General features: G+C 46.0%; 1 protein-coding gene across 3 annotated transcripts; it reads right to left on the bottom strand.

The window, feature by feature from the left end:
• Nucleotides 1-5,846: 5,846 nt before the first annotated feature.
• Nucleotides 5,847-37,155, bottom strand: UBXN2B (UBX domain protein 2B). 3 transcript variants are annotated; one of them, XM_083187132.1, is made up of 8 exons: nucleotides 36,916-37,155; nucleotides 31,982-32,085; nucleotides 25,976-26,087; nucleotides 23,433-23,525; nucleotides 17,957-18,066; nucleotides 13,602-13,739; nucleotides 13,011-13,172; nucleotides 5,847-11,499 (listed from the first exon to the last, which is right to left on the bottom strand). In XM_083187132.1, the coding sequence occupies exons 1-8, from the start codon at nucleotides 37,078-37,080 to the stop codon at nucleotides 11,337-11,339; spliced, it is 1,047 nt and encodes a 348-aa protein (XP_083043258.1). In that variant the 5' UTR covers nucleotides 37,081-37,155; the 3' UTR covers nucleotides 5,847-11,336. The 3 variants fall into 3 exon arrangements, with proteins under 3 accessions (XP_083043258.1, XP_083043259.1, XP_083043260.1); XM_083187133.1 differs by having other exon boundaries at nucleotides 37,032-37,155; XM_083187134.1 differs by having other exon boundaries at nucleotides 11,364-11,499; nucleotides 12,981-13,172.
• Nucleotides 37,156-63,200: the final 26,045 nt, after the last annotated feature.

Below are 63,200 nucleotides of genomic sequence, written 5' to 3'. Positions count from 1 at the left end.
GCGGTTAGCATGCATTGAGTCATGATGTCCTGTGGCCAGGCCCGCGGACCTGCTCCCACACTCAGTGGCTGCCCCACTGTTTGGTAGAGATGCCCAGTGCATGTGCTTTACAGATCTCCAGACCTCAGAGACTGTTGCAGGCAGGATCGGTGAGGGGAGCGGCAGTGGCAGGGAGCGGTGAATTTTTAATTAATTATGGTGCGGGACTCCACACACTCAGCACCTGTAATTACACACCCTAGAAACTGTACCATTGAAAGTATAAAAATGGAGGTGTGGCCACGTCCCTTTCTGAGTTTGTACCGATTTCTGACCCTCAGATGTTGGAAGGTATGTCATAGGTGCTAAATCTCAGGAGTGGATGTGGAATTCATCAACACATACAAGTTATCAACTCAGGAGCGTTGTGTTTCAAACAACACCACACCTGATTTCATTGCCATCATTGAGTATCAATGCAAACACATTCTAACATTATGGTGGAATCTATAACAAATTACAATCTTAGGTCTTTGGCACAGCATACTGTAAGATTACATTTTTCAGCAATTTTGGAAATAAAAAAAACCCAAGGTTTTCCCGGGCAACGCCGGGCGGGTCAGCTAGTAAGCAATAAAGAAGATCTATCCTTGTGTATCAATGCCTATTTCCCTATAGAATTGTAAGCCTCGACTGTCTGTAAATACACAGTTTTGTGTATCACTGTCTATTGTAAAGTGCAATGGAATATGCTGCGCTATATAAGAAACTGTTAATAATAATATCAAAATCGAATCGAAATGCAATTGAGCGGTTTTCAGCCGCATTCGATCCTGACTCGATGCGCACTCCTGTTCAGTCTATATCGAATAGAAAAAAAGACTATATAATACAGATCTGTACTTTATATTCAAAATCAAATGGGTACACTGTGCCGTGCGATTCGATTGAACAGAAAAGGAATTGCACCGTGTGTACACTACTTAACACTAATCACAACTATATAATCCTCCAATGAAAAACCTCCTTATAGTTGCAAAAGAATGAATAAAACAGAACGTGTATTTTCTTTATTTTTAGAACTCCAGAGACTACATAGTTTTCTATGTACAAACAAAATAAAAATGACATATATTTACAGTAACAACCAAGTTGACATGTGAGATCCAATCCGAAAACATAAATGAAAACATCATAACAAACTAAACAAAAGCCATACATGCTGAAAGAGACAAGAGCGAAAAACAGAAATCTGTAACAACTATTTACCAATATTTTTTTTAAGAAGTATCCAATTAGATCTATCGAAAATAAACAACTTTTTGAAACCTGTACGTTTTTCCTGCTGCCGCCTGAGGCAGGTAAAACAAAACCACAGATAAGCGGTGGCACGTGCCAGCTTATATCGGGGCTAATTGGATAATACCAGCGATCAATTACCTATTTGGATACACCCCCACCCCCCCACTGTTAACCAATATCTCCATCAGTGTAGGAATAAATAAATTACAAGTATATGGATTATTATGGTGGAAAGTTTGTGGGTGAAGAAGTTATAAACTGACTTGACCTTTGCGTCTGCTTTATTCTTTACACCCATACCATCTTCCCAGTCTTACCTCAACCACCATAATATTGCTGGAATACGTCCATTTCTTGCTTGTTCGTTCGATCAATCCATCCATCTCATATAAACCAAATTAATGAATCTTTTATTATGCTAAACAATAAAAGTCCAATTTTCCCTAAAATATATTAAAATCATTCAGCTTTGACCGAACTTGCCACAAAATCAGCATTCTATCATATCAATATTTGTAACGATGAAAATCCTTTAGATGTTGACTGGTATGGAAGATCTACAGATAGTCACCAGAACACTACGCAAACTGTATGAGCTGCACTATTTGCTGAGTGGCTTTTAAAAGAGAAGTCCACTTTTACTAAAAATCTAATTAATGATGTGCTACAAATGTAAGTATAATCCTACAGTAAAGGTGACTGACAGTATGTATAAGGGAATTCATCCACAGTAACAACAGGTGTTCAGTTCTTTGAGTGCCAAGGGATTTTGCCAAAATAGGTGTGAAAATTGGCAAGCAAAACATTTGTATTCATCATAATGAATGTAACCAGTGGTGTAGCTATAGCTCCGCAGCCCCCGCGGTGGCGGGGAGGCGCAGAGAAACTGTGGGCGCCGGGGGTCTGCGGGGCTATAGCTACCACTTACCAGCTGCTAAGGAAAAAATACCACTTGGCGCCTTATGTACACTCAAGAGAACATTTAATAACAATTTAATAAATCACAATAAAAACAATTAATTGCATGCATGCAGATTAAACCTAAAAATCAGGGATTCTGATATCATAAGGCGCCTAGTGGTAGTTTTTCCTTGTCTTGTTTGTATTGAGGGCAGCACCCCTCAACCACAGGGCAGCCTCTGTACACGGCACACCACAACCAGCCCCTAGCGCTCATACTTTGTTTTGTTATTACTTACCTGCTGCTGTCTGGTGCCCTGCCGTCACGGTCCCGTATCTCCCGGCGCCGGCTCCTGCTGCTATAATAATAAACGGACTCTTAGAAAATGGCTGCCCCCATACTGCAGACAGCTTTCTGTCTGCAGTATGGGGGCAGCCATTTTCTAAGAGTCCGTTTTTATTATAGCAGCAGGAGCCGGCGCCAGGAGAGACGGGACCGTGACAGGCAGATGCGGCCGGGCAGGTACGTCGAGGGGAGGGGGGCGCCGAAAAATATGCGGCGGGGGGGCGACAATTAGGTAGTTACGGCACTGAATGTAACGTAATGTTTACCTAATATAGGAAATATAATATAATCATTTTCTTTACACATTATTTATTTGAATTTATATAACAATTGTGAGCGACGCTGGCATTTTTAGTGGATAATTTGGATCTATCGTATGCCCCAGCACCCCTATCTCTCCTGTAAAGACACAACAATCAGTCCTGAGCTGGGCTGGATTAAGATTTAGGGTGGCCTGAGGCACCTAACACAGGGGGGCCCTGAGGAAGGGAATGTGTATATTAAATTGTGTATACCTCCCAACATGACCATTTCCAGGAGGGACAATGGCCCTGATTCATGTTCATTTGGAGACAGACCCCGGCAACGAACAGCTTGTGTAACTCCCAGGGCCTTTTGTTGCAGGGAGGGATGGCCAATCACCAAGTGGCGCTGCTGAATGGCTGCCTGGGTGCTGTACAGTCCAGTAAATATATGTTCCCCATGTCCGTGTTCCTCATCAGGATACGTATAATGTATACCTGTATGTATGATATATATCTGTACTGACACGGGTTTACTTGTTCCCACCCTGGCTGTTGCACAGCAATCCAAATCTAATTCCTAGTATACGCAAGTATAACTGGCCAATAAAGCTGATTCTGATGAGGGGATTTGGCGACCCCGGCAAGTGTTCGGCGGGGTGGTGTTTCAGTGCTCGGTAAGTAGTGATCTTTGCAGCTTACCGCGTCAAGCTGAATCAGGCCCACTATGCACTATATCTGGACCTCCCTCTTAATTATTACTGGCATCACCTGTGTTGAACTATTTAATAAAAGACTTTTAAGGGGATGTTAGTACCTCAAATGGATTTTTGGGGTACAGTATCCACTGTATCCGCTCCTTAATCTGGTTATGGTCCTGAGCTGTTCCAGCACACCTCCCACTGTTTAGGCTTCTTCTTTGACACATGTACTTTTTATGACTGACATAAGTAAGAAAATAGCAAGCAGTATATATATATATATATATATATATATATATATATATATATATATATATATAAATAAATAAAAAAAACATTCAATTAATGAAGGGATGATCCTACTATTGTAATAGCATAAGGTCCTATAGATTGTAAGCTTGCAGCAGGGCCCTCCTACCTCTATGTCGGTGTTTTACTACCCAGTTTGTTTTATCACTGTTTCCTATTGTAAAGCGCAAAGGAATATGCTGCACTATATAAGAAACTGTGGTACTTGTATTTGCAGGGCGCCCGATTTGTATACGTACGCAGGCGGTTTCGTGCCGTGCGATCTCACTAGTTAATATGGTACTTGTATATTAGCACGCTCCCGTTATGCAGTTAGTGTAGCGGTGCTGTCAGAATCAGCGTAGTGTTCGCACGGGCTGAGTAAATAGCGTAGTCAGTCAGAAGTAGCGTAGTGCTGAGTAGATAGCGTAGTCAGTCAGAAGTAGCGTAGTGTTCCCGCTCCCTGTCAGATTCAGTCAGAGGTGAAGCTGAAGTGACTGTGTAATGGCTGCAGAACCTGTCACAATGTTCACCTTGCCGCAGACAGAGGTGGAGGCAGAGGTGTTCTTACAGCAGCACCATTTGCTGCCACTGACACAAACTTGTGTTAATGGCCACCCAATGCGCTTAAATATGAAGGAGTGCAAGTGGCGCTGCCATATTAAAACGTGTCGGAAGGTGAGGAAGAAGGTGCGGCACATTGGTTCCCGGGTTGCCGTTTACCTTTCCTTGCGCTGATACGGTTCATTTATTCATGGGCGGTGGAGCTCACAAGTATCAGTTTCTGTGAGCGACAACTTAAGCTATCAAATAAAACAACGGTGCTATATAATAACCTGATGTGGGAGGCCTGCACCGTGGACCTAATGTCACAGCCCCAACGCCGTATTGGCGGTCCTGGGAAAATCATGGAAGTCGACAAGAGCCTCTTTGTACAGAGGAAAAGTCACGTGGGACGGATGCTGCCTCAGAAATGGCTATTCAGAGGCATTTGAAAACACCGGTGAGTGCTTTGTGACACCTGTACAAAGACGTGACGCCAGTACCCTGATGGCCGCCATCAATCAATTCATTGAACCGGGGACTACTATCTACTATGATTGCTGGCAAGCCTATAATACCGAGCAGCTAGAGCAGGCAGGGTACCACCATGCTCAGGTGAACCACAGATTTTATTTTGACGATCCGGAGACTGGTGTTCACACACAAAACATTGAGCGCCTTTGGGGATCCTGTAAATGGCGCAACAAGCCTCAAAGAGGCACCGTGCACCAGAATCTCGCCTCCTACCTACAGGAATTTATCTGGCGAAAGACTGTGGGTGCAGAAAATGCTTTTGAGCATATTATTTATGTACTTTCTCTTCTTCCAAAGGCTGATGCAGAATCAGAAGAATGACTCTTATTATTTTCTTAGTTCTTGATTAATTGTTAATATTGTAATTTGTAAATTTGATATTTTCTTCGTCATTACTGTCTCCGATGTATGATATGGCAGGTGTGACTGTGTTCCTAAAACACCCCCACTATCCACGCCAGCCCGAAGCGTGGCCAGTGCAGCGCGCCCCGCGAGGGGGCGCATTACGCGTCCTCCCGACCTTTTCATACCACTATCCACGTCAGCGTGAAGTTGATTTTATAAAGTGTGGCGAGCGCAGTGAGCCCCGCGAAGGGACGCAGATTACTTTACATGTATTCCGTATCTGCTCGCCACGATTTGGGCTCGGTGGCTCGCTGCGCTCTCCACACTTTATAAAGTCAACTCCACGCCAACGTGGATAGGGGGGGTATGAAAAGGTCAGGAGAACACGTAACGCGTCCGCTCGCCATGCTTCGCGATTGCATGCGATTTTGCGTGTGATGTGATGGGCAGTCAGGGTGCAGTGAATAAATTAACTAGTGAGATCGCATTGCATCACATGGCACGGCGCAATGCGATTTCACTATGCAGAATAGCCCACTAAGCAAATAGCTTAGTGGGCGCCCTACAAATACACAAGTACTGAAACTGTTAATAAATAAATAAGGTATAACTTGTTCTGCAATGTGCATTGCCAGATGGTCATATAATGGGGAGATTTTGCACACCTTTTAAAAAGTAGAAGATTTAATAAAGTGTTTGCACATGGTAGATAAATAGAATACGCACTTCATGACTGTACTTTGGGTGGTGGATGATAGATTGACAAAAGGTCAACAGGTACTGTACATAAGATTAACAGCATCAAAAGGTCATTCTGAAAAGGTAGACAGTACAAAAGGTCAACAGGTACAATAATGCTGGCCACACATCAGACCAACTTTCCTCCAATCATCCAAATAGTTGCTTGGATGAAATAAAAATATGGTACTAGATGGGAGCAAATGTAATATTTACTTCAGAAATTTGCTCCCAAAATCTGGAAAAGGACAACAACTTGACTGAATGTTTTTGTACATTTTCCTGGGTTTGTGAGCACATTTCTGATTGTCCTCTGCTCCCATCCAGTACCATATTTTTATTCCATCCAAGCAACTAGTTGGATGGTTGGAGGAAAGCTGGTCTGATGTGTGGCCAGCTTATGACACAGGTGTTTAATTTTTTTGCTTTTTTCACTTTTGCTTAATTTACTATGCATCTATCACCATCGCCATCTATTACCTTTAGTAACCTTGCCTGAAGCGTGGCGAGGGTTCAAGTTTCTACTCATTTCGGTCATATATGGTTAAAATGGCACCCAAAAATAAACGTTTGTGGACCTTTTTTTGTGTCAACATTTTTCATGTTCTTTACCCTGTCGACCTTCTGCCTGTTGATCTGTTAATCCACACTCTGTATTTTTACATGTTCATAAAGTTTAAAAAGAGCAAAGATTGAAACAGAAAAAAGACAATGGTACAGTATGGAATCTCCACTGTAGACATCTCCAAACACAAACAGAAATGAAAAGCACACATTCTAGTTAATGCATTCCATACATCTATGGGAAAGACTGCATCAAGCTATGTACATATCAAGGAACTCAAATATAAACTGTTAAATGTCCTACATGGACAAGTGATGCAATATTATCTAATAATAATTATGGCACAGTGCACACACTGTACAAGGCAGGGTTCAGTTTGTTTAAAACATATCTAGCAATTAAATGTAATCTGAAACTCTCTTAAGCCCCATACACACTTTCTGATGCCGGCTTTGAGGTGAGCGACAGCAGGGGGTGGCAGGGATTAGCGATGGCTGTCGTTAATGATGACCTCCTCGTCCGACATGACATGCTGGATGAGGTAGAGGGCCGTTAATGGCGCACGGTAGTGTACATCGTTGATGACAGGGAGAGCACACAAAGCCCTTTCTGAGCGCCATTGTGAACATAATTGCCTAGTGTGTATGGGGCTTCAGTTACGAACTAACAGAAAAACCACAAGTGCAACAAAGTCCAATGTTATATATATTTCCAATAATATACGCTCTTTATTACAAGAACACTATGCCAACAAATAAGGTGCATTTTGTGAGCAGGAATTATAAAATAGCAGGGTGGCAATTCCTGTAGTGCATTATGTTCACACTTAGTATAAATATTTCATTAAAAACCAAAGCTTATAAAAATATCCAACTATATTGTGGAAATGATAGCTCCCAACCCCCCCATTGTACTCTATGAGATAGCTTGTCCATAACAGAATACACAATTGTGAATTTAAAGATAACCGCTTGAACTGGGTCATGCTTAAATATAATGTTGGCACAAAAGAGACACTATGAAAGGAGGCAATTACCCAGTAAAACAGTGGACTGCACATAAAACACCTAATAGGGTGAAAAATGGTTCAAGTGGTTATAGCATTACCTCTAAATTCTGCATTGTAAATGGCATTCACTAGAAGTCATTTCTCCTTTAATAAGGACTTGCTTCTTGTATTTCTCTTACAGCCGATGTGGTAGACACCGATAATCATGGAGTGTATAGGACAGCGGTTCCCAAACTGTTTGCCTAGGCATCCTGGGGTACCTTGGGGCACTTGCAGGAGTGACTCAGGTTGGAGGTCCAGGACCAAAACAAGTCATCTGTGCTCAAAGCAATAGGCATAACCAGTGCTGGTGGCAGCCAATCATAACATATGTGGGCACAGGGCCGGCCTTAGGCATAGGCAAACTAGGCAATTGCCTAGGGCATTTGGAATGCCTAGGGGCATCAGCAGCTTCTGCTGATTAAAATGATATGCAGCATGCCTATATTCTGTGTGTGAGTGAGGCTGTATCTGCATATGAAATAGTGTATTCATGGAAATTATTTATTTATTTATTTAAATCACTGTAACATAGCATTCCGTATGCAGGTACAGCCACAGTCGCTCACAGAATATAGGCATGCCGCATATCATTTTAATCATCGGAAGCTCCTTGTGTGTGCTGTTCATAACAATGCAAATAAGATAATTTTCAACAAAAAAGGCACCCAACGTTAGCAGAACTGGCCAGGAGCTGCATGGCCTATTGAGGCAAGATGTATGAGGAAACATCTGTATCCAAGCAGAGGCAGAGGTCACAGTGTTAGCGGCTGTGCGAGCGCTGTCTGCGGGTGGGTTGGTTGTGCACTAGTATTCGGTATATGTGTAAGGGGCATTATGTGTGTCATGTAAAAAAACACATTATTAATGTGCGACATATGTGTAAGGGGCATTATGTGTGTCATTATGTGTATTAAGGGCATTAATAAAGGTTGGCATAATGTGTAAGGGGCATTATGGTTATAAGGACATTAATAATGTGTGTCATGTGTAAGGGGCATTACTGTGTGGTATTATCAGGGGTGCCGAGAGAAAGGGGTAGGGGGTACAAATTACCCAGGCCAAAGTCTGATCGAAGGGCCCAGTGGGGGCCCCGGGCCCCTTACCCTTCAGTGACAGCAGCAGCTGCAGCTTTTCTCCTCTGCCCAGCACACCCTGCTTTGTGCTGGGTTGCAGTGTGGCCATGGAGGTGCTTAAAATACAATATTTTCTCAGGATTTTTTTCTAAGGGTATAATGTGAATAATGTGAGGAGTAATGTACATAAGGTAAAGTGGTACTACTGTGTGATGTAATGTGAATAAGGGACACCATCGCATGATATAATGTGAATAAAGTTGCACTACTGTGTGGCATAATTTGAATTGGGGGTACTATTGTGTGTCCATGCCCCTTCCCAGCAAGAACACACCCCTGTTTGGGCTGCGCACCAAATGTGTGCACTGTTTCTATTTAAAATATTGCGGGTAGGAGCACCAAAATGATGACTGCTATGATGAGGGTTGATGGTGCTGGGAAAGGGGAGCAGGGTCAGAGGCGGAACTAGTGGCGGTGCTAGGGGGCACCAGACAAAATCTTGCCTAGGGAGTCATTTAGGATAGGGCCGGCTCTGTGTGGGCAATTAGATTGTAAGCTTGCAGCAGGGCCCTCCTACCTCCATGTCTGTCTGTTGTTACCCAGTTTGTTTTATCACTGTCTACTATTGTAAAGCCCAACAGAATCTGCTGCGCTATATAAGACACTGTAAATAAATAAATAATTAGAACATAACTATGGGGGTTATTCTGACCCGATCGTAATTATCGATAGCCTGAGCATCCGTATGGATAATAGGGGGCATGCGGAAGGGCATTCAGCAAAAAAATGTAAAAAAAATAAATTATCAAGCATTTTTATGATCGCAAGCTTTTCGCAAGTTAATTCACAGGAAGCCATCCTTTGTGGGTGATAACCGGGCCGTTTTCTGGGAGTGTCAGGGAACACGCAGGCGTGCCCAGGCATTTTCAGGGAGGGTGTGTGACATCAGCCCCAGCCTTGATCAGCCTGTTTCTATAGCACAGGCTCTGGGTTACGCACAGACTACACACACTGGGATCATTTGATGGTGAGTGAGTTGGGAATGGATTTGCAGGTAAATCACGGATTTTCGCCAGACATTTGCAGCCTTGGACAAGGAGGGTTTTCACTCTGGTGGGGTGGCAGCTATCTGACCGTAGGGCTTTACAATTTCAAAGGGCAGCGTTCAACTGTGAATCAGGCCTTCTGTCCACCACCAAAAAAACTGAACCTACTGTAATAGTTAAGCACACTTTACTTAAATTAATATATATTTAATTTATCAATAAGAAACTTAAGGACTAGAGGTGCCTTGAAAAAATACTGACACCCCTGGGTGCCATGATTCAAAAGAGTTTGGGAGCCACTGATGTCTCCTCCCTCCCTACATGACTCCATGGTTTTTCTTTTTATATAGTGCCCATAAAGGTGGTCATGTTTTCTTTGTGCTGCTCACAGAGCTGACTTTTAGAACATGCTGATTTGCTTTACTGTGTGCGGTGTTCTTTGTGAGAACACTACTACTAAGATTTTCAGCACTCATCCCAATGTGGGGCATCTATGATTGGAACCTGCCTACCTCACAGCCAGGTAGAATCTTGCTGGTGGTGGGGCTGCCTGGTCATCTGAAGACCCAGTAACCAGAGACCAAGTAGAGCAGTGATTTTCAATCTTTTTCAACTCACGGCACATCATAGAAGATTTTTCAAATTGCCAAGGCACACCTTGAGACCCCCACAGCAAAAAACGCATTGGCCCTCACAGGAAAAAAAAAAAAACTCATTGGCCTGGATATGAAAAAAAAAACACACTGTTACCCCCAGGTAACAAAAATAAAGTACATTGGTCCTCACATAAAACAATAAATGGCGCTGTCCCCCATAGAACACAAAAAGAAAACAAAATGACCCCCAGATGAAAACAAAACAGTATGTGCCAGGCTCACCTGCTTGCAGAACACAGGAGAGACCTTATGCCAATGCCAATTGGTTTCAGTGTGTAGTGCCCCAGGGGGTAGAGGTAAAAATTCCCATATGTGAATATCATACAAGTCACTGCCTAGCTGCCATTATGTTCTCCTAGGGAGCTAGTGGGGACAGTATAACAGTGGGACACCCGAGCAGCTCCGCGCTTAGCTCACTGTGACCTCGACAGCATTGAACCCAACTTCAAAAGCAGAATGGCTGGGAAGTGACTAGCTCCTGGCTGTAGCTCGTGGCTACGCCCCCTTCTCGCGGACATTGAATCCCGCCTGCTTTTTCTTGGTCGAGCAGACCGAGAACGGGACAGGGTCACTGCTGTCGGGCCAGCTCGACAGCTGTGACCCAAGGTTGAATACCCCCTAAATCCTTTTCTTGTCCTATAGTAACGGATCTCATTGTTTCCTCTCATCATCACAGGCTGGAAGCACTTCTACAATTATACCCCAAAACTGCACCTAAACAAGGTTACTCAACAAACATTCCCATACAGTATGTAGTACCTAGATAAAAAGCAGTGACTTCAAACCTAAATTTCTGCTCTTAGAAAAGTAGGTGTCTTTAAAAAGTGTGCAGCTGATTCTGTGTCAAATCACAGGTTACAAGGTTCTGCTTCCATTTCTACAGATCAGCATACATATACGTATAACATGAAACAGTACATTACATGCACAGGAGTGTGAGTTTCAGGCTGTAGCTCCTTATACTGTAGTTCTTGCCAGTAAATGGCTGTTTACACATTCTTCTGCTACAGCACATGTACAGTGAACATTACTTCATTCTCTGAAGAATCACAGTGTTAAGGATATCTGCTTCTTCCAGTGTCTGAGTCTCATCAGTCAGTTCTGTGTTTGGAAAAGTGGTCATCAAAGTAAAATCAGTCTGTGCAAAGTCCGATCGGGACTGTATGATGAACTGCCGCACATCCAGGATTCTGAAAGGAGAAAAGAAAAAGAAGAACTATTAATCACTCTCTACATTATGTATAGATACATACAGCACACTGATCATCAAACATCCATTATCAACAATTATGTGAGGCACCTCCTCTTTATTAAAATTAGATATATTTATAACCGGCACTACACAGCATTAATTCACTTGCCCAAAAGCCCTTCGGTGTAAACAAAACCTTTAAAATAGCCAAACGGAGCCCAGTTGAGCCTCGCCTAACCAATGAGAGTACAGTTGGGGCTGCACAGCCAAAGAAAGAGGCACCTTCTAGCAAACAGAAGTCCCAATAACACTCAGAGAATAAGAGGTTTCCTCCAACCACATGAGGCACCCCAACCTCAGAGCATAGGAGGCTTTCCCCAGCCACAGGAGAAACCCCCAACCTAAGAGCATAGGAGGCTTTCCCCAGCCAAAGGAGGCACCCCAACATCAGAGAATAAGAGGCTTCCTCCACCACAGGAGGAACCCACCAACCTCAGAGCATAGGAGGCTTCCTCCAGCCACTGGAGACACCCACAGCCTCAGAACATAAGAGGCTTTCCCCAGCCACAGGAGGCACCCCAGCCTCAGAACACAGGAGGCTTTCCCCAGCCACAAGAGGCACCCCAGCCTCAGAACACAGGAGGCTTTCCCCAGCCACAGGAGGCACCCCAGCCTCAGAGCATAGGAGGCTTCTGCTGGATCAGAGGAGGCTCGGAAGGACCCTCTCCACCAGTGCTGAACAACTAGCGGCACTCCAGATGCTGTGGAATTGCACAGTCCAGTATGTCTTACCTCATTTGTGCTATGGGGCATGCCAGGATGTGTAGTTCTACAGCATCTGCCTACTACTGCGGTGGAAGATTGTTGAGGGCTGCAGGTAATGTGGAGAATGGACATAATAGACAGAGTGCACAATGTTACTCTCTGGACAGAGAACCTGCAGGACCTGGCATGCTAACACATCTAACCCATCAGGGAGGGAGGTTCAGAGGAAATAAATAAAAAAAATGATTTCACAGAGTAATGGATTAATACAGTAGAATAGCCACCTGTCAGAGGAAATAACAGGACCGCCACTTCCACAAATAAATATAAATGGTACTTAGCTGGGTGCCCTCACTGGGGAGGAAGATACAGGCAGGGTGCGGAACTCCAAGCGATAATAATGAACACTGTACACTAGGTTTGTAGCAATGCTTCAATAACCTTTAATGGGTATTTTCATCAGGCATTATATACATAAAATAGTTGAATACGGCACTAACTGGTACTTATGTGGAGGAGTGCCTTCCAAAAGAACCATTGGCAGACGGTTCTCCAAATGTAGCAACACCTTGTAGCACTCCCAAAGAAATAACCGACCCCAACGCTTATAGAGAGGGCAACATTCGTGTTTTCTTGATTTTTCCAGCCATAGACCATACAACAAAGGCATTGGGAGGGACAGATAGATAGATAGATAGACAGATAGATACGTACACATTTCTGCATGCACAGTTACTCAGTTACCTATGACTGAGGTTGAATCTCTGGATTAAGCGACTTCCATCAGAAAGTCTAATCTGAATTTTTGTTGTGGGAACATCTTCATCAAGTTCAACTTCCGTATTTAAAAATAGCTTGTGTTCCTCCTCCGGAGAAGAAGGGGTACTTATTATTTCAGGTGTCAGGCTGTGTGGTCACAGAAAATAAAATAAATACACATAGCACAAAAGCAGCTGAAATCTACACTATAGTAAATACCTATACAAAACAGAGAGCAATACAGGGCAAATCACAAATAAAAATACTAGATACATGAGCATTAGTGCCTATGCGCGTGCACAGTCTCCTAACGTCGGAGACTGGGCTGAATTTGCTGCTCAACATGCAGGTCTGAATCAGGCACGAAGTCTGGCATTTGCTTGTTGTGCAGATCGTGTGGAAATGCGCTAGGGAATGCTGCGCAAAATCATTCAACATCTTATTATACTGCAGCTTCACTAGAACTCGCCAGAATTGTATTGTGTAGTAACATAGCTAAATATTGTATCATTAATGAATTAAAAAAAAAAAAATCGATAGACGACATAGAACATATTAAATAAATGAATTTTATACCTTCCAAGTTTTTTCCCCTCACCACTGAAGGCTTTGAATTTCGGCCTTGGTTTCACATATTCTTGGTCTTGATGGTCTTCCATGTCTATACTGACTTGGCCATCATGAGCCATTCGCTGGAGTTCTATCGGAATTTCCCTAAAAGGTAACAAGACGTGTTTTTTCTTCTGTCCAAAACGCAAGGTAGCTAAAAGTACATACCCCACATTAACCAGTTATTACTACATAGAGGGGCATGCAATTACCCCCGTTGCTTTGCCGGGAGGCTATTCGGTCATCACTCTTAAGCCGGCGTGTGCCGCGGCTCATTGGTTATTTTGTTGCTACAATAAGAAAACTAGGGGTACTGATAGCTAAAATAAAGAAACGGGCAGGGACCAGAACCAAAAATGATTTCTTAGTAATTATTGATGCCGTGGAACTTTGGCAGAAGGTGGCAGATGGCTGTAGCGCATGAAAATTCTAAAGATTATACTGTACTTCACAGACATTCGTACAGAAGGACTGCACTACAACCACAAAGCTCAGGATCATTATGTGGCCTCTCCTCACCTTTGCCACGGCAGTGACCTGGACCAGACCCACCATCCCTATGTATGAGAACAGCAGGACTGTTCCCAGGCCTACCCCACATGGTGAGCAGGGAGCTGTGGGGGGAGAAAGCACCAGGGCCAGCCTACGTAACAACACTTCTAGTGTACCTGAATGTGCTCCACACTTTCTCACACCCACCTGTTCTGCTCCCATGAGACCAGGACATTTATGACTTTATCAAAATAATGATTCCCAAATTTTCCCCCTTTTGTGGCCCCCTGTGTTTCTATCATGTTCTCCTATGTCTACAGCTGTGCGCCTAGGAACCCAACCGCTTACGTTCACACTCCCGCAACACTCCAATAACATGCTTACTGGAGCAGAAAAGGGAAAGGGGGGAGATGATAGAAACTTTCATATATATCAAGGGTTATAACAAGGTACAGGTGGCAGACATTGGTCACAGGAAGAGGAGCAACAGAACAAGAGGTATCCGGACTATTGTTAGACAGACCTTACATCGACAGCCATTACATCGACACCATTAGTTCGACAGCTCAATAGGTCGACATGGTTTTAGGTCGACATACCATTAGGTCGACATGGCATTAGGTCGACAGCTCATTAGGTCGACAGCTCATTAGGTCGACAGCTCATTAGGTCGACATGTTTTTAGGTCGACACTGCCATTAGGTCGACAGTGTCTATGTCGACAGTCAAAAGGTCGACATGTTTTTTTTCACTGTTTTTTGAGCCGACATGTGCCGACAGGCGGTATTTCATGCCCTACTATCCACTAGGGCGTGGTGGGAGAATAAAATAGTGTGCCGAGCGCAGCGAGGCACCGTGCCCGAAGCATCGCGAGCGAAGCGAGCGATGCGAGGGGCTGCGGTACACTTCAAACTGTGTCCATGCCGACTCCAAAAAACAGTGAAAAAACCCATGTCGACCTTTTGACTATCGACATAGACACTGTCGACCTAATGGCAGTGTCGACCTAAAACCATGTCGACCTAATGAGCTGTCGACCTAATGAGCTGTCGACCTAATGGTATGTCGACCTAAAACCATGTCGACCTATTGAGCTGTCGAACTAATGGTGTCGATGTAATGGCTGTCGATGTAAGGTCTGTCTAATATCCGTCCCAGACCCGAACAAGAGGACATGCACTGACACTAGAGGGAGGAAGATTCAGGGGAAATCTGAGAAATAATTACTTCACAGAAAGAGTAGTAGATAAGTGGAATAGCCTACCATCAGAGGTGGTAGAGGCAAATACAGTAGTAAAATTTGAACACGCTTGGGATAGGCATATTGATATCCTTACAAAAAAATAAGGATCAAATATGGTTTGAGGTAGCATGTTTAAAAAAGGGGCAGACTAGATGGGCCAAGTGGTTCTCATCTGCCGTCAAATTCTATGTTTCTATGTTACTGTACAGTCCGTATTTGTGTGCTACCATACAGTCACCATCCAAGAACAGCAAACACTGTCCCACCACATTTCTGATACCACAAAAGCACCTCTGTGCGTATACCTTGTGTAACGGATGCACCATAGGGGTGTTCAGGACTTTTTGTGCACTCACAGCTGCAAATAGTCCCTCAACTACGTGAACATTGTCAGAATCATATGTACCACATGATTCATACATGAAGTCACAAATGTTTATGTTCATATCTTCCTGCAAAGTGGCAATTCCCTTAATCATATAGCTAGTGTTATTTGCCATAAAAAGGTTGTCCTTTAGGTTTGTCCATAAATATTGCCTGCTTTCTATGCAAACAGACTTCGGTGTAACTCTAGTCACACGAGCACAAATCAGGATGCATAGTGGCATCAAAGCTGATTTCTTGACATGTGTGCGTCCTAATGTACCTCCAATCAAGCTGGTTACACCCTACACCAGGCCTGGCCAAACTCTGGCTCTCCAGCTGTTGTAAAACTACACATCCATGCATTGCTACAGTTTTAGCATTCCTGGTACTTCTGTACAATCACGACTCCCACGATGTGCATTGTACAGGGAAAAATCGCATCGCATCAGATCGCATGCGATCTGATGCGATGTCATTTTTCACAGAAATTATGGACATGAGTTGACATCATGTAAAATGCACCCCAAATGTCATTTTTCACACTGTACCACCCCCACTATCAACGGCAAGCGTGGCGAGCGCAGCGAGCCCGCGAGGGGCGGCGGTACGCGAGGGGCGGCGGTACGTGTCCTACGACCTTTTCATACCCCCACTATCCACGTCGGCGTGGAGTTGAGAATAGAAAGTGTGGCGAGCGCAGCGAGCCACCGAGCCCGAAGCGTGGCGAGCGCAGCGAGCCCTGCGAGGGGACACAGATACCTGTGAATCCCGCGAGGGGACACGGATACCACGCTTCGGGCTCGATGGCTCGTTGCGCTCGCCACACTTTCTATTCTTAACTCCACACCGACGTGGATAGTGGGGGTATGAAAAGGTCGTAGGACGCGTTCCGCCGCCGCTCGCCACACTTCGGGTTGGCGTTGATAGTGGGGGTGGTACAGTGTGAAAAATGACATTTGGGGTGCATTTTACATGATGTCAACTCATGTCCATAATTTCTGTGAAAAATGACATTGCATCGCATGAGATTGCATGCGATTTTATAAAAAAATGCATAAAAACACGGGAAAATCGCATCCCATCGCATGCCACTACATATGGCTTGCGATGGAAGCCGTGAAAGTACACAAGTACCGCATTCCCTAATAAAAAAAAAATTGTGGCAAGGCATGCTGGGACTTGTAGATTTACAACAGCTGGAGAGCCAGGTCTGCGCTAGACAATATTTTAATCAAGTTTGCCGATAACATGTTGTTACAACAAATTCTTAATCGTATAGTGTGTACCCATCGCATAGCTAGCAATGACCCATGGGTCACTAGTGACATTCCCTGTCATTTGTCCATGCAGCTCAATCGGGGATGAAATGCTGTCGAATGGCCCGCTCTCATCCAACACCTCCCTGCGCTCGCTGGTTGCAACCGTGTATGCACTTGCCAATGCTGGCTCCAAATCCCTAATGAGGTCAATGGGTATACAAATTGGACCTTATTCTGGTCGCTTTGCTCCCCTGTGCATTCGCACAGGGGAGCGATGTTTAGCGACTGTGCATGCGCATAAACTTTTATGAGCATGTGCAGTTGCTTTGCGCGAGTGGGCGTGACAAATTGCTTATTCGTCGGCCTGGTGGCACCTAGCAGTGCAGGCGAGGGGTAGCGCCCATGGGAATGTCCCTCATTTCATGTATGTCCCCATGAAAACGCTGGGAGTTTTCATGCTATTGCGCCTGTGACGCAGGTGCGTGGGGGGCGGGTAGCGGATGTCAGCAGCCGCCCTCTTCCGGAACAGGTATGCTGCAGATCTGAAACACCAGAGAGGGGTCTTAGGTCTGCGAGCTAGGTAGAAGTCATTTGATCGAATGATTTCGCCCACGCGCGCAATGGATGTTTATGCTAAATATCCATTTGCATGCAGGAAACCGGCATCCGGGGGGGGGGGGGGGCGGGCATTCGTGCAGGTTGCATTTAAATGACTCGCAAAGCTGAGAAACACGCAGCTTTGCGAGTGAACCAGAGCAATATCCATTGTGTAGTGATTACCCGGCATAAGTGAAGATAACCGCACCTTTATGCAGAGATCGGCACAACAATATATATAAGACGCATCCACAGATTTCTCCTTTTTAGTCATCACCAAAGGGGTCAAATCCACCATGCAAAGTAGCAGAAAATGACACCACATTCATTTGACATCACCACAGGAAATAAACAAGTTACAGTACCCTCTCTTAATGGATTCCAGAAACTGAGCATTAAATGGATCTGTGTAAGATCGAAGCTCTCCGTCATCCAAACTGAATCCATTGCTCCAGAGCTTCAGCAATATTTGCACCTGCCAAACATAGAGCTGAATAAATGCAACAATAATATAAAAGACATCTGCGATCAAGTGATTGCAATGTAAAACGTGTTGGTGTACAGTATGGTATAGCAGGAATGATGCGCTGAGACCATTTCTATTTGCTTTTGGACGATTTTGGACTTTCGCTCTTAGCTTCTCTAGATCTGTGTCAAAGTTCAAGGAGAATTAGTAACATTAGCATCAGAGTAAATAGAGAGTCACCGATTTGGCAGCAGCTCAGCGACAGACGAATGCCCTTGAAACGGTCAGTCAGCCTTGACATAATCAGTGACGCAGTTGAGCGATAGGAGCGGTGTGTAATACTTTCAAGGTAAAACTCATGATGAAACTAGCTCTGCAGAACTGTGTTGAACAACTGATGTAATCAAATCTAATTAACAATAAAACTAACAAATTATGGGCCTGATTGAGCCAACTAATGCCACCCGCTGGGAGAATGAATCCCGCCCCCCCACCACTGCTCCTACATTCCCGGTACATTGCAAGTGGGTGTTTCACATAAATATGCATTCGCAAATATAGGGGCAAAATAACTGTGCCACCCGTTTGCCTATAATGACTGTGCCACCCGTTTGCCTATAATGACATATATTTACGAACATCTGGGACGCAGACGGGGCGGGCGCTGACGTCCTTTGACATCAGCTGCCCATCTGCGTTTGCATCGGGACCCCCATCGGTTTCCTCGGGCAAACCCACCGTTTTGTGAGAACGCCCAGGAAATTCAGGGCCTCTCCCAATGCGAACGCCTCCTGCCCGCCTCACCCTGTGTGAGCGGCGGGCAACTGTGCGAGTCGCCAATGTCGTCCACACAGCCCTGCAAATGGGAAGATGCTAATATATGCATGCGCAGAGCTGAACATTGGTCCCCGATGCAAATAAGGCGGTGACCTAATGAACCAGAATTACCCCCTATGTTAGCATGTTTTTTTTCCAACAATAAAAAGATATTTAGATAAAACATTAATTGGCTCACGCTGGGTTGGGTCCCCATACACAGATCCGATGCTAGCACCGGCGTATAATGGAGAAGACCTTACAAACAGAGGCAGATATACTCCTGGATTAACCTCCCTAGTGGTATTCCTGATCTCATGAACAAAACTTTAGTTATACTCATCTCTGGTTAAAATGTGCCTTCAACATCTTTATTAAAATATATATATTTATCTGCTTTCATTTAGGGATCCAGGATTACAGGATTTGCTATTAATTCTAGTGGAACAGTGATTTAATCAAGGAAACATATGAAATATTTACTTTGGAATATGCAATGAATTATTCTCACAATTGTCTCAACAAAGTAACTGGGGGCTTGATTCAGAGGTGGATGCTATCATACAGGTGCAGCGTCATTGTATGCCGCAGATGTGCTAGTATGTAAAATCCGCAGGAAGTGGCTGGAGTAAAAAGCTGCCCACTGCCGGCTCCTGTTGGCCAGCGCTGGGCCAGATTTGTGAAGGCCCCCTACTGGTGACTTCTTGATGCCACCTGGCTGGAAAAATGTTCTGTTAACAGTGACACGGTGTGATCTGTAAAATAATTACCATCACGCTATATCAAGGTGGCCTACTTTTACAGTCTCCTCTCTGGGAGAAGCCCGTAGAGGAGACTGTCAGCAGAAATGCGGGGGGTGGGGCCTGATATTGGCATCATCAAGCCCCGCTCCAGTCCTGCAAATACCGCGATTCGCAGGTCTCTAATGAGGAGGCGGGGCTAAAATGCCTACCCCTCCCCAAAAAGCCACGGATCGTGGTATTTTAATGCTGTGTTGTGGTATTTAAATACTGGGAACGAGGGTGAATGGGTCGGCCCAGCGGAATCCGGGAAATTTGCCCACCTTTCCAGGGGGGGGGGAGGCACAACTCGATTTCCGGGACCCTCCCGGCCAATGCGGGAGGGTAGGCAACCGTGCTCTATATAATAGCAAAAACCCACAGTGACTGATGCAGTATTAGAACTAGGAATGCATATTTTATTGCTGTCAGCCACCAACGCTGGTGCTGCCTATCACATTGAGCAGAAATCAGTTTTATTGGTACTGGGCAAACAACCAGTGCCCCCCTGGGGTGCCGCAGAGTACTTGCAGATTTTCTAAATTAGTAACACCCAATGGCGGGTCCAGAGGAGGGGCTGCAGACCAGTTTACAATTCAAATAGGGGATCGACACCTACTGCAGGGTGCAACTCTAGCTAGCAGGGAATATATGGTTATATTTTATCATCTGTAAAATACTACAAGGGCACATGCAAAGAAACCCTACCTGCTGCAATGTCCCTGCACTCAAGTTACCTCCTGACAATGCACTATTTATCCATAGGATCAGAAGCACATTATGGCTCTGTTCCTTGTACTCTGACCTTGCAAGAGATACTGGAAGCTAGAGGAAAGGACTATCGTGTCCAGGCCCATACCGAAACAGAACACTCGCTGGAGAAGCAGTGAACAACATGGATGCCAAATACAAATACTGGCTTCGTACGCAGATACGTATGTACAAATAAGCTACACAGGGTATGTGATCGTTAGGTCAACTGGCAATAGGTGAAAATGTGAAAAAGGACGACATGGCATAGGTCGACTTTGACAAAGGTCAACATAACAATGATCGACACAGAAAAAGCTCAACGTGAGTTTTTCATGATTTTTTTTTTTTTTACCGACTTGATCATACTTTACCATCCAAGGGGCATCGAGGGAGAATAAAATAGTGTGCCCAAAGCAAGGGGGAACGCAGTACACTTATATGGTGTCCATGTCAGCAGACACCCCAAAAACATGAAAAACTAGTATTGACCTTTTCCTATACACTATGTTGACCTGGTGACGCATACCCCCGCACAGAATGAAGCTGCACACACAATCAAGTCCCTGTACAGGTATTTACAGGGCCACCCGTAATGGAAAGCTCCCATTTCTTATGTACATGCACCGTGCAGCATGGTCATATCAGACCACAGGCAATAAATACAATCTTGTTGCTGTGAGGAGTAAAACAAACAATATAATAAAACAGGAGCTAACTATTGGTGTGTACACACGATGAGATTCCCTTGCGACTTAAGATTTGACTGCTACAGTATGCAATCTTTGCTAACTCTGTACTTTTTACATACAATTCATACAATCTACGTTAGATTTGCACTATATAGTCATTGCTGCCCTGTCTATCTGGGTTTCGATTTGTGCTGTCCCGGGAGCGCGCATCGGGATCGCAAGGTAAAAAACCTGTGCGATCTGCATTGATGGTGTAATGGTTAGCATTACTGCCTCACAGCACCGAGGTCATGGGTTCCATTCCCACCATGGCCCTTACTGTGCGGAGTTTGTATATTCTCCCCGTACTTGCGTGAGTTTCCTCCGGGTACTCCGGTTTCCTCCCACAATCCAAAAATACAATGGTAGGTTGTTTGGCTAAATTAACCCTAGAATGTCTGTGTGTGCATGTAGATGTGGTAGGGAATATAGATTGTAAGCTCCACTGGGGCAGGGACTGATGCGAATGTTCAAATATTCTCTGTAAAGCGCTGCGGAATATGTGGGCGCTATATAAGAAACTGGTAATAAAAAATAAATAAAAATAAAATACGATCTGCATGCGATTTTGACTATATAGTCAAAATCTAATGTCAAATCTCACCATGTGTAAACAGCATTAATCTAATGCAGTGGTTCCCGAACTGTGTGCCTCAGAGCACTGGCAGGGGTGCCCTGGTTTGGTGGTCTAGGACCAATTCAAATGATTAATTATGGTCAATGTAATAGGCAAAAACCAGGGATTGTGGCTTCCAATAATAACATAATGTGAATCCTGTCCCTCAATACATAACTGACCATATGGATGACATATAATTACATTTACTTAGTTTAATATTGGCTATGGGTGCCACAAAAACATTTCTCATACTCTAGTGTGCCGTGATTTAAAAAAGTTTGGGAACCACTGCTCTAATGGGTAATCTCAGCTATTAGTTTCACAAAATGAGACTGCAAGTGGGGAATAAAGTATGGCGTTGTTCTATCCGCTGCAGTCTTAATAAGAAACGTGTGTAAATCACTTAAAGTCCATACACACTGGGCAATTTTGAGCTTAGTGTTAAGATCAAAAGTTGCCCAGTGTGTACGGGCCAGCAGTGATCGCTGATGCGGGCTCCCGTATCTCCGGTATTACCAGCAGATGAGTGACGGGGGTGGACGGCTTTCCACAGCGTCATGCTGTGGAAAGTCGTCCACCCCTGTGAAAATCGCTTGAACAGGTGAAAATCCTTCTGTGTGTATAAACTGAGCGATGTTCAGCCCAGCGTTTTTCCCCATCATCGGTCTGTATACCAGTTGGGCAAAATCGCAAATTACACAAATGCTGCTATACATCCTCATTAATGTTACATTAATGAGGATATCTAGCAAAGCAGACAGTGTGCAGGTGGAGAATCGGTTATATTTCAGGACTCCCTGATAAAAAAGTTAAAGGTGTTGTTAACTTTTGGACAAACTATTTTCATTCAAAGGGGATATTCATAACGTAAACATTTCAGCATTAACATAATGTGGACATTAGTCCCTGTACAGGTATTTACAGGGCCACCCTTAATGGAAAGCTCAAATTTCTTATGTACATGCACTGTGCAGCATGGTCATATCAGAGCAAAAGCAATAAATATAATCTTGTTGCTGAGAGGCGTAAAACAAACAACCTTGCAGTAGGATGGGGAAAAATAATAAAACAGGAGCTAAATGTCTCTAATGCAGCGGTTCCAGAACTGTGTGCCACGGAGCAGGGGTGCCCTGGTTTGGTGGTTGTGGGACGGAGGGTTTTGGATAGGCTGCAGGTGGGGGGCTATTAGGGCTGTACAATAGAAAAAACTGACAAGAATTCCAGAGGATCAGTGGCCTGACCCAGAACTCTCGGCCACATGATTACCAGGACCCAGAAGATGCCACTAAAGAAGCAACAGCTGCCCGGAGCAGGTTAAGTCACCACTGGGCACCCAGGGTGAGGTTGTATGTCATCATTTATCACTATGCACACCGTCAACATTGACATTATGACCATATCGACATAATGAATGTCAATATATATTACCCAACCTGAGTGAAAACAAATCATACAGCAAACAAAGCAGAACAAGAACCCCCATTATCGGAAGCTGAGCGCTGCCCATTTGTTGTGTAATGTGGAGCTGTCACACACTGTCCAAAACTCTTCTATACTGGAGCTCAGTTTAACAGCTGTTAAATCTACTTCATCATGCAACTAATACCAAATATAAATAAATAGGTCAGCTAAAATAAAAAATAAATAAAAAAGATGTAATGGCAATAAGGAATCTCTCACATCTGATCCTCCAGGAAATAGCTCATCACCTCCAATGTATTCCGACTGCTTTATTGATGAATCGCCCAGTTTGTATCCACCCCCAGTGAACGACTAGAAAATAAATACAAAGACATTTACATCACACATTGCAGCAAAATATCTCCTTAGTCAAAGATCTAAAAACATTTTTGTCAAAAGGACATGAAACCAAATGTAGTTAGGTGCGATTTTGTAGGGGTCTTAAAAAAAAAATCGCAACAAATAGCACATTACATATGCGATTTTCACCCCGAAAATTGCAAATGTAATTAGGTGCGTTTTTTTATACAAAGTCAGAAATCACTAGCAATTTCTGGTGATTTTTTAGTAATGGAAATGTGCATTTTTTTTTGTAACGTGAATGTGCGATTGTTTAGTAACATGAGTGTGCAGATGTGTGTCAAAAATAAAATGGCGTGGGGTCTCCCCTCCTGAGCATAACCAGCCCCGGGCTCATTGAGCTGGTCCTGGTTCCCCAAATACAGGGGAGAAAATTGTTGGGGATCCACCATATTTAAGAAACCAGCAGCGGGCTATTGACCCTGGTTCCAAAAATACAGGGGACAAAACGACTGGGGTATATTGGAAACAGCATCGGGCTCCAACAGCAGGCGGTGTCATGCCACAGCTGGGGGACACTTTTTATGTAAGGTCCCCTGGTCGTACCATGACTACCTTGGCTGGTCAGCCCAGGATGGGATACCTGGGGGAGTGTAGACCCCCAATTCAAAATAAGGGGGACCCACTGGTCTTTTTGTTCCCTGTATTTTTTTGGAACCAGGACCGGTTCAAGAGCCCGTTGCTGGTTTCTAAAATACGAGGGATCCCCAACATCATCCCCCCCCCCCCCCCCCCCCCGTATTTGGAGAACCAGGACTGGCTCAATGAGCCCAGGGCTAATTATGCTCAAGAGGGAGGTCCCATGCTGTTTAAAAAAAAATGTAACACACTTTTTTGGACAGAACCATGCACGTATCTCACTGATCTGTGGTTGGTTCAATCAAACTCTCCAGCCTGGACCTGGTCTATTTATTTATTATTTATTTACATTTTCTTATATAGCGCAGCAGATTCCGTTGCGCTTTACAATTATAGACAGTGATAAAACAAACTGGGTAACAACAGACAGACTTGGAGGTAGAAGAGCCCTGCTGCAAGCTTACAATGTATAGGGACATATGAGGGAAACACAAGGACGGGCATCAGTAATAGCATAGCAGTCCCACCAAGTTACAAGTCCAGAAGGGAAGCTATATAATACATAAGTGCCTCAGAGGGTTATGCGTGTAGAACTTAAATATGATAGGCTTGCCTGAAGAGGGGAGTTTTCAGGGAACACTTAAAAGTTTGGAGGCTAGTGGAGAGTCTTATTGTGCATGGAAGGGCATTCCATAGGATGGGAGCAGCCCGATGAAAGTCCTGTAATAGTGAATGGGAGCTAGTGATCCATGCAGAAGAGAGACGCAGATCTTGTGCAGAGCGGAGTGGTTGAGATGGGAGATATTTTGTGATAAGTAGAGAGATATAAGTTGGTGTAGTATAGTTAATAGCTTTATATGCGAGTAGAAGTGTTTTATATTGAATACGGTAAATGACAGGTAACCAATGGAGGGACTGGCAGAGCGGATCAGCAGACGATGAGCGTCTTGCTAGGAAGATCAGCCTAGCAGCAGCATTTAAAATGGATTGTAGTAGTGAGAGTCTGTTCTTGGGAAGACCAGTTAAGAGACTATTGCAATAATCAATGCGGGATACAATGAGTGCATGGATAAGATAATTAGTAGTGTCTTGTGTGAGATAGGGTCGTATTTTGGATATGTAATTTATGACTTGGAGACAGATTGAATATGGGGAAGAAAGGACAGTTCAGAGTCGAGGATGACCCCTAAGCAACGAGCTTGTGGGGTAGGATAGATTGACGAGTTGTCAACAGCGATGGGGATGTCAGGATGGTAACTGTTTTTAGTTGGCAGGAATATAAGTAATTCCGTTTTGGAAATATTGAGTTTGAGTTGGCGAGAAGACATCCAGGATGAAATGGCAGAGAGACATTCAGAGACGGTATTACCAGCAGATGAGCGGCTTTGCATAGTACGGCACTATGCAAAGTCGTCCTCCTACCACCGTCGGTGCCGGGCAGGGGGAAAGCCGCTCAGTGTGTATGCACTGAGTGGCTTTCCCCCCCCAGAGATGATAGCGATCATCACTGTCCATACACGCTGGGCATAGTCACCCAGTGTGTATGGACCTTTACACTAATGTGATAGCAATATTTCTAATTCTGAGTGATAGTCGGACTGAGCAGAAGGGGAATACTTGGCCCAGTTGGACAGTGTGAGAAATGTTGCAATAATTGAAACTAACATTCCCTGATTAAAAAGCATAACGATTACAGCTTGAAGTGTCTATGATATATACAGTATGGTGAGTGCAGAGCTTCTGATATATATATGACAGATATTATATCTACATGCGCTCTACCGTAATTGCTGACCATTATATGCTCTTTCAGAAGTGCTTACTTTCACTTTAAAAAGGTCTTCTGCCAATTTACTGGCTTCTTCTGCAGTCACAGCTCCATGCTCCTTCGCTTCTTTAAAAAGCTCATTTACAATTTTGCCAGGAGAATGCAGTCTAGATACAGAAAGGAAAAGATTTGGAAAATTATTATTCAACTAGTATGCCGTGCGAGCAAAAGCTTCGAAAGCTAGTCTTCTACCGGGATGCAGTTAAGATCCCGGCGGTCGGGATCCCGGCGTTCAGAATCCCGACGCCGGAATCCCGACCGCCGAAATGCCGTCACTTTCTCCCTCCTGGGGTGTCCATGACACCCCTGGAGGGAGAATAAAATAGCGTGCCGAGCGCAGCGAGGCACCGGGCCCGCTGTGTGGCGAGCGCAGCGAGCCCGCAAGGGGGGGCCATCCACGTCCCCCCCTTGTCGGCATTTCGGCTGTCGGGATTCCGGCGTCGGGATTCTGAACGCCGGGATCCCGACCGCCGGGATTCAATACTGAATCCCTTCTACCTTCTGTGTTTGTGCATGTGTTAGAAAGAGATGTAGTTTCACTCTCTGCCAGTGTTTCAGAGACTCACGGACACTAGACATATATATAGATAACAATGTAGTAACACAGTAAAGGCCCATACACACGGGACGATTTTTGCCTATTTTCTAAGCGATCTATCTAAGTCCAAAGCGCTCCGTATGTACACCCCATCGCAATGGCGATGTGTAGTCCCATGGCATGTAATGCACAGGGGGGGGTGGCAGTATGTAATGCGCGCCCGGGGAGGGGGGGCGGCTCACCTGCTGCTGCTTCTTTTTCTGCTGGCCGGGCGGAGGGGGAACGAGAGCTGGGAAGTGCTGTGCGTGGATGCGCAGCAGCCCTCCCGCGGCCATTTTGGATTTGGGCAAAGTGCTGCGGCCGCTGCCCGTGGCCCAGTCAGCCCAGGGGGGAGCGCGGCCAGCCCCTTTTTAATGAGTTTTGGGCCAATCTGCCCCTGGTTGCTGGCTCAGTAATTTAACTCCTCAAAACATGACCTGTTGGAAAATCTTGGGGGTAAAAGGACTGAACCACTGGTATAAAACACTCCAAACTCATATATAATAGAGGGCATCATTCTGGTTCACTCTTAGAGGCAAATTCCTTCTCAAATGGACAAAACCATGTGCACTGCAGGGGGGCAGATGTAACATGTGCATAGAGAATTAGATTTTGGTGGGGGGCAGATGTAACATGTGCATAGAGAATTAGGATTTTGGGGAGTTATTTTGTTTCTGTGCAGGGAAAATACTGACTGCTTTATTTCTACACTGCAATATAGATTTCACTTTGAAGACAAACCCCACCCAAATCTAACTCTCTCTGCACAAGTTACATCTGCTTCACCTGCAGTGCACATGGTTTTGTCCATCTAAGAAGGAATTTGCCTCAAAGAGTGAACCAGAATAAGGCCCATAGTGCTCCCTCCCTTTTTATAGAACCAGTTATATGCACTGCATTATATAAAAAGTTTATATATAAAATATTACATGTCCCCCTATTACATAATTTTCAAATAAACATCAGGGTAAACTAGCATAATCAATATTCCGAACTGGATTATACTGATGTACAATTCAAAATGTAAAACCTAGCGGGCTGATTCCGAATTGCACGGTGCGCCAATGTACTTCATGCGATTTTAAGCAGGGCTGCAGAGTCAAAGACAATTTTGGATGGAGTTGGTTGAAATGTATCAACTGCAGCTTAAAAATACAAATGTATTATAAAAAGATCAGTAATCGCATTAACACATGTACAGGCGTGTTGGTAGTGGTATGTGATAGGTTGTGCACTGAATGATGGCCCTGATTTACAGTTGGTGCAAATTGCAAGCAAGGTGTGCAAATTATTATATTTTGCTTACAGAGAAAATACTGCATGATTTTGCATGCTGCGTGCACATATCAGTGAGCTAGTCTGCAACTCCACAACAACTTTACATTTTCCGGGTTCCGCAAACTGGTAGCAACACGGCAATATGAACCGGTAAAAAAAGAAGGGTTCTTACTGGTTCATTGCAGTGTTGCTTTGCGGTGTGAACGGGTTAATCGTGTGAAGCGACCCGTTTCCACCAATGGAGGAGGCAGTGCTTGGAGCAGCATTAGCTCTAAGGGCTGCCTCCTCCCCCGCCCCCGATGATGTCAGCAAACCGGCAATATTGGCGGTTCACTGAGGTGGTCGGAACAGACCAAAATGGAGGGTTGCACCGGGACTGAACCGTTTCAAAGTCCCGGTGCGACCCTGCATCTGCGGTCTGAAATCGGTATTAATGTGTTACTTATAGTATACATTGATACACATTTGCTGTTCACAATGGAAATGGTCAGTAGCAAAATAGTGGAGTTGAAGATCCGGTGTACTGACTTCAGCGGCCTGCATCGCGTCCATAGTCTGTGCAAATTGCAATTGCGATTGAGAGGCACAGTCTCTGGGGTAACTCACAGTAATGTGTAAAGACGCTGCAGTTTTAAGGCCACCGTAAGGGCAAGTCAGACACGATTTACCCTGAGCTCCCCCAGCAGCTCCCCGGGACAGTTCACACCAGACTTGGCACTTACGATTTAATAAATGTAAAAAGGACTCCTGGGGAGCTGCCGTGGAGTTCAAGGGAAGTCAGATGAGATACATTGTGGGTGCCACTGACGGCAGCAAATATGATTTATCTTATGTGCAGCCAGTCTGATTACGACCTGATGTGCATGGGACCGCGCATTGGGTCAGAGCGGATGTCAATCACATGCGATTTGGCCTGACTTCATCCCGATTACTCGGCCCGATCCGTCGGAATTGGGTGAAATCAGGCCAATATGGCACAAGTGTACACAAGGGAAGATGCTGCAGTCCCAGTAATCACATTCCACAATACATCACTTGTTAATGTTCCCAGATATAACCCAAAGAATGATGCTGGAACAAGCTACAGTAATGTGAGTGATCTTTGAGTGGCAGTATATATGCTATAATTGTATAGCTATCTCCTCTTAGCCAACTGCATGTCTGATGTGACAAGTCAGAACCGCCCACTTCGAAGCTGCTGAAAGATACTCAATCAGCCACCAATCTCACAAGGACCTTCCGGAAACTCTGTACCCTCCTACCCACTCCATGTCTGCCAATCGGTGCCAGTTGCAGTATTTAGGCAGCCTGGTGGAACATCATACCCGGGTAAATGTAAATGCTGGATCTGGGTGCCCCTACTGTATACCTGTTGGCTGGAGAAAGGAGTCAGAATTTTCTGGCAGTGGCTGCAGAAAGGAGTAGCCGCCAGGGACCAATCAGCAATAGTAACGATGACAGTCATTAAGTCAACAGGAACAATAATTATGCTAAGTACCTCAATTTTACTCTGTGTAAAATTGCAGAACCTGTTCTAATTGTCAGTATTCTTTGCAGTAAACTTACTAAGATGGGAGTTCTATGGTCAAAGTGATGAGCAGAATCAGTGCTAATGGCTGGCAATCATAACACATGTAGACAATCACCAGCACTCTGTAGCACACACCACATAACCGGACATGCATTTTCTCTTTTTTTCTGTGTAGTCTCAGCATGGTAGCACCTCTTATAATGTTTATAATGCAGTTAAGCCCACCTCCCATATATTGCGTACATGTGCTTACATTTGAAGGTGGGGACTCGTTCACCTTGTTCTAGCACCCCTCTCACGTTGACCTTGGGTATTTTTAATGAACATAGGGACAGTGCATTTGCAGACTACATATTGGAAGAGGCACTATGAATGGTAAGTCACAGTTACATTTATATAGTATGTCAGTATTAGGAATGGATTCCAGGCTGGGTTGATGACGTTGAGCTGCTTTGGGGCATCATTATTGTAACACATAATCTGACACATTAATGAAAAGCAGTTTAGGTTCTAAAAAGTAACACCTGTTTAAACACCCTAATAACTATTTCTCCCCTTTGTAACACTATTAGTACTGAGCTGCTACATCTAATACCCCTTTCACATCGCAAAGCCAGGTCTGACACTTTCACATTAAACCCGGGTCAACCAATATACAGAGTGCGACTCGGGCATAACCCTTCTTATAACCCGTGTCGAATTGCCGGGTTGGCCGACGTCAACAACCCGGCAATAACTCAGGTCGGAGGTGCGGTGTGAAAGGAGTATTAGTAAGGTAACACTTTTAGAAATTTCAGGGTCTATGGGTTTACTTCAATCAAATAGGAAGGGGGCCAATCAGCTGTTGCTGCGGCGTTTCAGTGTGCCTAACAGAGCTCTCTGCCTATGAGACAGCACTATTGAGCAAATCTCTGATGACAGAATGAATGTTCAGCAGCAATGTGCAGATTTGCTGGGTGAATCAGTGGGCACTTAATGTTCTAAGCCTTGAAGAGAGATAAACTGGATGTAGTTAAAGTACCAACCAACCAGCTCCTGTCATTTTTCAAACACAGCCTGTAGGAGCTGACTGACTGGTACACTATCTCCCCCAAAGGCAGCTTATATTGACCATTTAAAAGGCTACTTTTCACTAGTGTGATGCCCTAAGGTGGTTGGGTTGTGCTGGCCTGGGTGGTCCCATGCTCAGTACTTGAACATTAGGAAAGCTGGGGATCCACATCATGAGGTCTCCAGGTCGTGTTAGTTTTTTGACCCAAATTATAAGTACCTCAAATTACTCAATGTTAAAATTGTCAGTGCTCTTTAGTGTTTACAGTATGCACCTGCATTTTTCTCTTTTTCTTTTTGATCAGGTGCAAAAAGTCTCCAGGTGCACATGGTCGGCGTGTCAATGGTTAACACATGTTGTTGGCGTTTCTAGTGCCAAATCCTGTATATTTCATGTTATGTGACCACCATTAGTTCCGATGTATACCCTTCGCTCGCAATGCTTTGGGCAAAGTGTACCGTCACAGTTTACTATTCCCAGTTGATGTCCACATGGATAATAATGGAAGCAAATCTTAAGTAAATGTGAACCCCTCCCCCAAATGCGTCAATAAAATATGTGTTGATCACTGTCATGTTGGTCTTTCATCTGATGATCTATTGTACTTGTTGACTATATGGTGTCCACCTACTGACTGTCAACTAGGGGAGGCCAATCCTGGCTCGTTTTTCCAATCTCAGGATTCAGGACTGAAAAATGCTCAATCCTGTGATTCCCAGGATTGGATCGCTGTTGGAAGCAGTGAGGTGGCATGTAGGGAGCAGCAGGTGAGGCTGAGTGTAACGAGCACTAAGGGAGGGTCAGTTTAGGGAGCAGTGAGGGAGGGTGTGAGTAGGGAGCATGAGGGTGAGTAAGATTATATAGCAGTGAGTGATGCTAAAACAGGAGGGAAGTAGGGAGTGTGGCACTTACTATTAGGCGTGCAGTCCCAGCAGCATTTCCAATGTAGCGCCAGCCACCAGCCTATCAGAGCTGGCGATCCGGCAGGCAATGAGGAGCCTCTGCTGCAGGCACTTCCCTGATTGTTTGCCGGTCCGCCGGCATTACATTTGAAATTCCACCGGCCCTGTTTGTGTGTCCAGGGCCTCTGCCACTTGGGCCACACAGCCGAGCCAAGTGCAAAGCACTGACGGTACAAATCATGTAAATCCCGGGATCTGAGCCTCCAATCCCGTGATTCAAATCCTGCCATTTCTGGGCCAAAATCCCGGTATCCGGCCGATCATAATCCCAGGATTGTTTCCCTAGAGTCAGGTTTACCTGCTCTATCATTCAGATACATCGGAGTTAAGCATAAAAAAAAAAAAACACAATATTTTTAATACTTGTTTTCTTTTGTGGAATTTATATACATATTTTTTCCATTTTCATGGATCCTTTTAATTATGGTGAATCTGTATCAATCAATCAATCAACAATATTAATATGGTAAACAACAAGTGTCCTGGTTGGCACCGGTGCTGTACTATATTTAAAAGTGGACATCATCCTGGCTCGTAGCGCATAATGTGTCACTTATAAAGCAAAGTAACACCCCCCCCCACCCCCAAAAAAAAAGCTCTACCTTTCAAAAGAGTGAGCTTGACCAGGATCCAACAATGTAAGACGCATGTCAGACTCTGATGAACGGTCTCCATATCCATCCTCGCATAAACATTCCAAGGCCAACTAAATAGGAATACAGCAGAACCATCGTTATCCATGGCACTGACCAACTGCAGCTGAGAAATCAGTGACTTCATCCGTCGGCGAGCACACAGCTACATTACAGCACCCCCCAGTCCTCCCACAACTGGAGAGCAAAGCAGTTACTATTAAGGGAAAGGAATGCAAGCTGATGAACATGCTCTGGTGTAGTGTGGGTTGTACTGCTCTGAGAAATAAGATGTTCCATGGTGCACACAGAGGGTTATACAGATCCAATCGCCCCCTGCGCATTCACACGGGGGACCGTTTGTTTGACACTAGGTTTTTATGCGCATGTACAGCCGTTGTGTGTGAGCGCCCACAGCAGTCCGGGCGTGGGGGCGTCGGGCCAGGCGATTTGCATATGGGAATGCACAGCGTTTCATGAGCGTTCCCATGCAAATTGCCTGGCGACGCAGGTGCAGGGAGAAGCAGCTGATATCAGCGGATGTCAGCTGCCTGCCCTGTCCTCGCACAGGGCGCCCGCAGGTCTGAGACACCATAGAGGTAAAGAGAAACAAATCAACAACGCTCAAAAATATATACTGAGTGAATCAATGTAAAAGATTATTTTTTAATAAACACATATAATATAATATAAACCACTGTTTAAAAAACTAAAAAAAATTATGCAACAGTTAATCCAGATCAAAAAAGCAATATTGTATTGGGCCCAAAATGTGGACACTTATATAACATGCACTGTCCAATGGCAGCAGTCCTAATTGCAAGGAGTCCGTCCGGCAGTATAAATACTGAAAACAGTTGGAGGGAACGGTCCTATGTTGGAAGGTGGACCACTGTAAACCTCACTAGTACATGCGACCAGTGCTTCAGGATACAGCACCAAAGACATCCAATAATGGGACAAGATGGTCAGATCAATGAGCAGGTGGAGTCCAAATGAAAATGGCAGAGTCCAAATGGAAATAGCAGTGATCCAGATCTGCACAAACACGTTTCGCTGGTCCAACTGCCAGCTTTGTCAAGGTGTTCTGTTGTAATCAGGGAGCTCATATTTATACCCAGAACCCTTTGGGTGTGATTTGCATAATTAATTGATTCACTTGATTTAAAAATTATAATAATAAAAAGACCTTAACGGAGACAGACGTTATATCCATAGAAATAATAAAAAAATCAATATCTGTGTTTAATTTATTTGACCTTTTATATCTATTTCCGGGTCATTTCATTACTGATACTAACTAATGTACTACTACTACTGCTGCTGCTGCTGCTGCTGCTGCTGCTGCTGCTGCTGCTGCTACTACTACTACTACTACAGGTTGAGTATCCCGTATCCAAAATGCTCGGGACCAGGAGAATTTTGGATAACGGATTATTCCGTATTTTGGAATATTTTAATATTTCAATGATTTATTTTGAAGTATCTTGCATTTATGCTGTATAAACACATAAAATAAACACAAATATATTTTATTACCACATAAAATACACACAAATATATTTTATTTGTTCAAAAAACAAGGTTTCAAAACATGAAACAAAATTTGTGTACTATCTCAGATATTGAATTTGAAAGCCAAGCAATAATTTTCTTGTACATATATAGTGCCAGTTACATATCATGTCCTCAGTAGTGCTGTTACATATGTCCCCAGTGAGTTTTTAGCTAAACAAATTTTTTTTTTCCACTTTCTGGAAAGTATGGTTTTCGGAATAATTCGGATAACGGATATTCGGATACGGGATACTCAACCTGTACTACTACGTCATGTGGATATTTAATAGGATCCCCATGGACCCGTTATAACCTCCCAGTATATAGAACTGTATAACTTTAGAGGAAATTGTAGAACTAGAACTTATTTCATTGAATTGTACTTAATATTTGGAAGCTACGGGGCACATTTTCCACCAATCAGGGTGTACAGGCATCCCATTACCCCCCGTGGAACGGGAAGCGGTCATCTATTAGAATGAACTTAGGTCTACAGTCATTAGGTCGACCCCACTAGGTCGACTGGCAGGAAGGTCGACCTGACTTAAGGTCGACATGGGCCAATGTCGACATGACTTAAGGTCGAATTTGCATAAAGGTCGACATGAGAAAGGTCGACTGGTCATAAGGTCGACATGGTTTTTTCACTGTTTTTTGAGCCGACATGTGCCGACAGGCGGTATTTCATGCCCTACCATCCACTAGGGCGTGGAGGAGGTTATTAAAGCTGTGGCGAGCGAAGCGAGCCACCGTGCCCGAAGCATTGCGAGCGAAGCGAGCGTTGCGAGGGTCCGATTCTCATTGCCAACTGTGTCCATGTCGACTGTGTCGACATTCGGGTAAAAAAACAGTGAAAAACCCATGTCGACCTTATGACCAGTCGACCTTCCTCATGTCGACCTATATGCAAATTCGACCTTAAGTCATGTCAACCTTGGCCCATGTCGACCTTAAGTCAGGTCGACCTTCCTGCCAGTCGACCTAGTGGGGTCGACCTAATGACTGTAGACCTAAGTGTGGTCTGACAGATGTACCGATTCCCGTGGAACTCACTCCTTGCAATTGGGACTGCTGCCATTGGACAGTGCATGTTATATAAGTGTCCACATTTTGGGCCCAATACAATATAGCTTGTTTGATCTGGATTAACTGTTGCATTATTTTATAGTTTTTTTTTTTAACAGTGATTTATATTGTTGTGTTCATTAAAAATAATCTTTTAAATTGATTCACTCGGTATATATTTTTGAGCGCTGTTTATTGGTTTCTCTTGTCCTTGTGTCACTATAGGGGACTGACCACCCCCCATATACCAGCTGCTTTAAGCAAGCAACCCCTGAGTATTAGTGCTCTTCTTTTTAACAATATGTTAAAAATATTTATTTTTGACACCATGGAGGTGTCGCAGATCTGGGAGCGCTGAAGACAGTGGCGTAACTATGAATTTGGCGCCCCCCAGCCGTTAATGGGGGGCGCCCCCCGCCGCACCCCCCGCCCGCAGCCTTACCTGTCTTGCTGGTCCCATCCCGGCTCACTTGCTGGCTTCATTCTTCTGCTAGTGAGACGGACCAACACAAAATGTCCGCCCCCATACAGCAGACTGCTGTATTGGGCGGACATTTTATTGTGGTCCGTCTCACTAGCAGAAGAATGAAGCCAGCAAGGGAGCCGGGACGGGACCAGTGAAGTCAGGTAAGGCTGCGGGCGGCGGATTGGCGGGCGGCAGATGGGCGGGGGCTAACTATAAAACCACAGCCCCCCGGCGCCCACACATGCACAGCGCCTTATTATGCAAAATCATCCATTCGCATGCCTGCAGGGGTTTGGGGGGCAGGAGGCCGTGTGGGCGCGAGTGGCCCTTGGTGGACTCGCAAGGTGAGTTAACGAGAATAAGGGCCACAGTCCACCTTTTCCAATAGTAAATGTAGTATAGCCCCATTCTATAAAAAAGGTTGAAAAATTAATCTAGACATTTTTTCTTATATCATAAACCAGTTAATGCTTATAGTAAAATAAAAAATTAAATAAAAAGGGGGAAATTTACTAAGATGTGTATTCTACTTCACATGTGATGTTGCTATGGGAAACCAATAAGATCCTGTCCACTATCTTCTAGGGTGCTAAATAAATAATAAGTAGATTCTGATTGGTTGCCCATAGCAACATCACATGTGAAGTAGAATACACATCTTAGTAAATTTCCCCCAAAAAGTACTACTTATTGCAAAAAAAATTAAATTACAATGTACTTGTGACTGAACAGGGCACATTACATTAAAGTTCTGTTACATCAGACCAGGCAGAGTGCTTTCTCCTGTGCAGGGTAAGCAGTCCCAATGGTTTAATAATGTATGTATTTAAATATGTTTTGCATTTGTTCTTTGTACAAGAAAAAAATAATTGTTTAGGTGATTGAGTGGGACATCCAGTGTGACGGAAAGGGACATGTGCAACAGTTCCTATATACAGACAACGCGGCAACCAACCTACAATAGCAGTGGCACACTGAGTGCCCAGTACTGAGCAAGTTACATGGTAGTAAGTGCAGTAGGGGTGAGCATATATAGACAGACTAGCAACCAACATACACCAACAGTGACACAGGTGTACAGGTGCTAACAAGTTACATAGTATAGTAGGAGTGGACACATATAGACAGCCCTCCTAAAGTGACAGCAGTGAACGGCTACATGATGGGTAGTATAGGAGGGGTGGGCACATAAACAGCCCTCCTAAATATAGAGAGCCCTCCTAAAGTGACAGCAGTGAACAGGTTACATGATGGGTAGTATAGGAGGGGTGGGCAGTAAAATGATGATACATGGCACACACTGACACACATACCGCAGTGCCCAGCAGTGAGCTAGTTGCATGATGGGTAGTATAGCGGTGGTGGACATATACAAGCAGTCTGGCAGCACACCTATGCCAATAGTGACACACCTGAGTGCATAGCAGTGATCAGACTACATGATGGGTAGTATAGCAGTGGTGGGCACATATAAGCATCCTACCGTAACCTACACTGTAGTGACACATCACAGTGCCCAGCAGTGAGCAGTGCCCAACACATACACTAGTGGGATAAGAGAGTCTACAGCAGTGCCCAGGTTACATTATGGGCAGCATAGCGTTGGTGGGCACATACAAGCAGCACACTTACACCATTAGTGACACACCACAGTGACCAGCAGTGAGCAGGCTGCATGATGTGCACTGTGGTGTGTCACTAGTGGTGTAGGTGTGCTGCCATGCTGCCTGTATGTGCCCACCACTGCTATAGCTGGAGTGAGTGGGCACACACGGGCAGCACAGCTACTGTACATACACGTACGATGATGACACACCTGAATGTCCAGCACTGACGGTCTCTGCGGAGGTTGCCCCGCCCCCTTCTCCTCCCCACCGCTCTCATCCTCACCGTCGTCACCTCCTTCTCCTTCCTCCCCCGCCTGACCCTCACCCTCGTCCAGCCCATTCTCCTCCACCCGGGACTCTTCGCTCTCTTCCATTGCTGCTGCGGGTACCGGCTGCCAACAGTGCCAGGCGCCCCCTCTGCAGCTGCTGCTGCTGCCGCCGCTGTCTACGTCATCGCCACCCCCCTCCCTCCATCCCTCCCCCTGACATGGCTGCCACCGGCCGGCGCGCTCGTCGCCAGAGCAACCCCGTGTCACCAGCGAGTGCTCGTCCCCGCTGTGCCGGCAGGCAACATGTGCGCGTGAGGGGGCTGGTCACCAAGTGCTAGTGCTGACTTTTTACCAATATCGATTGGCAGATAATGATGATTATTGTTATTATTGGCGTGTGCTTCTACTGGGAGAGATTATTCATCTAGCTCAGTGCTTGCTAGCTGACTCATGGGACTTTTCAGGAGTATGAAAACGTGCATTGAGGAACTAATATGTTTTGTTTTATGGGTTAGCTGGGGATGCAGTTATAATCTTGGCGGTCGGGATCCCGGCGTTCAGAATCCCGACCGCCGAAATCCCGACAGTTTCTCCCTCCGTGGGTGTCCACGACACCCCTGGAGGGAGAATAAATTAGCGTGGCGAGCGCAGCAAGCCCGCAAGGGGGGGCGATCCACGTACCCCCCTTGTCGGGATTTCGGCATCGGGATTTTGAACGCCGGGATTTCATACTGAATCCGTTAGCTGCATCCCCCATAGGTTTCTATGCTATCAACATTGTGCAGCATCACATTGGATTCCGGGGCTACCACCATTCTGAGATGGTGGGAGTGAATGGCGTAAGTTTGTCCCAGTTGCCCAGAGGCAACATAAATATTGGTGCCCCTCAAATTGCTCAATCAGTAAGGTGTCTCCAGTAAGACAAGTCATGGGTTCAAAAACAGTTAAGGTGCATACACACTGCACATTTTTTTGATAAATTTTTTTGACCAATTTTGTTAATTTCGGCCATTCTGAACAAAATTGGTCAAAATATCTTTCAGTGTGACTGCGACAAATGACGAATGATGATGCGCATACCCGCCAGTTGTTCATCAAGATTGTTCGTCAATTGTCAGCTCAATTTGGCTATCTTTCAAAAAGAGCCTATAAACTGGAGCTAGATCTTTCGTCTGTCGTCAATATCTTTCGTCCAGGACACTGGGTTCAAGGGAAATGTCTTTCAATGAAATTGGTCCCAAAAATTGTACAGTGTGTTTGAACCTTAAGAGTATGACACTTGCAAAAATATTGGGAGGGGGAGTCAGCCACAGAAGCAATATCAATGGCTTTTAATTAACTGATTCAAACTCACAGGGAAGGAGAGGTGCCCCCTTTGGGAGCAGGAGCCCAGCGGCAGATGACTCCATTGCCTCCCAGAGTTACGCCTGCAATATGTTTGGCCATTGTAGCCTATGGGTAGCCCATTATAGCCTATGGGATACAGACCGCACTGCCGTCGGGACAGTGGGCTGAGCCCGGAATCAGCGCTAACCATGCATGTGCAGGCTTATACTCGAGTCAGTGGCTCCTGTCCTGCGTCCAGTCATCCACTTCACTGCCCGGCTCCACTTTGAACATAGGCGCGGCTACGGCAACATGGAGCCGGGCAGCGAAGTGGACGGCAGGGCAGTGTTGCAGCAGCCGCGTACCCCCCCCCCCCCCCTGAGCCAGTCAGCGGTGCACCCCAAACCCCCTGGAGTCGGATGCTGGAGGAGGTAAGCGGCTGCTGCTCCCTCACCCCTCCGCGTGTGGTGTCCCTTGCAGGGGGATCAGCCTGTGGTGTCCCAGGGGATCAGCCTGTGGTGTATTGTGCAGAAGAAGCAGCCTGTGGTGTCCTCTGCAGGGGGAGCCACCTGTGGTGTCCTATTATGCAGGGGGAGCAGCCTGTGGTGTCCTGCTATTATGCAGGGGGAGCCACCTGTGGTGTCCTGCTATTATGCAGGGGGAGCAGCCTGTGGTGTCCTGCTATTAGGCAGGGGGAGCAGCCTGTGGTGTCCTGCTATTATGCAGGGGGAGCAGCCTGTGGTGTCCTGCTATTATGCAGGGGGAGCAGCCTGTTGTGTCCTGCTATTACACAGGGGGAGCAGCCTGTTGTGTCCTGCTATTATGCAAGGGGAGCAGCCTGTTGTGTCCCGGTATTATTATAAAGGGAAATGTACCAGTAGCTGCTGCATTTCCCACCCTAGGCTTATACTTGGGTTAATAAGTTTTCCCAGTTTTTTGTGGTAAAATTATGTGCCTCAGCTTATATTTGGGGCGACTTATACTCGAGTATGTACGGTAACCATCGGTGCAGAACCATTCATACAGTATATCTAAAATGTGGACTGTTTAAAGGTGCCTTGAGGACTGCATTTAGGACCTCTGGGTTAAAGCCCCATACACATTACACAATATTGGTCGTGACCAATATAACCAACATTATCAGCTGCGGGTTCCGATATTGAACATAAACACTGAACGACATCGTTCGGTAGCGTCACCGGGATCTGCTGAACAAGCATGTTGTTGGCTTCATCTCACACTGATGGAGTCCCTCTCTGCCAGCGGGGAGGTTCTGGCGAGCGCTGACAATGAAAGAGAGGGGCTCCATCTGTAGATGCCAAATCAGAGATCGTTGGTGCAAGTTTTCAGGGATAATGCTATAAAGAAAACAGCAGGTACAGTAAGAAGTGGCTGAAACCTTTTCTAAGGGAAGAGAAAGTGTCACTGACAGTGAAAGGTCAGGGCAACTAGCAATGAGAAGACTGAAGAAAACATTGCAAAAGTTAATCAAATTGTGAATGAAATCAACTGTCTTTTAGAAGCAGAGCAAGTGACCTCAACCAAGTTTACTCATGGTTGCCGACTCTCCCGGAATGTTCGTGAGACTCCTGGAATTGTGGGACATCTCACGGACTCCCGGAAGAGGGCCCCTTTCTCCCGCAGCTGCCGCTTTGCTTTTCCATGTGTACTTACTAAGGTAGCGCCGACGCTGCCGCCGACGCGATGACTCTGCGCCCCCTGCTGGCCTACCAGTTCCTTCAGCTTCATGACGCATGATAGGTGCTCGGCGCAGTGGTTGCCGGGACTTGTAGTACTCTGTTTCCTGCAGTGCCCGCTGCCGGCAGATTGAGAGCTCGGCAGCAGATCTTTATGCATGCTGGGAAATGTAGTCCTGTTCTGGGCATCAACTTGCTGGAGTGGCTACATCACACATGGACTGCGTAGCCAGTGTCAGAGACATGGAGAGACTGGTGAAAGGTAACGGCTAAGGCAGAGGGGATTACAGCCTAATGTATAGTGAGCCTACCAGCTCTGCTGTATTATTGCACTTAGTACATAGGTAGGTCTGCTGCAGGGTTTGGGGAATGCCTGCCTGATGTGTAAAACCTCTGAGACCTCCTCTCCATGTATGCTATGTGCAGAGCATTGCACTCAGGTCCAGTCCTCACCATGTAGTCTGCCCCCTGGTGAGTCGAGGTCCACCCCCCTGGCGATGCATTGCCCGCCCCCGTGTGATGCATTGCCCGCCCCCGTGCGATGCAAGGCCCGCCCCGTGCGATGCAAGGCCCGCCCCCGTGCGATGCAAGGCCCGCCCCCCGTGCGATGCAAGACCCCCCCGTGCGATGCAAGGCCCCCCCCCGTGCGATGCAAGGCCCGCCCCCTGCGTGCGATGCAAGGCCCGCCCCCCCACGTGCGATGCAAGGCCCGCCCCTGTGCGATGCAGGGCCCGCCCCTGGCGATGCAAGGCCATACCTCCCAACTGTCTCGCTTATCGCGGGAACGTCCCGATATTTTGGGACATTCCCGCGTCCCTCCCGCCGCCGGCAGTGTACCGCGGCGGGGGGGGGCAGTTGGGAGTCCCCCCCAATAGTCCATGAATAGATGCTGTGTGCATGCACACAGCATCTATTCTTGCAGGCAGGGGGGCTGGGGGCTTGCCAGTACATGTGGCATGCCCCACAGCGGCGAAAAACGGGGCGTGGCCTCGCGGCAGTGCTGCGATTATAGGCCACGCCCCCTTCCCAATAGGCTACGCCCTCGAAAAATCAACGCGCGCCTATGGCGCGCACCCTGTACCCGCCCAGCCCGAGGTATGCAAGGGCCACCCCAGGGAACACAAGGCCCGTCCCAATGCTTTTACTTTTCTCCCTGAAATTATTTTTCAAAAGTAGGCAACCCTGAGTTTACTATTTGAAAGTACTGAAAAGGCTGTCTGAGAAAGATGGAAATGACCCTCTTTATTCACCAGATCTAGCCCCCAGTGACTTTATTCTGTTTGTGAAGATAAAGGAAATATTGAAAGGAATGCATTTTGGTAAAATTCAGGGTAATGCGACAGCAGCTCTGAAGACCATTAAACAAAACTAGTTCCAAATTCTTTTTGAAGGAAGGACTAGAGACACTGGCATCAGTGCTTAGCTTCCCAAGGAAGTACTTTGAAGGAGACCACAGTGATATTCAGCAATGAGGTATGTAGCAGTCCAAAGATAAAAACTGCACAAGGAAATGAATTATTTTATACAATTTAATACAGTTAATATTCACAATGTACTGTATAAATATACTGGCCAGTATAATAAAATAAACAATACAATTAAACATACAAGATTTAAAAGAGCTATTACTTGGTTCTCTTGTCAGATTGCTGATATTAATATTTTGTTCATTTGTTATTCTGCTATTTGCATGTACTTGTCAAGTTGTCAGTAGAAGTCTGTCAATGTGTATATAAAACAGAGTGCTATGAATCTTTGGGATAGTAAAGTCTCTTTCGACATACAGTAGATTTTGGTGCCTGTTAAGGTGACTATACACATTGCGCAATCCCGTTCCCCGCTGCCAGAGATGGTTGGATGTGAAGCAGGTCCGACCTCCGACTCCCCCCCGATGTGAATCCGACCTCCGAATCCCCTCCGATGTGCATCCGACCTCCGACTCCCCTCCGATGTGCATGGGGCCGTGCATCGTGTCGGAGTGGATATCAAACACCTCGGATTTCACCCAAATTCTCATCCCGATCTGTCGGAATTGGGTGAAAAGTGGCCAAATTGGACTAGTGTATGGGCACGTTTAGTATGTGCCACTGTCCCAACATCCAAGTTAGTAGTTGTTAATACTTAATAGCCTTTTGGAGTTTATACAACTACTAGTAATCCCGCTTTTCTTTGAAAGCTAGTCTGCTACCTTCTGTATATTTGCATGTGTGAGAAATAGATGTACTTTTACCCTCTGCCAGCTGATGGCAGTGTTTCAGAGACTTACGGACACTAGACATGATGATATATGGCATTTGCCTTGCTAAGGATCGCATATGATGCAAGCAGCTTTGTATATACGATCCAAAGTGAATCAAGCCCATAGTACATTTTCCAAACCAAAATGAAACACCCTGACTCAGAGATGCTTGCTCATGCTTTTGCAGGGGGTTACTCAGGAAGTTGATTATCTGCGACCACTATGTGTCTATGAATCCGCAAATCCCCTAGTGGGCATCTTAAAACATTTCCAGGAGGATACAGCAATAGCATATCTTTGCACATTAGGTACCAGTCATTTATAAAGCGTACACATATTCTGTAAAACTTTATAGACATTCTGGGGAAATCATTACAAAAATACTTATTGTTTAATACAGTATTTGTTTTACACAATACAATACTGTATACAAATTACCGTATTTATTGGCGTATAACACGCACTTTTTTCCCCCTGAAAACAGGGGGAAAAGATGGGTGCGTGTTATACGCCGATATGCGTGCTATACGGCGGTAATTTCACCCGACGGTACCTGTAATGCCAGTGCTGTTATGCGCGTAGTCATCCGGCGCCTACTAAGCGCGTGTTCTCGTGCTGCTGCTGCGAGGACCCGACGGTGAGCAGCAGCAGCACGCTTAAAGCTCCTCCCTGCACAGTGACTCCTTCCTCCCTGGCTACAGCAGCGTCATCAACCTTCCCAAGCGCTGGCTGTAGCCTGGAGGAGGAGAAGGATAACTGTGCTGCCCTGCTAGTATCTATTAAAATCCAGTATGTTAATAAATGCTGTATGCTAATAAACACTGTAATAACACTGTAATAAACCTGGGGGGTAACTTTTTTTCCTGAGATTTCCCTTTTAAAATGAAGGTGCGTGTTATACGCCTGTGCGTGTTATACGCCGATAAATACGGTACTATAAACCTAACACTACAGGTAGTGCACAGTATATAGAAATGTGAAGCAATTTCCAAAGAGAACACTAGGTGGTGCTCATACTGTACAAGGTTTTTAATGTTGGCAAAGCAGGTAAAAGGTGCGATGGTCAGATGCATTTTGAACTTTTTAGTATTGAATCTCGGCCCTCAGGTTTGTGAGCATCCCCCGTGCAGTCAATGGTGAAGGTCTGTGCATGCACATATTGTCATTTGCGCATGTGCATGCCTTCTGTGCGAGCGCTCTCGCTGACCTGCGCCGTCAGTATGACGCTTGCACAGGGGAGGGGGTGACGCACGGTGGTGGTGATGGGGCATGAGAACGCCCAGCGTTTCATGGGCATTCCAATGCAAATGCAGGAGTTACCATTCAAATGGCAGCGTGACGCGGGTGCCAGGGGTGGGCGTCTGATGTCACTTGTTCATACTTTACCATTCCAGTGGACATAGATGGAGAATATAATAGTGTGCCGAGTGCAGCGAGCCATGTGAGCGCACGTGGCACACTTATACGGTGTTCATGCCGACCTATGTAGACATTGACACCAAAAACCATAATAAAACTCATGTCGACTAATAGTGATCGACCTATTGACTGTCGCCCAAACTATCACACCCATTACAGGACACAGAAGGAAATGTGTATCTAATAGGAGTGTGCTTACTACTTTATGTCAGACATCTTTGGTCACAGTCTCAGCACAAGCCCATTCCCATATTTACTGGGGCCCAGCCAAGCTGTCGGCCCCCCTGGGATGGACCACAGCAGGAATCTCCCTGCTGCTATCCCTCCTGCTCTGCCGGTACCCGCATCCCCCATAGGTTTCTATGGGGAAATGCAGTGCTGCCCAATGTATCAATATTGGGCAACATTGCAGATACCTCGGCGCGCGCCAATTTTTTTTGGAGGGCATGACTACCGAAAAAGTGGCCTACACCTGCGACGCTGTCACAAGGCCACACCCCATTTTTGCCGCTGTGGGGGCATGCTCAGCAGCTCCATGGGTTCCAGGAATAGACGCTGTGCGCATTCCCGGACGACAGGGTGGACTCCCAACTGCCCTGCCGCGGGACACTGCTGGCCGCGGGAGGGACATGGGAACGTCCCAAAAAAACGTGACGTTGCCGCGATAAGCAGGGCGGTTGGGAGGTACAGTATGATTGCATCAGATCCTGGGGCTACTGCCATTCTGAGATGGTGGTAGCCCATTGTAGCCTATGGCTACAGACCGCACTGCCGGTCAGCTGGGGGTTGGCACTAACCGAGCATGAGCAGACCCCCAGCAAGGCAGCCCCTGGATTAAATACTGCAATGTGATCTGGGTGGTAGATCCCATCCAGATGGTATTTCATATGCGATGGTTCCTATATTAAATGGGCCCATCACTGACATACTTATAATAACACAGTTGTCATTAATTGATCTAACCCAGGAGACGGTGCCAAAAAGGATGTAGCTTTGTCTAAATGGGCATGGATTAGCACGAATGTCGCTCCAGTGATGCCACGCCCCAAATTTCGCTGCTGTGGGGGCATGGCCAGTTCTCTGAGCTGCTGCCCATGCCCGTAGGCCCTCTGCCTCGCTGAATAGACGTTGTGTGCATGTGCACAGTGTCTATTCACCGCTGTTCGGTAGCATGGAGATTCCCAACTGTCCCCCACAAACTGCAGGACACTGCCGGACCAAAAAATCAGGACTGTCCCGTGAAAATTGGAACAGTTGGGAGGTATGCTGTGACCATTTGTTGGTACTTGTTTCCTAGCATGGCGCCCATCGCATCACATACCATAGGGCAGCATTCGCCAACCCGTCGCTCGCAAGCGACGGGTAGCTCGCCGGGTGTTTTAGAGTAGCTCAGTGACCTCCTGCCTCGCAGCGAGTCCTTGCTTGGCGGCAGGAGGTCAGGAACTGAGTTAATGCCGCGTCTCTGTACCTGGCGATGGCGGCGGCAGTGACCTCCTGCCGCGCAGCGGGTCCTTGCTTGGCGGCAGGAGGTCAGGAAGCGAGTTAATGCCGCATTTCTGGACCTGGCGGCGGCAGTGACCTCCTGCCGCGTAGCGCTTCCTCTCCTGACGTCCCCAACATGCCGCACTTATCGACGCCCCCACAGCCTCTGCTTAACTCTGTTAGGTAATTTTTTTTTATTTAAACTGTGTGTGCGCAACTGTTTACTGCTTGAGGTATAATGGGCATCATGTGTATGACATGTTTAATGAGTCATTAAACATATGCCACACAAATAATGCCCATTTAACATATGCCCCACACCTTGATACTTATTAATTAATAATCATCAAGGTGTGTGGGGCATATGCCACACACATGATGCCACACACTTGATGCTCAATAATAATGAGCTTCACGCTGTGGGGCATTTGTATAATGGGCATCATGTGTGTGGCATATGCCCCAGATACCTTGATGATTATTAATTAATGAGCATCAAGGTGTGGGGCATATGTGTAATGGGCATCATTTGTGTGGCATATGTGTAATGAGCATCACGGTGTGGCATATGTATAATGGAGCATCACGGTGGGGCATATGATTAATGGAGCATCACGGTGGGGCATATGATTAATGGAGCATCACGGTGTGGGGCATATGTATAATGGAGCATCACGGTGTGTGGCATATGTATAATGGAGCATCACGGTGGGGCATATGATTAATGGAGCATCACGGTGTGGCATATGTATAATGGAGCATCACGGTGGGGCATATGATTAATGGAGCATCACGGTGTGGCATATGTATAATGGGCATCACGGTGTGCGGCATATGTATAATGGAGCATCACGGTGGGGCATATGTATAATGGAGCATCACGGTGTGTGGCATATGTATAATGGAGCATCACGGTGGGGCATATGTATAATGGAGCATCACGGTGTGGGGCATATGTATAATGGGCATCACAGTGTGGCATATGTATAATGGAGCATCACGGTGTGTGGCATATGTATAATGGAGCATCACGGTGTGGGGCATTTGTATAACGGAGTATCACGTTGTTGGGCATATGATTAATGGGCATTGTGTGTGTGGCATATGTATAATGGAGCATCACGGTGTGTGGCATATGTATAATGGAGCATCACGGTGGGGCATATGTATAATGGAGCATCACGGTGTGGGGCATATGTATAATGGGCATCACAGTGTGGCATATGTATAATGGAGCATCACGGTGTGTGGCATATGTATAATGGAGCATCACGGTGTGGGGCATTTGTATAACGGAGTATCACGTTGTTGGGCATATGTATAATGGGCATTGTGTGTGTGGCATATGTATAATGGAGCATCACGGTGCGGGGCATATTTATAATGGGTATCACGGACTGCACTGTTGAGGGCATATGTGTATCACACCCCCATTTTCCATGGCCGCACCCCATGTGGCTACAGCTCTTAGAGAGCTGACCATGCCCCCATAGCGGAAAAAATGGGGGATGTAGCTTCGCAGGAGTTCCACGGTAGTAGCTGAACCCTCTAATTTTTGGCGCGTGCCTGCAGATTTTTTAACATTTTTTACTTTAGTAGCTCTTCGGGCAGTTTATTTTGTCGCGAGTAGCTCCCGACCCAAAAAAGGTTGGAGACCACTGCCATAGGGCATACAATGGTATGGCATGCGACGCGATGGCCCGCGATGTCATACAATGTTAAAATTGTATACCATTGTATATGGCATACAATGCCATACAATGCGATGGTATACAATTTTAAATTGTATAAGCACCCTAATGGGTGCTTTCAAAGTTAAATGGCCCCCCAAAAAGATTAATAATTGTATAAGCACCGTAATGGTAGCTTACAATGTTAAAAGCACCCCCACGACACCCCCACTATCAACGCCAACCCAAAGCATAGCGAGGGGCGGCGGTATGCACCCCTCGACACCCCCACTATCCACATCGGCGTGGAGATGATTTTATATAGTGTGGCGAGCGCAGCGCGCCCTGCGAGGGGACGCGGAATACATTTGAAGTGATACGCGTCCGCTCGCTGCGCTCGCCACACTATATAAAATCAACTCCGCGCCGACGTGGAAAGTAGAGGTATGAACAGGTCGGATTACGCGTACCGCTGCCCCTCACGGGCTCGCTACGCTTCGGGATGGCATTGATATTGGGGGTGGTGTGGGGGTGTATTTCACATTATAATCACCCATTAAGGTGCTTATACAATTTAAAATCGTATAGGGGCTTATACAATTTTGAATTGCATCGCATGCCATATACCCGCATGCGATGGGATGACATACAATGTAATATCGTGGGCGCCGTGCTAGGAAACGAGTACCCATTTGTTATATTGGAGGTGTTGGATGTGAGGTCTGGCTAGGGCTGGGTGTCTCATTCTATATAAATGTGAAACAGTGTTCATACATAATACATAGTAGAACATATGGCCTTTTTAACAGGATGTGACCCCTTGCAGTTGGACTGAGTTAAACATTCGGGATCCCCTTCCCTAATAATTATACTAACTGCCAGCACTGAATACTGCTATCCAACCATGGGCATAAAACATAGTTTTCCCCAGAAACAATGGCAGAGTTACGTTTGTAGGGAGTTTTTAAGTCGCAAGAGCCTTTAGCTTTTGGACAACCAGGTTAGCCTGGAACTAGAACTGGCAGGTCACCTGTCAGTGTGGGATTGAGGGCAGGGGGATTACCACATTAAAACAGAGGCGTAACTCTGGGAGGCAATGGATTCATCTTGCGCCGGGCTCCTGCTCCCAAGGGGGCACCTCTCCTCCACAACAAGATTGAATCAGTTATTTAAAGGCCATTAATATTGTTTCTGTGGCTGACTCCCTCTCCTAATATTTTTGTCACACCCTGTATTAGAACCCATAACCTGTGTTACCGAAGACAATCCCCCTTACGGAGTATGCTATTTGGGGGCATCAACATATATCCTACTCCGGGCAACTGGGGTGAACATACGCCACTGGATGGAAATCTTTATTCGGTACTTCCTCATCTTACGGTAGTTACATTAGCCGCTTTCAGAATGGCACCATTGTCCCCTCGCTTTGCTCGCCACGCTTCTGGCTCAGTGTCTCACTTCACTCGCCACAACTTTACTAAAGATAATAGATGGTGGCATGGACCCAAGAGGATGGCATGGATACAGGAGGGTGGCGTGGACCCAGGGTGGTGCGGGTTATGCTACGTAAGTTCCGTAGCGTAAGCTGTGGCCGTAAAGATGAGGAAGTACCTATTATTCCTATTTCATGCAGCCTACATGTTATATATAGCAATGTGTGTGGGGCATCAGTATAACACCGGGTGCATATGCACATGTCATGGTCCGCATATGACTGCCATCTTGTGACAGAATGTAGTAGGCTTAGCAAGCATTGTACTGCATTACCTTACAATGATTACTGGAAGGATTATGCTTTATATTAATATTGCAGGCCAGACCTTATTTTGATATAACAACCTAGTCTGCAAGCCATTGGGAAGTCATTGTGAATTCTATTTGTGAACTGCTACTGCCATCTTCTGGTCAATTTGGAAAATCACAGTCAACCACTTAATAGTCTTTTGCATCCAATTCTGCATACATTGCAGCCACCTGTACCAGTGGCCAATACTGTTAACAGTTTTTGAATCAATAAACAAACGTTAATTTAAAAAGGCATATATATATATATATATATATATATATATATATATATATATATATATATATACTAGGTGATTCATCGCGCCCTACGGGCGCTCTTCACACCGTCGTAAGGGGCTGCGCCCCCTTAATTTGTGAACGTTTGTATATGAGAAATATGGTTAGAATTGTATGAAAGATGCCCTGTATTGCAACTTAGGTGTCCGCGAATCGCGGGAGGGGGGGTTGCGGAGGGTGCCGCGAATTGCAGGAGGGGTGGTCGCGGGGGGTGCTGCGAATTGCAGGAGGGGGGGTGGATGCTGCGAATCGCGGGAGGGATAGGCAGAGAATCGCGGGAGGGGGGTCGCGGGGTGGGTTGCCGCAAATCGCGGGAGGGGGGTTACGGGGGCGGGGGTTGCGGCGAATCATGGTAGGGGGGGTCGCGGGGGGTGTGCCGTGAATCACGGGAGGGGGGGTCACGGGGTGGGGTGCCGAGAATCGCGGGGGGGTGTGTGTGTGCCGTGAATCGCGGGAGTGGGGGTTGCGGGGGGGGGGGTGTGACGCGAATCGCCACAAGAAAAAATCAACACAGAAAGGTCAACACATGTAAATGTTGACATAAGTGTGGCACTTCATTGGTGTCCATGTCGACACATGAGAATGAATATGAAAACATTCAAAAAATGAAAAAAAAAACTTCAAAAACTCATGTCAACCTTTTTCATTGTCGACCATAGCCATGTCAGTGTTTTCCATGTGCAATTTAATTCTGGAGCTGCCGCGAATTGCGGGGGTGGTGCCGCGAATTGCGGGAGGGGGGGTCGCGGGGGTGGGTGCCGCGAATCGCGGGAGGGGGGGTTACGGGGCGGGGGTTGCGGCGAATCATGGGAGGGGGGGTCGCGGGGGTGTGCCGTGAATCACGGGAGGGGGGGTCACGGGGTGGGGTGCCGAGAATCGCGGGGGAGGTGTGTGTGTGTGCCGTGAATCACGGGAGTGGGGGTTGTGGGGGGGGGGGGTGACGCAAATCGCCACAAGAAAAAATCAACACAGAAAGGTCAACACATGTAAATGTTGACATTAGTGTGGCACTTCATTGGTGTCCATGTCGACACATGAGAATGAATATGAAAATATTCAAAAAATGAAAAAAAAACTTCAAAAACTCATGTCAACCTTTTTCATTGTCGACCATAGCCATGTCAGTGTTTTCCATGTGCAATTTAATTCTGGAGCTGCCGCGAATCACGGGGGGTGCCGCGAATTGCGGGAGGGGGGGGTCGCGGGGTTGGGTGCCGCGAATCGCGGGAGGGCAGGGTTCACAGGGGTTCCGGTGGGGGGTTGCCGCGAATTGCGGGAGGTGGGGGGTCACGGGGGGTGCCGCGAATCGCGGGAGGGGGGGTTGCGGGGGGTGTGACGCGAATCGCCACAAGAAAAAATCAACACAGAAAGGTCAACACATGTAAATGTTGACATAAGTGTGCCACTTCATTGGTGTCCATGTTGACACATGACAATGAATATGAAAACATTCAAAAAATGAAATAAATCTTCAAAAACTCATGTCAACCTTTTTCATTGTCGACCATAGCCGTGCCAGTGTTTTGCATGTGCCATTTAATCCTGGGGCTGCCGCGAATCGCGGGGGGTGCCGCGATTTGCGGGAGGGGGGGTTGCGGGGGGTGGGTGCCGCGAATCGCGGGAGAGCGGGGTTCATGGGGGTTCCGGTGGGGGGTTGCCGCGAATTGCGGGAGGGGGGGGGTCGCGGGGGGGTGCCGGGTGCTGCGAATCGCCGGAGGGGGGGTTGCGGGGGGTGTGATGCGAATCGCCACAAGAAAAAAATCAACACAGAAAGGTCAACACATGTAAATGTTGACATAAGTGTGGCACTTCATTGGTGTCCATGTCGACACATGAGAATGAATATGAAAATATTCAAAAAATGACAAAAAAACTTCAAAAACTCATGTCAACCTTTTTCATTGTCGACCATAGCCATGTCAGTGTTTTCCATGTGCAATTTAATTCTGGAGCTGCCGCGAATCACAGGGGGGTGCCGCGAATTGCGGGAGGGGGGGTCGCGGGTGTGGGTGCCGCGAATCGTGGGAGGGCGCGGGGTTCACAGGGGTTCCGGTGGGGGGTTGCCGCGAATTGGGGGAGGTGGGGGGTCACGGGGGGTGCTGCGAATTGCGGGAGGGGGGGTTGCGGGGGGGTGTGACGCGAATCGCCACAAGAAAAAATCAACACAGAAAGGTCAACACATGTAAATGTTGACATAAGTGTGCCACTTCATTGGTGTCCATGTCGACACATGACAATGAATATGAAAAAATTAAAAAAATTAAAAATAAATCTTCAAAAACTCATGTCAACCTTTTTCATTGTCGACCATAGCCATGTCAGTGTTTTGCATGTGCCATTTAATCCTGGGGCTGCTGCGAATTGCGGGGGGGGGGGTGCCGCGAATCGCGGGAGGGGGGTAGCAGGGGTGTGCCGCCAATCGTGCAATGGGGGGTCGCGGGGGGGTTCTTTTTGCCACGAATCGCGGGAGGGAGGTCGCGGGGGGGGGGGGTTCCGCGAATCGGGGGGGGGGGTTTCACGGGGGAGGGTTTGCCGCGATTCGCGGGAGGGGGGGGTCGCGGGGTGGTGGTTATGCCGCGAATTGCGGGAGGGGTCGTGGGGGCGGGGTTTTTTGCAGCGAATCGCGGGAGGAGGGGTCGCGGGGGTGTTTTTGCTGCGAATCGCGGTAGGGGGGGTCGCGGGGGAGCGGGTGTTTTTGTCGCGAATCGCGGGAGGGGGGGGAGGTTTTGCCGCAAAGCGCGGGAGGGGGGGCGCTCACCTGGTGGCTATGGAGTAGCAGTGCTGGGCAACATGGGAAGGCAGAGGGTGTCTGCCACTGTCTGTGGGCTCACTGGGCTGGTTCTCTGTCACATACCTCCCAACATGACCCTCTCCAGGAGGGACACAATGCTCTGTTTCTAGACTTCCCCTTAATGTATGATTGCCAGCACCTGTTTTAAACAGGTTAATTTCTCAGAAAGGTGTTCAGCACAGATGAAGGCAATCACACATTAAGAGGAAAGTCCAGGAACAGAGCGTTATAGACACAGACACCCACTTTGAGTGACAGATGTAGCCAAATATATAGGAGATATATATATATATATATATATATATATATATATATATATATAATCTCATGTCTATCATTCCAGAACTATCCTCACCAGGAGGAAGAATACCCGCTCCTGGTTTGTGCAGGAGCCCCATTTACCCAACCCATTATTTTTCACATTTTGTTACACATTGCGACATCAGGTACAACTATGTTCAAGTGAGGGCAGTTTTCTGCTGTGGCCATTCTGTGTCATGAATGATCATTTACCCACTGTGTGACACAGGCCAAGAAATCACTTAAGTGGGTTTATCTTATTATTATTATTATTTTTTACATGGCGCTACATAAATGAGCAAAAACAGATAAGGAATTACAGTACAAGACAATTTAGGACAGGTACATGGTAAATAAGGATAGTTACATCAGGGGACAGGACACTGAAGCAAGCATCAGGGTGGAAGAGTTTTATGTATTCTAAGAAAGGCACATGAGGAGAGAGGGCCCTGCTCATGAGAGCGTACATTCTAAAGGGGAGGGTCAGACAGACAGGGGTGACACAGAAGGGGTAGCAGTGAGCATCAGAGGTTAGGATGAGAGATGGTTGGGTTTTACTGTATGCGGGAGGTTGGGATTATCTCAGGGTTGCCTACCCTCCCGGAATGGCTGGGAGGGTCCCGGAAATCGGGTCCCCCTCCCGGCCCCCAGAAAGGGTGGCAATCCTCCCGCATATCCCCCCCAGCTCCCGCGATGTGTCCCTCGGCGGGGGTGTCCGTGGGTAAAATGCCGCGATCGCAGCATTTTAGCCCCGCCCCCCACCGTGCAATGCCTGAAATACTGGCATTGCACGGCAGGGCTAAAATGACGCAAGGCTGTAGGCACGCCCCCCAACAGGGCAGCATCTGTGTGGCCACGCCCCGAACCGTCTCTTTTCACTCCTGGATGTGGCCCCGCCCCCTGCCTACCAGAGCTGGCTGCCCTCTCCCGGAGAGGGCAGCTGAAGAGTCGGCAAGTATGGATTATCTTAAATAATAATTCTTCAGTTACTAGCTTAGGGTCAGGACCTCTTTATGAAGAAAATCCATATGGACAGGCTTACAGGTAGTGGCCAGTCAGTGCTCTGTAAGCGAGCACATCCATGTATACTGCACACTACAAGCACAGCTACTACAGGTATGGTATACTGTATGGTTAGAAGGTCGAAGTGCGTTGGGTCCACCCCTGAAGGTCCCCCCCCCCCCCAGCCGAGCCCGCCACTGCAGATGACTTGCCAGAAGTGTCATACCAGCGACTACTGCCACCCAGGAGATGTCACTGGAGCTGTTGCAGTTGAATATATCAGGTAGGTCACCGCTGGGCATACTTACTGACCACATACAGGAGTGGGCAGCTAGGTCAGTATAACAGGGTGCATAGCCTCATCATGGTTGGGTGGTACGGGGATGTGTCACTGTGGCCCATCCCCTGCTATTCAGGGCCCAGATTTCCAGAATGGTATAGCGATGTGTGAGGCTACGATGAAGTGATTCAGCGCAAATCGGCCTTTCCGGACAGCCCACTTTCAAGGACAGCAGAGAGGGGGTGTTGGGGGCTGCAACTTTGGGGGAGAATTGCCTACCTTTCAGGGTGCTGGAGCACCTAGCAATTTTTGAAAGCCTCCAGCCACTCTAGGAGAGTAGACAAGTATGGTCATTAAAAGAGAAAAAGATAACTCTTTTTATTGGGGCACTGCTTTATTCTGATTCATTCTTTAAAATATGTTTTTTATTAGATATACATTAAAATGCGGCATGCTATCCCAGCAAAATAATATTCGCCCAAAAACAAAGAAAGAAAGGGGGAAGAGGAGGAAAAGAAGAGGAAAAGGAAGTGGGGGGGGGGGGGTTTGGAAGAAGGGGGAAAAGAAATGAATGAAAAAATTAAAGTACAAGAAAAAGAGAAAAGAGGGAATGTTGTTAAAGGATATCAAAATATGTACTTATGCAAGGAGGATATATGCACACTTACACCCGTACACTCCCATATAAATTGTAACGTGCAAAAAATTGGGGAAGTTACAAATTTTTGGGGGATAGATTAATGTATGTGACAGCCTTTGTAATCAATGATCTCCAGTAGACAAGTATTCCAGCATTTCTTTAGTTTCTACATAATAAATGTTGGCATGATATACCACACCTGCATAAAAGTAACGGAGGCTACTAAGCACTGGAGTGGATGTATACAGGATTAAGTAAAGTGGTTTTACTAAAAATAAACAAACATTTTAAAAAAATCCAGAAAATAGCAATTCCGTACCGAAGAATGATCTGACATTTGCCTGACGCCCTTCATACCTTTTGTGAAATACATAGTGAATTACATTCTACAAAACCCCAAAGCAAAGTGGATCTCTGCACAAAAGCATCTTCAACAAAGCAACATTTCCAGCAACTTGCCTGGTTCCTAGCAGTTACCTTGTGTTTTATGGCGTTATCCATTGGAGGAAAACATCTGGAGGATCATCAGTAACATAGGTCATATAAAGCTCACGTCTGCTATGGAGTGCAATGAAGAACGAAGGAAAAATATGTAACATTAGTAAGATTAGATCCCCTCAAGGAAAAATGTGGCTGCAGACAGCTGTAAGCTGCAGTTACTCATTGCTGGAATTATTTATTCTTCAGCATTTCACATTTGTCAAAACGATTTTCGTATTTAATTTTAATAATTATTACAACTAAACTACGTTAATATGTAACATTTTGGTGAATATCTAAAAAACTGTATTCATCAGAAGTTGCTCAGCGCATGCTGCAATATTTTGCAGAATGTCAGTTCAGCCAAGCACTGAGTAATGCACAGGCAGAAACAATGACCAGCATGAGAATAATGTTTAGTAAATACACAAAATAAAGGCACTTTACATATAGAAGTAGAAGCACCCAGCGGTAGGTTCAGTGAGCTTAAGCTGGCAACATCCCCCCCCTCAGACCAGGGTTCAATCCCTGGGGTTGGCTGAACCAAGACAGTTTAATGTGTGGGTTAATCCCCGCTAATTGAATTGGCCTTGCACAGTAACTAGCCACAGGGTAAACCTGAATATGCCCCTTGGGGCCTGATTATTTTCAGAATACTGCACAAGTGCCGAATAAGTCATGTGTAAAACCAATGGAGATTGCTGGCACATACAGATTGATCTGCATGTGGATGGAACACACTGTGAAATGGGGGTGCGCCCGTGCCGAACTATTCTGTATCATGGGAGTGTCATAAGAGTGCTAGACGTTTTCCCTGCTCATTCGTAGCATGACTGTTTGGGATCTTTTGCACCTAGAACTGGGTGGATGCAAATCCAGATACTAATGATGACAGCTAGGTATGGAGAAATAGTGTGAGAGAGGATTCCTCATGCAGTCACATGTACTTTGCACATGCAGTCAGCACATACATGTGCAAACATACATACAATGTGGTATGTAATATATGTGCTGGCTGCCTTATTCAGGGATCAGCATCGCTGGTGTATTTCACTGACCACAGCATGGGACACAGTGCTCAGTTGGTCTATCTTCTACAAGCACCGCCCCCAGACTCTCGATGGCTAGTTTTACAGGAGTCTGGGCATGGGCTATTAGAATAATAATTATTTTATTTATATAGCGCTCTTTCTCCAATAGGACTCAAGGTGCTTAACAGACAGAATGAATGTAATACAGTACAGGAACAATGAAGTGCAGAAATGCTTTTCATAAACGATAGTATATAAGGAATTACAGAAATGGTTGAGTATACAGGAAAGTCTTGAGTCCGTTTTTGAAAGATTCTAGAGTGGGGGTCTCTCTAACTGCGGGGAAGGGAGTTCCATATAGTCAGAGCCACATGGTTGAAATGTCAACCCCCAGATGAATTACGGGACATTCTAGGTACTGCTAAAAGTCCTTCATCTACAGATCATGGGTGGGACAGTATGGAATCAGAAGCTGCTTCATGTACCTTCAGCCTTGGTCATGTAGGGCTTTCAAACTCAGTTAGTTCATCTTGAAAATGATTCTCCATTTTATGGGCAGTCAGTGAAGGGAGTAGAGAATGGGAGTTATGTGGCTAGAACGAGGCTGGTTGGTTAACAGCCGGGCATCTTTGTACCAGCTGTAATCGGTGCAATTCTTGGGAGACCAAGGTAGAGGGCATTGCAGTAATCTAATCAAGATGATACAAATGCATGTATGACTTTTGGCAGATCTTCAGACTGAATTAAGTGTTGGATTCAGGCTATGTGCCTCAGATAAAAAAAAAGAGCATTTGATTGTGGCTGACACCTGATGTCTAAGCGTTAAGCACCATCCAGCACCATGCCAAGATTCTGCACATGATCAGAGTTTTGTAATTCTGTACCCCCCAATTGTCAGTCCAGTTGGATTTCTACCCTGCAGTCTTGTCCTTTGATGTTGAGGTCCTATCATAAGGACCTCTGTTTTATCAGGATTCAGTCTCAGCCAACTGGCACTCATCCACTGCTGGAGCTCAGCTAGACAGCCATTTAGGGTTGTTATTTGATTCTCAGTGCCCAGAGCAAATGACAAGTACAGTTATGTATCATCTGCATAGCAGTGGTAGACCAGGTCATGGTGCCTAATTATTTCAACCAGTGGCAGCATGTACACTGAAAAAAGCATGAGGGATAGTATAGAACCTTGTGAGATACCACATGGCAGTGGCACTGATGGTGATGAGTACACTCTGGGGCAGATGTATTAAGCCTGGTGAAGAGATAAACTGGAGATAAAGTGGAAGGAGATAACACACCAGCCAATCAGATCCCAACTGTCATATTTCAAACACAGCTGATTGGTTGGTGCGTTATCTCTTCCATGTTATCTCCACTTTATCTCCAGTTTATCTCTTTTCCAGGCTTAATACATCTGCCCCACTGTGCCTTCCAGTGAGAAATGATTTGAACTGGATTAGTACTGTGCCATCCAGGCAACAGAAATTTTTCAGGCGCTCAATCAGAAGCCCATGGTCCACAGTATCAAATGCTGCAGAGAGATCCAGAAGAATTAAGATTGGACAGTCACATTTGTCTCTTGCCATCAGAAGATCATTCAGCACATATACCAGGGCTGTTTCAGTGCTACTGTATGTTTTCTCCTGAATCCTGATTGGAATGGATCATACATGGTTTTCAGGCGAGTTTCCAGTTGAATTGCAACCACTTTTTCAATAACCTTTCATAGAAAAGAAAGGTTTGCTACCGGTCTTTAGTTGGTCATGCAGTCGGGATCCAAATTAGTTGTTTTAAGAAGAGGTCTAACAATTGCTTCCTTTAGGGGTTGAGGAAAAATTCCTGTCTGCAAAGAGCATTGAACAATTTTTGCTGCAAAGACGGGGCCAATTATATTCATACACCCTATTAGGAGCTTGGCTGGGGCAGGATCCAGTTCACCGGTAGTGGGACACAAAATTCGGGCAATTTCAGCAATGTCCTTTATGTCCATTGGGTCAAAGCTGGTCCATGAGGATAGGTGGCTTACAATGTCATGCTTGGTAGTTTGGCACTCATCTGACGGCACTGTGGAGATTCCAGCCCTGATGGCGGATATTTTATCTAAAAATAATTTTGCGAACGCATTACATCTTCCCTGGGAGGCTGCTGGCATGCTGGCTTGCAAAGCATTTACACTGGGCAGAAAAGTTAAACAGGCCTAATGTTTGCTGCCATGATCTCAATTGACAGGAACTCTGATTTCTTATGGATTATTGTCCATAGATATTCTTCATTATGCTTTGTTAGTTTTATCTTGTCCTCCAAACGATTCATCTTTTTATTCTACACCCCCTTTTCTTGAGCTCATTTAGACTGCTTTCAAACCAGGGAGCCCAGAAATCCCCAGGTATGCCAGTAGGGTTACCACCTAGGACCTTTAATTCCGGACACATGTTAATTACACAGGTTCTGTGGCAGTTTAAAATCAGGTGAAGTGGAGTCTTGAAGTCAGCCAGCCACAGAACTGTGTAATTAATATGTGTCCGGAATTAAAGGGACTAGGTGGTACCCCTATATGCCAGGCAGCCATGTATAATTGTAAAAACCGTTATGATAACAAACCGGTGACTAAAGTTATTGTTACACTATATTCTCTTGGTTTTATATTCGTTACCTTATAATACATATACCGTTACCCTTAGCAACAAGGTTACCATATTGATGTAAGCATTTACCTAACTCAGAGTTAAGTATATGCTCTCCTATCTCACATACACTTTGGAGGGCTGTAAACCACATTAGCATATGAATAGATGCATATCTATTGTACAGTGTGTCCCATTCGTTGAACCTGTTCACTGGCTTTATAAGAAATAAACCTATATACATTACTATATGCTTATGCAGAAATAAATCTATACTGCATGTCTATGCGGCCCCACATGTGACTATACGTGTGAATCACTCGCTAATACGACTAATCTCCTAAGAATATATATATTGAAAAATACCACACAATATAAACTTTCAGGTTACTGACGGTTATCTTTCAGCGATAATCGCTATCCACTCTTATAATAATAAACCTTTCTTTCGCATCTGAGATGCCATTATAAGTATAAAGAAATGATGCACATAGACACACGGTTATATTTAAGATCACAGATAGTATATTATATGGGAAAATGGTCCAAAAAGGGTAACAGATATCTACATGGTACTTACACAATACTGTTTAGACCATGGGTCCTCAAACTGCGGCCCTCCAGATGTTGTGAAACTACAAATCCCAGCATGCCTTGCCACAGTTTTGCTATAAGGGAGTGTTAAAACTGTGGCAAGGCATGCTGGGATTTGTAGTTTCACAACATCTGGAGGGCCGCAGTTTGAGGACCCATGGTTTAGACTATACACAGGTTATAAACTATAACAACTATACATGCAAATGAACGCAGGCCCAACACCATCCTAACACCAGCATACACACATGGATACAATTACCGCCACAGAGACAGGGGAAAAGCGTCCTCCTTGGATCACATCTTCTTGGTGAGAGTGGGAGATCAGAGTTAGCCTAAGAAAAACTAAAGTATAGTCTTGGGGGCAGGTAAGGGGGCGGGGGAGTCAATCTTGGTTGGCCTTGGCCTAAACAAAGAGACTGGGCCTCTCTTTATTGGCCCTCCTGACTCCCTTTGTTTCTGGCCATGAGGCAAGAACCTGTTTTGAATTGATTTGTCCTTGGTGTCCCACATAATAATTCACTAGATTACACAGTTAAAATATATCTAAGGTCATGTATTGTGATCACATCACAATCACCATACTGACCTTGCGTCTGCGGCGGCAATTACAACATTTTTACATATAAAGTATGGACGATCATATTCCAATACTTTGGGGAATACACAAATGTACATACAAAAAGGAATATCACTATGATTTAGCCATTAATGCATTACGTCCGTCCTTGTCCGTGAATTTATGCTAATAAGACGCGACTGCGCCTGAGTATTGCGTAAAGGCCGACCGTAATACGCCAATGGCGTTTGAGGTGCAAATACGTTTTCCACAGTTTATATGTGCTGCCTGTCCCCCCACCCCTCCCCCATCCCCCTCTCCCCATCCCCCTCTCCGTAACGTGTGGTCATGCTGCAGCCCAGGGCCAGCAGCTACCACTGATTGTAATAGTTAGAGGGAGTTTTTTTTAGTGGATTTCTATGTTGCTAGATGTGGCAGAACTAGCAACTGATGTTTAGAAATAATATGTCATGTTGTATTAGTTTGTACATAATAGAGTCTATTTTTGCTTAGTGTATTTGTTTATATACTGAATGGAACGCAGCATAATATATACTGTATACATATAGATGGCGCTGTGTAGTTAGATGAAGCATATTTGTGTTTATGGCATTATTGCTGATATTTTATATCTGCTATTATCTGATATAAATGAGCTTTTGATGTCTACAACTGCACAGGGTTAAATTGGATGTAGGGAGAGGACTTAATAAGGATTCTGTTTGAAATACATAATGTGTTTAGGACTGATTAAGGGCTGGATTCAATTAGCCATGTGTAATTACCGCAGGTTATTCAATTAGAGCCTGTGGCAGCCTACAATCAGCCAGCAAGCTGCACGTAATGCAGATATCTGTTTGCTGTGTACACATCTAAAGATGTATCTGCCCAATCTGTCTGCTGGGGACAATAATCTGGTAATGTATGGGAGTAAAAGACAGTCGTCCATTTGCTCCCAAACACTGGTAAATGGACAAAAAAAATAACTTTTTTTTTTTTAACCAATTTGTCTGAATGACCATTGTGTTTTCCAGTAGTCCAGTGTTGTTTGCTCCCATACATTGGGGCAGATGTATTAACTCCATTGAATCAACTCTCAACTGTCATTTTTCAAACACAGTTGTTTGGCTGGTGAATTATCTCTTAGGGCCTAATTCACACCTGTTCGCTAGACTGCATATACTTGCAGCCTAGTGAACAGGTCAGCACTGCCCTCCGCCACCCTGAATGGTGTCATGTAGGAGGTCAGTGGAGTCGCAGATGATCCTATACCATGTCCTAGGACTCAGCTTAGTAATGCATGCTGGAGGAGTGATGCCTCCTGCTGCATTACCATATTAGCTCCATGTCATCAGCATTGATAGTAGGGTGGCCAATCCTGGGACACAGAGCGAGCTGTCAGCTCTGTGTGCTAAGCGAGCAGACAGCGCCAGTGTTCTCCGGTGGGAGAACCCTGCCGATGCCGATATTGATGGACACTGTTCATCAATCTCGGCCAGCGACAAAGACGCGCGGGGACGCGCACTGCTGCCGATATAGCCCCCACACGCACACCGATGTGAGGGCATTTTCTAAGCGACTTTGCCAAGCTAAGCAAAATCGCTTAGAAAATGCCTTAATATCAGCATGTGTGTAGGCCGTATAAGAGCAACAATGATGTTTTTGGACTCAATTTCTACTTGCAATGGTGGAGCAATGTCCTAAGGCCATGGCCACTATTTTGCACACAATCTGTATATTTTTTCCCAAGAACATACATTATGCACTTTCATATCTGCTATGAACTTTATGTAGCACACTCTGTATGTAAGATGCCACCAAGCACATTATTGCAATCACATATCTCTAACAAAGGATCCCAACATCTGCCTATCACACTCTGAAGTCTTATTTTGAACAATAGTAGAACATGTTTGCATGTGGCGTACGCTCAGATATACGGAAGGTGTCGGTGGGAAAGCGGACGAGGTCCATCCGTGCACTGTGGTGTACGCTCTGATGTACGCCAGGTATTGGTGGCTAAGAGGGAGATCCGTCCATGCACGGTGGCGTACGCTCTGATGTACGCCAGGTATCGATGGCTAAGAGGGAGATCTGTCCATGCACGGTTGCGTACACTCTGATGTACGCCAGGTATCGGTGGCTAAGAGGGAGATCCGTCCGTGCACGGTGGGGTACGCTCTGATGTACGCCAGGTATCGGTGGCTAAGAGGGAGATCCGTCCGTGCACGGTGGGGTACGCTCTGATGTACGCCAGGTATCGGTGGCTAAGAGGGAGATCCGTCCGTGCACGGTGGCGTACGCTCAAGTGAACGCCACTCCCCATTATCGGTGTCTGTGACCGTCCGTGTGCGGCTGTTCTGTGGGCGGACTTACGCTCACCGCGAGCGTACAGAAAACGCACGGTGTGACGGACCGTACGTACGTTTCACCGTACCAAACAGAATAACCCCCATAGAGTGTTAATCAGAGCTGATAGCTGCAGGGCTATTTAGCAGCGCCCTGCAATCACCCTGCGATTAGATAGCCTCTGCCCAGCCTAAGTAAAATCCAGCCCCGTAAAAGCCTGCAAATTGCTTGGCAAGGCTGGAAAAATGAGCTGGATTGGTGATTAGCTGCAAATCCATTCGCAATCCACTCACCATCCAATGATGTTTTCAGTGTGTGCAGTCTGTGTGTGGCCCAGGACTTACTCGGCGGCTGTGATAGAATCAGTCCTAACAGAGCTGTAGCTGACTTCACGCGACTTACCTTCAAACACCTGGGCACACCTACAATCTGTACGCATGACCAGTCTATTGATAATCCATCGTGCTGTGAATTCGCAGCCCTGCGATCAAGTCTGAATAACCCCCATATTCCATACATTCCAGTCTAGTGCCCTCAACAAGAACATTTTATATTCCTAGGGCAACAACACACCAACCGCCAACGGCCATCAATCCGCAGCACCTACAAGCGGATAAATCTAAATATTTGTTTCTGCCTAATGACATTTGTTGTATTAATAAAGCATTAAATATAGAAATGTGTTATTCAGTGTCTATGTTATGTGTTATGTCGTGCAGTGTGTAGGTATTTCTATATCCAGTTTAGGGCTTGTATAGATTGCATGCTTCAACTTATTTAGTGCTACAGGGCCTATTGTAACCCGAGCTCAACAGTAACTAAACGTCCTTGGGCATAGGATTTAGTATGGTCATGTTCAGCTAATTTGTCCAATGAATAGCATATATCAACACAATTCATAAATGATGTCACTGCAGAAGGAAAAAGCTGGTTATATTTGCTTAAATTTCTTTATGACAACTACAAAAGTTGGGCAGTACGGACGGTGTAATGGTTAGCATTACTGCCTCACAGCACTGAGGTCATGGGTTTGATTCCCACCATGGCCCTAACTGTGCGGAGTTTGTATATTCTCCCCGTGCTTGCATGGGTCTCCTTTGGGTACTAAGGTTTCCTCCCACAATCCAAAAATATACTGGTAGGTTAAGTGGCTCCCCAAAAAATTAACCCTAGAATACATGTGTCTGCATGCAGGGGCGTAACTATGAATTGGGCGCCCCCCCCCCGCCATTAATGGGGGGGTGCCCCCTCCCCCCCCCCTCCACACAACCCCCCTCCCCCCCTCCGTAGCACCCCCCCTCCCCACCCCTCCGCAGCACCCCCCCTCCCCCATCCGCAGCCTTACCTGTCTTGCTGCCGCTGGTCCCGGCTCCCTTGCTGGCTTCATTCTTCTGCTATGGAGATGGACCAACACAAAATGAGAACTGTCTGCTATATGGGGTGGACATTTTATTGTGGTCCGTCTCACTAGCAGAAGAACTGAAGACAGGTAAGGCTGCGGGCGGCGGATTGGCGGGCGGCAAGCGGTGGATGGGCGGACGGGAGGGTGCTAACTATAGCAACGCAGCCCCCCGGCGCCCCCACATGCACAGCACCCCCCCGCGACCGCGGGGGCTGCGGTGCTATAGTTACGCCACTGTCTGCATGTATATATGGTAGGGAA

This window comes from Crinia signifera, chromosome 5 (genome assembly GCF_055691185.1).
Source record: "Crinia signifera chromosome 5, ASM5569118v1, whole genome shotgun sequence".
Taxonomy (NCBI): Eukaryota; Metazoa; Chordata; class Amphibia; order Anura; family Myobatrachidae; genus Crinia; species Crinia signifera.
This window is presented reverse-complemented; position numbering and strand designations above follow the sequence as displayed.

Coding starts and splice junctions, on each gene's coding strand:
- UBXN2B (XM_083187132.1), bottom strand. CDS start 37,080: ATGGAAGAGAGCGAAGAGTCCCGGGTGGAGGAGAATGGGCTGGACGAG. Junction 32,086..36,915: donor CGTCAGTGCTGGACATTCAG/GTGTGTCATCAT, acceptor ATTCCTATTTAG/TTGGCCTTGGAATGTTTATG. Junction 13,173..13,601: donor GAGGGGAAAAAACTTGGAAG/GTATAAAATTCA, acceptor GTGACCACACAG/CCTGACACCTGAAATAATAA.